The sequence below is a fragment of the Anopheles bellator genome, chromosome X (genome assembly GCF_943735745.2).
Source record: "Anopheles bellator chromosome X, idAnoBellAS_SP24_06.2, whole genome shotgun sequence".
In the NCBI taxonomy this organism is placed as follows: domain Eukaryota; kingdom Metazoa; phylum Arthropoda; class Insecta; order Diptera; family Culicidae; genus Anopheles; species Anopheles bellator.
The window spans coordinates 3634311-3698038 of NC_071287.1; the positions used below are offsets into that span (position 1 = coordinate 3634311).

Here is a 63728-nt window from a genome sequence, read left to right on the forward strand (position 1 = left end):
GAACAGTAGGCCTGTGCGGTAGTTATTTTCTTCACTTCGTTCGCATACACTTTACCAGGTTAGCAAAGTTAAGAAAAAACATACAAACAGGAGATATTTTACTGCTTAAATCGAGTGTTGTGAGTTTTCCTGCAGGCACAGTTGAATTGTAAATCGGTTGCAAATTTCCCTCTTCTTTATTTGTGTTTGCGGTTAACGTAGGCGGACTTACCTTGATACGGTTCAATACGGGTGCTGTTCCCACGTACGACATTCCGCTTGGTTGTTCGCTCTACCGAAAAGGAAACGATGAAGTAAGCGCGGTACATCTTGTGGGACTACCAAATTCATTCGACCGAAGCACCACATCAAGCCAACGTTGAAACTCACCAAATCGATAGATCAATTAACCATCTGCCTACATTCCCCAAGCAACGCTCACGTCCGCGGTCGGTCATCGGTTAGAACAGAGCACCCTTAATTTCGACCGTTTTTTGAATTACCTGCACCTTGCAAACTGGAGCAAACATGGTAAGTTGCACGGAAAGATGAGTCCTTGTCGAGCTTTTGATTTGTCCCACGGTTAGAGCACGGTAGGGGCAGCTGAAATACTTTATGGGGCGATGAGCGAAATTCGGGTCAAACGAATGGAAAATCAATACTGTATAAATGAATCTCAACAAACGCAAATCAGTGACCAACTGTGAACAAAATGCTTCTATCCTGCCGGACTATGTTGTTAACTATAGCGCGACTGTCGCACTTGCGGCTCTCTGAGTGTGGGAAGCCACGCTTTTATGATTTTGCAAAACATTATCTCATAGAAACTCTCTTTCGTGCTGTTATCAGCGACAGACGTGCCATAAAAATCTGGCAGAACAGCGATAAAGCAACTTCGTGTGCTGCTGGCCGCTGCCTGCGTTTTAGGTGGTCTATCGAATTCGACTGTAGTCTTGTCTGCATCGCAATAGGCTCGGACGTATCAAAATACCTTGAGGTTTTCCAACTGATACTGCGGGTACATTTGAGTGATTTTTACATTTTTAGATTTGCCAGTTAGTTTTAGTCCTCAGCCAACTAACGATAACTCCCGTGTTCGAACACGGTTTTTATTTTGTGATTACTTTGAACTGCCTTTTTCTTGATCTATCTTCTTTTCGTTACCCAGGACTCGAAACCCAACGTCGTAACGCGGCGCGGTACCAAGCAGGGCCCAACCGTGCAGACCCGTTCGCGCCAGGCCGCTGCCAATAACGAGAACCAACCAAGAAAGAGCCAACTCGGGCAGTGCAATAGTGTACTAACCCTAGCTGAAGCAAAAAAAAAGGGTAAATTGAAGATGTCACAAAACCTTGGTAGTATCAGCGATGCGATTGGCGATGCACAGCTGCAGGACACCTACCACAATGCAATGAGTGTGAGTGACACGAAGCGAGGCCATACCGGGCTCGTTTACGATGACCGTTTTGCGCTTCATCGCTGCCTTTGGGACCCCAACTACCCGGAATGTCCAGCGCGTTATTTGGAGGTTACAAAGCGTGTAGCACTAGAGCGATTAATTGAACGCTGCATCATCGTGAAATCGCGGAAGGCCACAGAAGCAGAACTGGTCCTTAAGCACACCGCAGAGCACGTCGAAAAGCTTAAAGCTACGAGTGGCTGCCAGGACGAAGAAAAGCTAGAAAAGCTTAGTTCGCAGTTCGATGCAATTTTCATCCACCCGGTAGGTAAACCTTTGGTAGACAACTAAAATGAGCGGTAGGCTTCTATACGGCACTTAATGTTTTCACCCGAAGACGACCTATGAAACCAGCCTTCTGTCGGTCGGTAGTACCATCGCCCTCGTCGAGAGCATCTGCAAAGGGACGATTCAAAACGGTATGGCCATTGTACGGCCACCAGGACATCATGCCATGACGGCCGAGTTCAATGGCTATTGCTTCTTCAATAACGTCGCCATCGCCGCTCAGTATGCCCTGAACAATCTCGGTATGCGCAAGATCCTTATCGTCGACTGGGACGTTCATCACGGACAGGGCACACAACGCATGTTCTACTCTGATCCCAGGTTTGATTAGCTAACGCGTTACCAAGTACCGAAAATTACTGCTGTGATACGTCCTCTCCCTCATCTTGGTTTTTCCGCTTTTTTCAATTCTTTCTCTATCGTTAGGGTGTTATACTTTTCCGTACATCGCTACGAGCATGGTAGCTTTTGGCCCAACTTGAGAGAATCGGACTTTGACTACGTTGGATTTGAAAAGGCTACTGGCTACAATTTCAACGTGCCTTTAAACGAAATTGGCAAGACGAACGCAGATTATTTAGCTATCTGGCACCAGCTGTTGCTTCCGGTAGCTTCAGAGGTTTGTTCTACAGACAGCAAAAGGTTTAGAAAAGGGCGAAAGAAACCATACCATCGTAGTGTTTATTGCCAATGTTCCATTATTAAATGACGTATTCTTCTCTGTATTTGCTTATTGAACTACAACTTTCAGTTTCATCCAGAGTTGATAATCGTTTCTGCGGGCTACGATGCCGCTTTCGGCTGTCCTGAGGTGCGTTTCTGCTTCATGTTTTAATTTATTTTTTCTCGTTCTTTCCGCTCCTTTCCTCCTTCTTCTGCGTCCCTGGTTTATTCACAGTTCAATCCCGACTTTCTTTTCGTATCTGCGGGTTATGATTCTGCCCTGGGCGACGAAAAGGTAGCTGTCATTAGCACGCAAACCAAACGCCATAACATCTTTATCATAACCTTGTGCCTTGCAACAACAATTCCATCACAACCATAAAACCATCTGTATTACATCCAAATACTTAATAATCATTCTATGTTCTATTTTTTCAATTTTCAATCCACTTGTCTGATCCATTTGAGTATTTTTTTTTTCTTCTAAATGTCATGCTACCCATTTAGTTTTAAATTTTGCATTCTTCTGGCAAAACCTACTCTGCTCTCACCGTCTCCAATTACGCTACCTCCACAGGGTTTGATGGAGCTAACGCCCGCCATGTATTCACATCTCCTGAGTCCTTTGATGGCATTGGCTCGTGGTCGAGTGGCAGTGGTGCTAGAGGGTGGGTACTGTCTCGAATCACTAGCAGAAGGCTGCACCCTTACGCTCAAGACGCTGCTGGGTGACCCATGTCCGAAGTTAGTGGAACCACTCCAAGCCCCCTCGGTAGGCGTTCAGCAGTCAATATTGAACTGCATCTACAGCCACCGCAACTATTGGAAGTGTTTGCAACAGAATGAGGTGTACGAGTAAGTAGCGTCAAAAGTGAGGTAAAAGGAGCATGGAATAATTTGATTTTCTATGTTTTATCTAAAAGCCTTGAAGAATACAACAACGTCAATCCACAAGTCAACTTTCACAAGGTACTACAGTGCTACAATGGACCGCCAAAGGAATGCAAGCCAACTGATGGTGATCAACAACCAAAATATGAAACGCGCGACTGCTATCCTGTGCTTTCTGTTGATAAGCAGAAGAGCATCCACGATCGGTTGCAAAAATTGCGACTACTAACCGACCTCAGCTTTTCGCCCGAGCGTCTGTGCTACGTGTACGACGAGGCGATGCTCGCGCACCGTAACTATCACGATCCTAGCCACCCAGAACGCCCGGAACGCCTCATCAAAATTCACAACCGTCTGTCGAAGGAGTATCAACTAACGGAGCGGATGAAACTTATAGCAGGTCGCGCTGCCACAAAAGAGGAACTGTACCTGGTCCATGATAAGCAGCACGTCGAGTTTATAGAAAGCCTTGAGCAACAACAAGCTCAGTTGGAGAAGATAGCTCAGCGCTTCAATTCGATTTACTTCCATCAACAGACATATAAGAGCGCCACTATTGCAGCCGGTTCGGTGTTGCAGGTTGTCGACGAAGTGCTCAGTGGTCGTACCCGCTCTGGGTTAGGCATCGTTCGACCGCCGGGCCATCATGCAGAACCTGACGAACCGCACGGCTTTTGTGTGTTCAACAACGTGGCTATTGCTGCCAGGTTTGCTCTCGAACGGTACTGTCTCCAACGGGTACTGATCGTCGATTGGGACGTCCACCATGGCAATGGCATCCAGCATATATTCGAGAAGGATCCGCGCGTACTCTACATCTCAGTGCATCGCTACGATCACGGTTCGTTTTTCCCCAAGAGCACCGATGGAAACTTTGATGTCGTCGGATCTGGAGAGGGCGAAGGATTTACCGTCAACATTCCGTGGAACCGCAAATTCATGGCGGATCCTGAGTACGTAGCGGCCTTTACCACCGTCATTTTGCCGATTGCCTACGAGTTCCAACCGGATTTGGTGCTGGTGTCGGCCGGCTTCGACGCGGCCATCGGAGACCCGCTAGGTGGATGTCGTGTTACGCCGGAAGCGTACGGTTACTTAACGCATTGGCTGTCAGCACTGGCGGGTGGTCGAATAGTCCTTTGCCTTGAGGGAGGATACAATACCAACACTATAGCGCATGCAATGGCGATGTGTGCTAAGGCACTCCTCGGTGATCCACTACCAATACTCGCACCTGCTGGAACAAAAAGCTCTTCAGCGAGTACGGCCTGTTTTGAGACATTGCGCAACGTGGTGGGAATACAAGCCAAATATTGGCGCTCGTTATGCTTCGGAAAAAAGCTTCCAAGCTTCCAAAAAACTACAAGCATGGCTGATGAGTTAGGTCTGTCCTCATCGGGAGTCACGAAGAAGTCGGACAGTACGGCTGGTGGTTCTTCGTCAAAGGAGAAAGTGGAAAAGCCACCACAGACGCTAAGTGATTTTTTGAAAGCGAACCTTGAGGTACGATACTAGCAGTAGTAGGGGTCGAGTGACCGATGTTGGTGTTTCATGGTCTTTTGGTTCTCTCCGAATAGGCATTACAAAATGAGGAAATGTTCGCCATCGTTCCAAGCCGCAATTGTCCTCATCTAAAACTGCTGAAACCTGAAACAACTCCGTCTGGTGAGTTTTCGTCTTTTGCAAGACATTGCATTTCGTTGTTTTAATCGGTTTATTTGTTTCTTCCACCTTATATTAGCCGTCGATCCCGGTAGCCCTTGCGTCGACTGCGGTACCAATAAGGAAAATTGGATTTGTTTGATATGCTTCGGCGTGTACTGTGGACGGTACACGGGTGAGCATATGCTTCGTCATGGCACACAAACAACTGACCATCCGTTGGCACTCAGCTTTACCGATCTTTCCGTCTGGTGCTACAGTTGCGATATGTACATCGATCATCCAGCACTGCACCACTACAAGTCACTTGTACATGAAGCAAAGTTTAACGAACCACTTGTTTGGACGTACGGAAGCGATTTACTACTGGAAGTAGTTGGTGCGGGTGCTGCTGGGGGCAGCGATAATACTAAGGCAGTCGCCAAGCAAAATCCGTCGAATGATTGATATTGGAACCTCTCCAAAATACTGTTTCGGGTGCTAGTGATGCTGTTGATGAAGCATCTACTGGCTGCATACTTTAAGTAGTCCAACAGATAGGAACTGCGTTTTGAAACCAGTTCAATTTATTTTCCTTCGTAATTTATTATTCAAACTTAGTTGAAATGCAGGAAAGGAGACACACAGAGAAATCAAAATAGAGAGCAGAGATGTAAAGACAGAGAGCGAGGGAGAGAGAAAGAAAGAGAGAGAGAGAGAAAGAGAGGAACAAATATTAGAGTATATAATTAAACAATAGGGAGGTAGAGAATGGATAGTTATTTGGCTTGTTTTGGAAGGCTCTGAGAACTTACTACGTAACAGCGCCTTCGCACCCTGATCAGAAAACTGTATAAACTCAAATATAGTAGCGTAATTAGTATCAGAACATCTATAGATATCCTGGTGAAATATCGCCTTCCGGATTATTTAAAAATAATCTATTCACCAATAGTATGCTAATGCGTTGTTGTTTATAATCACTAATAAATGCTTCTGCCCATACGCAGATGGCATAATCGCTGCGGTAACCTAACCAAAGAGAAATATGTAACGTGTTGCATGGCATAGCCGGAGTGTGCATTCTAATTCTCAACAACTGTAAGTAAAAGATTGCCTAATATTGGCCTAATTTATTCATTTTAATGTTAGAAGAACGGACCGGGTCGTATTTATGGCCTAATCTATGAAACCTTTTTTCAATTATTCTGTTTTTTCACGGTCCTAACGACTGTATCAAATCCGCTATGCTATAAAAAAATTTCCAAATTTCATTCGCTATGCAAAGGTTTTTACAACTCATACTCGACGATGCCTTCCACGATTCTTCGCTTCTATTCGACACGTACATTGCATTGCCTAGTGAAAACGACTAAACATAGTTTTTTAAGCATTTTGCACTACTAGTTGCCGTTCAGTTGAGTAAAGCATGATCGCACATTTGATGATTTACAACAGTATTCCAATAAAAATGCAAAAATAAACTACATAGCATGCGTTAGCGAGAATAACCGATTTTTTTTCGGAACGTAATCTGATACGCAGGAGACCCTGGTGCCCAGTAAAACCTTCACTCCATGTTATATTGTTTTCTTTTTTTGTGAAAGGAAGAATAAGCAACAGATATTCGCCAATTCGTGCAATTTTTGAGTGTAATATTTCCACGAGTTGGTGGGCGAAGGCTCAAGACCGCGTGCGGTGGCAGGGTTCCCGGAAGCAGGCCAAAACCGGTGGGCGGTTTGAGCCAGATAAGAAGAAGGTTGTTCTATATTGTATGACCTTTTACAGCTCCCGATACAGATTTCTTCGAACAATTTGAACACGATTTCATTTTAAATGCATAAGCGTGTACTATGCAAGTTATGCTGTGATAACAGATTTAATACTATCATAATCATAAAGATGAGATATAATTCTACACATGCCCAAGTTGCATGTGTGATTAGATTTGGTGTTAGATTAGTGATGTGTGATTAGATTTGGAAATTTTGTTGTTTTTTTCTACCAGCATTAGATGTACGTATGACATGAATAACAAGAAAAATAAAAGCTACAAAAGATTATTATAATTTAAAAATAAATTTTACAAAAAAAAAAATTTCTTTATGTTTCGTAAAGCCGAAGTACTTTTTCACGTTTTTCATTTTTTATCGTTCCTTTTATGTATGGGCGGAGAAATTTCCCCAACCAATCCTTTTTCATTCAAAATAGAATCACCAAAATAAATAATATAATAATAAAACATGGATACAGGATAAAACAAACCATTGGGTCTAATTATAAATAGATGTTTTGATTTTTCCCTTTTCCGGTTTCTGGCCGTTGTGACTCTAGTGGACAGAGATGGTAATAAACAGATTCTACTGCGGTTGCGTTCCGCTCGTTGGGGGCTTGCAGAAAGCTCCGGCCGCAATTTCTACGCTACATACCACAATTGGGGAGTTATTCTTCCGGGTTGTAGAGAGAACCTCCTCCCCCCACCCCCCTCCCCACCGGGCCCATTAATGTTCGATCCTAGATTTTGTTATATGTTCAATGACCTGGAGTCAGCGTTGGTGCAGCGTTTCGCCCTCTCTCGCAGACACACACACACAGTGGAACCGTTTCGCGTCTGGTGTGGTGTCGCCGTTACATAACGGGCTAGGGAGCGAAGCAGCAGAAGATTGCAGAATGCACTCCTTGTTCAACCGTCACACACGCATGCGAGCCACTTTGGCTGTGAGTCCTTTTGCTATGTTGCAGCAGAAAGTAGTGGCTTCCGAGCGACGCACCAACGCATTCGTCCCAGATTCGCAACCCTAGGACTTTCCCGGGTTACTTCTTCAGCCTCTCCAAAATGTAGTTTACCGCATTCAGCAGCAGCAGCAGTGGCGGGTGGCGGGTGGCGGCTTGCTGTGCGTTTGTAGTAGTAAAAACATCGCTTGTAAACAGAACGCGCCCATACCACGCGGTCGCGTTCGTGGAAGCGAGACATGCCGGCATGCTGGTGCCAGGATAATACGACGCCCGCCCATTCTGAGTCACGGCTTACACAGTCCTGGCAGGGCCCGCACGGGTGGGAGCTGTTCCCGCTTTGCGCATGTGTTTTAAAGCCTCGTGTGCAACTACTATATGCAACTAAGTGCCTACGGATCAGACTCCCCACTCCACTCCCCCGGGGAGTTCCGGTTGGTCTAGCACACGCACAAACCACACTGCTCTCGTCCTTGCGTCCTTGCGCCGTGCCGTGCGTATATACATGTGCCCCATCCGTGAAGCAGTGTGCGTTAGGGAGTAGATTCCGGTTCCGGTGCTTGGGTATGAAGTTTGCCGCCTAATTTCTGACTGCCTGTCTCTGTGTGTGTCTGTGGGGGGAGGGGGCCCGCATCGGAACTATGTATGTATGTGAAGTTGCATTCCGCTAGTATCCACGTCCACGGCGTCGCCTGGGCTTCGGCGGCTGCTTCTCAACACATTTCACCACCATCGGCGCGCGGCGTGTGTGCCGCCACCAACACGAGTCCTTTGGTACGCGCGCGGCGCCCCATGTGCGCACGCTCGGCGTTCGGCACAACTCTCCCTCACAGGCGAGCTTTTTGTGTGGGGGGTTAGAAATCAACAATTCGCGTAAAACACAGTCTGGTACAGTGCGCGAAACGTTTGCATTGCTCCGTTGGTTCGGTGCGACCCGACGAGAGAAGGAGAGCTCTGGAGCTACTGTTTCGAACCAAAACGTTGGTCAAAGTGCGTGCGTCCTAGCTTTTTGCTAGCCGTTTTCCCAGCAGATCCACCGTCCACCGACCGGAGCCGGTCCCCCGGCTGGCTGGAGTCCTGTTGGGCGAAAACAATGCCTAGCCGTGCTGGCCGGAGCCTAGTGTAGTCGCTGGGATGGGCTCGCTATTTGTCTGGGCCTGGTGTGGCCTGGTGTCCCCATCAAGCCATCCCCCCCACGTCTAGGCAGCGAGGCTGAATGCGGGAACGAGGAGCCGGTTGTAAATAAGCGCCGCGCCACTCCCTGGTCAGCGGTTCCCTGTGAAAGTTCGCGCTCCATTACTCTACACGTCGCGCAGACTCCACCAGGCTTGTGGGGTGGTGGTGGCGGCGGCGGCCTAGAGCCGAGGAGAGATGAGAGACCAGGTACCCGCCTCAGTTGCGTAGTGAAGATGCCGTGCTATGCTGGCGTTCTGGTGCGCTCCAGTGTCGGCAGTGTGCGAAGCGCTGCTGGTGGACTCCTTGGAAGCCGGCTCTCGTGTTTCGCCTGAGGTGCCCATCCACTGGGCTGCAGCGGAGCTCCTCGGGGAGCCAGAAGCTCGTCTAGACGCGCACCCGGCATCCCCGGGCGGAACGCTCGCTGACGTCCCGTTCCCGATCTTGAACGTCGAAACGCCCAACGCCCGGATTCCGGGTGCTCCGGTTGCATAGGTTTTTCCGCCACAGCTACAATCAAAGCAGCGAGCGCCACGAGAATTCCCACCAAAGCCCGGCGCGCCCGGCAGGTTGGTCTGGCGGCGGCTGGTGGACTGGTGGGGCGGTCCGGGCCGGGCCGGGGACAAGTTTACTATCAAACAATCATCGCTGGGCTGGGCTGGCCCCAAGGAACCAAATTGAGTGTGGTGAGTATTTGTGATTATTTCGCCGTGACGACTTTTCCCAACTCCTTCTTGGGGCGAGCTTTTGGTCCCCGGTCCCTCTGTGTAGCCGGCGTCCTCTGGACTGCGCTGAGAGAGAGAGAGAGAGCGAGCGGGAGAATAGAGAGCAAGAGAGAGAGAGAGAGAGATCCGAAGAAATCGGGCGCGCCCGACTGTGTGCTGGAAAAGTGCGAAAATGGTGCTCCGTCGTTGGTGTGAGTGGCGAACGATATCGATTTTCCGCTCTGTGGGGGGGTGGGTTCGCTCCTTTTTAGTCCAGGGTGTGTGTTGTCGGGTCGGGCTGTCAAAAAATGGAACCCTCCTGCGCGTGTATGTGAGTGTGCGCGCCTCGACCCCCTCTCTGTTCGCGTTCGCCACCAATACCGGTTTCGTCCGAAGGATTCCCGGTGAACTCCTCACTCCACACCCGGGGGATAACCCGCGAGTGGGGAGCCGAGAGTAAGTTCCTAGCCGTGAATCCGTGAGTGTGTGTGTGTTTTGTCGTACTACTACGTCCCCCGGGTTTGCTCCTTCGTGGGAGCGTTCGCCGGTTCGGACGTGGTGAGCCGGAGGCAGTTCAGGATCAGGAGGTTGTTTGCAGCCTGGCTGGCATTTGTTGTAGATTTCTTGTGTGTTCTTGAGTTTTTCGATGTCCAGGAATGTCCTTTGTTTGCCGGTCACTGCCTGAGTGTAAGCATCTAAGCGTCGATGGCGTCGTCCCAATATCCGGCATCCGGGTTGTGTGGAGTTGGCACAATACACGGAGAGGATGCCTCTCGCCAGGTGCCGCTACTCATCGGAGAGCCCGCAGGACTGCGCTCACTAGCAGAATACACGGTTACGAAACGGAGTTCAGAATACTAGTTTGTTCAATAAGCTCGTAGCCTCAATAACAGAGGGCGCTGCTACAAGCCCAGGTTTTTGTTTTGTTCTATTGGTACACTCTCCATATGAACGTATGTAAAGTTTCATTTCAAACGGTGCGCAGTGATTGACTTTCCATTTTTGGAAGGTTGAAAAGCAAAGCAGATTTATGAACCCATGTTGAAAGGGTATACGGACTTCAATTCGCCTTCAGCTAGGTGGTTAAAAGGAGGGTTTCTGAGTTTAAACGTGGCTCGAGCAGCCTTCAAGACGATCCACGTCTAGGACGTCCACAAACAGGCACTACACCTGAAATCGTTGAAAAAATACAGAATATCGTATTGGAATCTAGATCCAATCGTATCGTATCTGTTTTCAGACCCAAATAAATTGTGCGTGAAAAGCGATTTCGAGGCGCAGAACTTTTTGAACAGCCTAGTAGTACGAAGCACTTTTGGGAGCGAACGCCGCGCAATACCACTGTGCATCCCCAGACACCGGCAACGCCCACTGTCCTGTCTAGCCCCGTCTAGAGTCTGACACGTTCACGGGGTTTCCAATCTGACTCGCACTGATGGCTTCGGAAAGTGTCTGGAGCATAGAGGCTCGTGTATAGAGTTAGGAGACAGGATCACTTACACCGTAAGGTGAACAGAAGCGATACAGTAGCTCTGATGCCTGGATCTTGATGTACATATCCCTACCGATAGGGAATTAAAATGGTAGTCATGCGACGTCATCCACGGGTCCTTGCTAATATCTTGCACTGTTTTGTTGTCTTACACTCCATAGCCTCTGCATAGGTCTGCGGTGCATCCTGTAACCGGATCGTAGGCAGCTCGGGACAACGCATGTCTTCCAGATGACGTGTCGACTGATCGCGAGTTTCCAGATCAGCACCGGACCATCGGCTTTCCAGTGTTCCAGCTCTGTTCCGGAAAGCGACTCGTCCACTTCCCCATGCCAGTAGCGCAAGAAACGAGACTTTTAAGCACTGGCACTCTTATGTACTGGAAGAATCAGAAAGCAATACTGCAGGTGCAGCAGGTGTTACGTACGCTTCAGAGACAGTGAAATTCAGAACATTCTCGGCAATAGCATAGCACAATGGCGCAAGTAGACCATGGCGCACGGTAAACTGTCTACGACGAGTGTTGCCAAGGCTGCAGTCCTCCTCCGCAAGAGCCGATGGTCGTCCCGGCAAACCCTGCAAATCTAAAAACAAAACTCTTAAAACTGAAGAACTAAAAGTCTGAACCACTTAAGAGAAGAATTATAGAAAAACATAATCGAAAAATAGCCATTTTACATGCACGCGGAGCACTCGGAACACGGATGACGGGGTGATACTGAGCCGGTTCTTTGCCTCATGATCTCAGCAGTAGCAGTAGTTGCTAGCAGCGCACGAGGAGGAGGAAACTCAGACGTGCCCCAGAGTAAACTGTGGTCCAAGCTCGTAGATCCGCGTCGCGTCGATGCCGATATAGGTAGCACTAAACGAGGGTAGCACTCGTTCGTGGGACCTTGTCTCCCTACTGCCTCCTGCAACGAAGGTCGCCTACTGATTAGTCCTCGCGATCCGGCAGCGACTACGACTAGCCCCACTAGTATCTGGTCCAAGGATCAACGCACACCACGGAGAAGGAAACGCAGCAAACGCAGGGACAGGGCCCGCTGCGTGCTGCGCTTAGTTAAAAGCAAATATTTTACGAGGCCTTCATCATCGCACAGGAGCCGTCGACAAACGTCGAAAGTTCACACACATCACACTTCGGTCAGCGGTTGCAGTTGGAACCGAAAGTGCAACGGACCTCTGCTCAACCTCTCTCCGAACTGAGACCTCGACCACCGGTTGGTGTAGGCGTCGAAGAGGGCGCTGGGCAACGAAACGAACCGTTAGCTTAGTAGTAAGCAGCGTTAGCTGCTGAATGGTTCTGTTTGTTCGCCCGCCCAGAATTCAAATGCGCTCGACCGTTGGTGCGTTACATGCACGGTTGCCGTCACGTGGCGTTACGTGGTGCAAACAGTGAAGAGACAAACGGGCCTGCCAAGGTGTAGAGAAAGTGTGATCACGCCGGACGTGCGTATTGTGTCGTGAGAGAAAGAGAGCCGGACACGCACGCACGGAGTGAGTGAGTACCGTCGTAGGGCGCCCATCTTCTCGCCGTGTAGTGCAGTGTAGTGCGTGGTGCATCGTACTAAGGAAGTGATCGAAGCGAACGCACAGTATCGATACATCCGTTTCCCGGCAAGTCATTCGGATCATTTGGAAGTGCTAGTGTGCGGTGTTCAGTTCAGTGATTCCATCGGTGAACCCAGTGGGCATCCATCAAACCCTTTTAGGACGATAGAAGATCCCGGGGCTCTCGACCATCAACGGGCTATCAACGATCGCTCCAGCGGTGGAGAACCCTAGATTCATCTGCCTAGCTACTGGCACTGCGTTCAGGAGCCAGGAACCAGGCACCAGACTTCCGCCTGGGTCCAGACGATTGGGCAGCTTTCCAACATAGCCACCAAGAGGTGAGTGAACAATAGGAAAGTCGTTTCAAACATTAAATCAACCATTCACCACCATGTTTGCCGTGCCGTGAGGGGTTTCCCTGCCCATTTAAGGTATGATCGTCCAAAGAAAAGACACGCCCCCCCTCCCCCCACCATAATCGATAATTTCATCGCACATTTGCGCACCAGAGTATGTGTGGTTAAGGAATGTCGCCATGCGCGTGAGTCACAGCATGGAATTGCGGGCGCGTTTGGTCATCCACATTAATAGCGTAAGAGGGTACTTACTTCCTGGCCGGGGTCGACTATTGACACGGTTTGAAAATTTTTGAAAGCTAACCTATTTGCGATTGAAAATTATTATTTGCTCTTCCAAAATCCGAAAGTGGCAAGGATGGTTCCAGAGGCTCCAAAATCATCTGAGGGGGGGATATTAAGAAAAGGTGGGACGGTTGGCCGGTCCGAGAGTCAGAGTTCATACACCCTACAGCATCCGCTTCCGCGGCGGATCGAACCCGGATGGAGCGGGAAGCGCCCGTCGATGGTTGTTAGTCATACGAGGGCTGATCAAAAATTTTCCCAATTTTTCAATTTCCCCGGGCTACTTATATCCAATTGTCGATTTTTAATGGCGTTAGGTTAGGGCACATATCAGTGACTTATGGTGAAACGTTCGGCCATTTTGAGTAATCGGTCAATTTTTGACAGTTGTCTTGCTTGGACAAGATTTGGCTCATCATCGATTTTTCTCTACTCCGAAAATAGAATGGTGCGGAATCTTTATCAATTTTTGTGTGAAAAAAAAATGAAGAGCGCGGACGCGGAATCGAAATGTTGACTGTGGCTTATGGTGAAGTTTTTAAGATCAAAAGCAGCGCTTATTGGTGCTTCAATTTTTTTTCAGACGGCCGATGAAGATGTGAACGTCGAAAAACCATGTTTGGTCGAATGTGAACAGTTTTGCTTACAGTTTTCTTCGATTGCATCGTCGTAGTGAATCATGGTACCAAAGTCACTTTATTCCTGGCAGTTCTGGCCTCTTGTGACTTTTTCCTGTTTTTTTTCTCCTTTTTCCACAACTAAAATTACCGACTCGTGGTCTATTACTTTTGGAGTACACAAAAATCAACGATGAGCCAAATCTTGTCCAAGCAAAACAGTTGTCAAAAATTGATTGATTACTCAAAATGGCCGAATTTTGTACCATAATTCACTGACATGCGTGGCAACCTAACGCCACAAAAAATCGAAAATCGGATATAAGTAGCCCGCGGAAATTCAAAAATTGCGAAAATTTTTCTGATCAGCCCTCCTATGTTTTGTCCTTCCACTGTCCTCTTCGCTCCATCTCTATCTCTGTTTCGTTTTCTCTCCATTTCCTTGAGCTGTACCTTCGAAGATACTTAGAGTGCCGGCCGGGTCGACACTAACTGCTCGACTCCACGTGTGTGGCAACGAATTCGGTCCACTTCCTTGTATTTACACTCTGGAGCCCAACACCAACGAATCTTGTCCTAAACCTTGTCCTGGCGCCCACTAAGACTATCGTTCGAAATTAACACTAACTAAGCTCTTTAAAGTTAACTACTTTTCAGATGTTGTTAATTATTAGTTATAAGTAGGATACAACGACTCAAAACCACGTGGCCTAGCATTTAAATAGACATTTTCATTTCAATCATTTCGATACCTACGAGATGTGGAATATCTCTGCGCTCTTACAGTGAACAAGCACAAGGTGTTTAATAAAGTTCCAATTAAAAAAAATGGGTCACACGTAACTACTATGCTTATCGACAAAAGCGATCAATTTTTTTGTGAGTAAAAACGACAGAACTTTGCGCCGGTCGGTCGGTTAATAAATTTAATAATTGCGTTTAATAATGTTTAACGTTACAGCCAACCTAATCTAAACTTTGGCATGATTAAATTAAGTTTCGTTTGGCATTAGCTCCACCACGGGGCCTGCCTCTTATCACGGGGCCGGCTTGGCTGTAGGATGTGTTGATCGGCCGTTCCGTTTGATGTTGTATTATTGTTTGCGTCGGGCGTGTGGTTTAGCGAATGGCTGTTTTGTTTTCTGGCGGCGGCTTGGCGAATGTTTATATTTGCAATAAGTGCAGTTCCATTCCGTGAAGCCGGTGGCTAATTTTAGACGCCGGTGTTCGATAGCGTTATATTGTTCCCCGGCGCTGCCAGAGAGTGTAGGTAGTTTCTTCAGAGGGCTCTGCTGTCTTCAGTATTCTGCAAAGTGTTGGATGCCTGGGCGCGATAGACGGGCAGAGGTTAGTTAAACCATACCATCTGACCAAACAGAGCCGAGCCGAGCAAAGCGAAGTAGTGTAGTGTACTGCCCTCTAGTAGGTGGGTAAGGCGCCGATGGAAAGGTACCAAGGGGGAAATGGCATAAAAGAAGGAGCGCGAACGCAAATAGAAGTCGGTAGTCGGATCTTCCATTTCCAGTGAGCCTCGCGTGGAAGCATATCCATTGCATATACACTCCCATCCATTGATATGTGGGCTGGTTGGGGACCGCACAGTGTGAGGCCGAGAGAGAGAGGTGTAGGGAGAACCGCCACTGCAACCGGGCGTACTGCAACGACGCGCCCAGGACCGGGACCGGGACCGGGAACGCAATTGCGAAGCAACGTGTTTGGCATTTTTAGATCTATATTTAGCGCGGAACAAAGCGAGAAACTGCACGAAGAAGAACGCCAACGGTGTCTAAGCAGCTTGCTTCGTGCGTGCATCTCGAGGGAATAGTGGCGTTCACACCCAGGCGAATCCAAAAGGGCCTGGCCGCCTCTGCTGGCTGGCTGGCTCGCTGGCGATATGTTGATTTTACGATCCAAATAAAATGAGATCAGCGAGTGGGCCAGGTCCAGACAGACCACCCCGGTGGAGACTGAACGAATGCTGCATTGCGATCCGGAGGGACCTACGCTTGACTCCGACCAAACCTACGGCCAGGACGCGCGCTTCTACCAAGGCGCTCTCCAGGCTCTGGGCTACGAGAAGGCCAGGCCCAGCTGAGAATGGCGGTCTCGTACCGGTGCGACAAGCTGCTGCTGCCCGCTAGTGAATGATCAACCGCTCAGCTCAACCGAAAGCGAAGGGACACGCAGGAAGGATCAGCTGTCCGCTCTGCCCGGACTTTGCCTCCTTTTGAAATGTGCGTGCGCGCGCGCGCCAGCTTTGAAAGGGAGGGACACACAGGGTGCCGGCAGGCAAGGCAGAGGCGGTGCACAGGATCCTTGCACCATGTGGATAAAGGGCGCAACCTGCGAACGGTAAACGGTGCGAGCTTGTGAGGCCGTCGGCGGCCAACAGCTGCTGTTGCTGCTGCTGCTGCCGGCTGGTGGTCAGAGGTGTTTTTGTTCCTCAGCCGGCCCGACACACCAACACAGACACACCAGCACAGCAGACGCGCAGGCGGGCTCTCGTCCTCCCGTCTTCCCGTCTTCTGGCTGGCTCGTTGGAAAGGCGCGCGCGCGCGCTCGCACCGTCGTCAACCTTGCGAAGGAAGAAGGACCTTGCCAAGGAAGAAGGAGAAAGGACGGGCGGGGGCCGCGGGGGGTCTACCATCTGCTCGGGCCGGCCCGGAAGCAAGGACCCAAAGCTCAAACTACTTTCCTACCTTTGCAGAGGAAAACCTGGTTGGCGCCAATTTCGTGAGGATTTTCTTCGGAAAGTAGGCCTGCGTGTGGCTGGAACTGTGCGATCGTCCTCGTCAGGCCTCGTAGCGCCTCGAAATTAAGGCTGCCGGAACACACGGAGCGAGCAGAGGCTGATTCCTGCGTATGAAGCCGCTAATTAAGATAAGCATTCTTCTCCAGCACTGTCGCAGCTTGCAGCGGAGGTTCGTTGCTTCACTCTACCTGCAGTCTCTTTTCCTACACAATCACATACGATCGCAGTCCTCGCCACGCACAGACACACACTTATCACACTGTCTTAGTCCCGAGTTTGAACCCACCTTATCCACCCTCGGGCCTCGGGCCTAGGTTTCTTCCTTGCCGGTGGCGGAACAGAGAGATTCCGATAATCTCTCTCTCTCTCTCTCTCTAGCGAGGAGCGTCTCCTGATTATTGTCCACCAGCGTCTCTCGGTGATTAGCTTTTGCAGTTGCGAACTCAGTGAGATGAGATGAGATGAAGGTGCCGACTAGCCAAACCAGGTGATTTTTCCCGGTGAAGGCCGCGCCGTTCATTGAAGGGTTAAATTCATGTGCCACCGGCTAGAGTTACACTGCTGGCCAATAAAATAGGTAACAGTTCTTAAGCTGCATTATTTGATCACTTTTCAAAAACCTATTGCATTCACCGGTATCACAATGATAGCACAAAAAAGGTAATATCTTTTTTCAAAAATAGTCAGTACTCCGTTTATCCATCCCGCGTTGTTTTGGAGCACTTTATGCACCTCTTTTTGGCAGCGAATCGACCAAATCCTGACGACCTCCGGAATTCTTGAATTTTTTCCACAATTCATCTCTGTTTGAAAAACTGTTGGCCAGCTAACGTTTGCTTCAAGGTATTCCAGGGTCAGGAGACTGACTTGGTCAACGCAAAACTGACACGCTATTACGATCAAGTCACAATTTCATAAGCTTAGACGTATGCCTGGGAATCGTTGTCTTGTTGAAATACCCATCTCAGTGGCATATACCAGACCATGGAAAATATCCCCAAATCATGATACTTTCACCTCCATGTTTTACAGTTTTTTTGGTAAACCTGGAATGGAATTATGTGCCAGGTGCACAGGTCCAGGTCGAACATTCCAGAGTTGGAGAGTCCGAATGAAACAAATTTATTTTTTTTATTTCTTCGCTCCATAAAATATTATTTGCCATCTTTTCGTAACCTTCAGTACCTTCCCAAGAACGATATTGAGTAGGAAACTGTTTCCTCATCTTCATATTTTTTTTTGTGCTCGACAGTGAGCAAAAAAGTGGTATACGATGATGTCTGTCGTTGGCTTGATTTTTCTTGGTTTACCTCGCGTTTCCTTTTTTTTCCACAACAAAGCATTTCTCACAAAATTTACTCATTTTCCCAGTGATGTTGCTGTTTTTGAGATGCACAATTTAGAATATTGATTGCAGCAAGATCAAATAATTCCCATTCCTGACAAGGAATCTATCACCTCTACTTTATTGACCAGCAGTGTATAGTTCGCGCGCTCAGCCAACCGCTCAACTCAACCGTAACAACCGTACGAAAGGGGATGGTGGGTGAGGGACGGGAAGCGGGAACAGCGAGAAAAAAAGGGGGGAACGGTTTGAAGCTGCCTAGTGTGTCCTATTTCAACGGACCGGCGGCTGCGGCGGCCGGCACACCGCGCGCGCGAAAGAGCGCAAAAAGGAGCGCAAAGAATGAACCATCATCATCATCATCATCCGTGTGCCGTTTGCACGACCAACTCAGTGACAAACGGAAACAAAGAAGGAAGCGAGAGAGCGAGTGAGCGAGAGGCAGGATATGGTCTCCACGTGCGCTGCACAACCAGGCACTTCCTTCCTATCCTCATCATCATCCTCCGAGAGCATCCTGTGAGGGAGACGGCACGAAAAGCACGTGTTTCACGCCACTGCCACTGTCGCCATGTGCGTCACACCGGCCTCCCGATCACCGATTCCGCTGGCCCCCCCTCTTGTGTGTTAGTGTGGTTCTTGTGTAGTCTTTTTTTTTTTGAACCATGGAACATCAGGCATTGACAGGCTAGAGGCTCGCACGGCGGCGGCCCGTGAGGAAGATCATACAATGAAAGGATTGTAACGTCACAGAGTGAAAGAGAGCACAAGGTAGAGAGGCTGAGCGCGAGAGAGAGAGAGAGAGGGAGTCGTCCCGTCCCTGTCGAGCACCCGGCGTCCGACCAACGACCGCTGCTGACACCGGCGTGTGTATGAGTCCTTCGCGCACCGGAATGCCTTCGTTTGCGCGAAATACACGTATACGCAGCGGTGTGTGCATGCGGCCGGCTCGGATCATCATCGGACCGTCATCGGCAGCAGGAGCAGCAGCAGCAGCAGTAGCGCTCCTCTGCGGCGCGCACACCAGCTGTGCGGAACGCATTCTCTGCGCCGGTAAAGGGCGCACGCAAGCCGTTGCGAGGGGAACGGTGTCGGGATGGTGGTGGCCAGAACGCGCCGGCTGCTACTGCTGCGCCGCAGGCTTCGGCAGCGCCCATTTCATTTGCACAATTTCGGCTCAGTCGCCTCACAGTAATCGCGCTGAATGCGCCTGTGCTGCGATCGTTGATCGGAACGGAAAACACGCCGGCCGGCCGGTTGCGGTGTGTGCGCGCGCCGTGAGGAACTAAAGGAATCTCTGGAGCCCCGCTCCTCCAGTGTTGTGGTGTGGATCCATTCTGTGGTGTGAAGACTGTGATTTGTGCAGACTCCCCTGTGACCGTGTTTTCCGGTGCTATAGCCGCGTGTAGTATGGCGTACTGGCGGCGTTCGTGCTGCTGCCGCCACTCCTGTCGGCGTCAGATCCATCCGAAAGGTGCAGAGTAACTCGCCGTCCTTCGGCTCGCACTTGAACTTTGCTACAGGCCCAATCCACTCGCCCCACGATCAACTGCCACCGAAAACCCTCCCCCCACCCAGTGGAAGGAGTCCCAGGAGCCAAAGCACCAGTCAAGGTATAGAGAGGTTATACGAACGGAGCCCCCGGTGCACCGGGTGTATGATAGAGTTGCGCGCGAAACGACGACCCGTCTGCCCGATGTGCTGTGTGTGCTCTCCGTCCCCGGCAACAAGACGTTGAACTCCGCGTGTCCGCCGCCGGGAAGCATTTTTGCTGTTTGCTGTCTGTGTTCCGTTCTAGAAACGAGTAGTACAGAGCACGCTTCACACGAGGCGACAAAGAAATTACGAACCCGTCCGTCCGTCCGTGTGCGTGAGAGTGTGCGCAAAATGGACTGCTCTCGTAACCCGGCACAAACACACACACACACACGCAAACACCGGTTGCAAACCACGGAAACGGATAATGGCTTGTGGCAAGTCCTGCTGCTGCTGCTGCTGCTGCTGCTGCAGCATCCCACCTGAGCCGAGACGATGCAGCTGGTCGGGCCACGGACACAGAGTTCCGACACTTCGAAACAAACTCTCCCTCTGTACCGAATTTACTGACCAGCTGATAGGCGCTGGAATAGTAATCCTCACAGGGAGCCGTCCGGAGGGCTCTGCCTACAACAGAAAACGAATATTTTTCGAACTCGTAGATGAATTCCTCCGTGCCAAAAATTAGCCTCGTGAATAATGGCATGAAACGGCACGGTCACATCAAACCGTTGTTGTTCATAACATTTCCATTATTACTCACATCGTATCGCGACCGTTAAGATTCGAAATGTGAAGGGGGGGTACAACATCGCGGAAAAATATCACTTTAAAGTTGGCAATTGTATTAGGCTGGCTAAAAAGAAATCCATTATTTTCGAGGGAAAATCCAAACCTTAATTTAAGATGCGTCAAATGTGGACCTTTTTTTGGAAAATTTATTCTTAAAAAGGTTGGTCGTTATTGGCGTAAAACTAGAGCAATCCTTATTCATCACCCCCTTGTTTGATCCCAATTTTTCATCACTGTGGAAATTTTGTAATGCGCGAAAAAAGTGTCACTTGCTTGGTGCAACGTCTGAAGCCGTACTTTCTGGCGAGCCACTAAAGACGAGCGTAACATTCCGGTTGTCCTCATGGAACACAACACCTTTTCTATTGGCCAATTAGATATCTGAATTGTAGTGTTTGGCTACACGGAAACAACCGGTTAAGATACTTCACCACGCCTGGACCATGCACATTTTCACACAGTATTGTCGTATGTATCCCATTCCTCACCATAAACACCATGCAAAATTTCAGCTTCGTCCTAGCTTGCCCTTTTCAAAGAAAAACTGTAAAGTGGAGTAAACAAGAAATAATGGCAGCATTTTTTGAAGTGTAAAGTTTCAGCTTTAACACTAGATATACCACCGTTTTCAATATACCCATTTTACCAGTCACCAGACCAGTCAAAATGACTGGTCATGTGAAAAATTGCTTATTATGACTTCAAGTGGTTATTCACTCTATAAAAATGATAAAACAAGTTTAGTAATGTTAATTGTAAACGATAAATGGATTTGTATACATTTTTAGATAACAAATCACTTAATTTTTATCACTTTGTTGGATACAATTTCTACATAAGAACGTTTTTCGCTCAACACACTTTCCGCATACACTTCTACACTCTGTGGCTTTTGCATTGAAGTCTGAAATTCGGAAGCAAGCTCTTCTGCTAATCGAAAGAGAAAATCTTTCCGTGAAAGGTTTTTTTCCTGTTGTGTTCCTGTACAATATCCAACTATTGATTCCGGCTAAGTCCAGAATATTGAAAAACACTGGAAGTGGCCATCTTCTGAGACCTGATTTCACTATATATTTCCTGGAAGCTTTATCCATTTTTACATGCTTATGTGTTGTACTTAGTATAAGCACTTTGTTTTTTTTGGTTTGCTCTTAACAGTAAACATCCATTGCATGTGTATAACGACGTTGAGAAACGTGTCATGCTTTATTTTTTCAGTTTGCAACTTTTCGGCAGTTCCCTCTTATTTCCGCATATAGTTCGAACTAACGAAGTGTTTTTAGATGTTAGTTTTACTACCAAAAGAATAGTTGTAAAAAAAATTATCGATTGTTACAGTTCTTCCCTTCATGGTATACGGCTCAAGAAGTTTCACAAACTAACCACAAATTCGCTTAAGGGCGTTGAGGCATTTCGAGCCTCCTCTTTTCCTAAATGCAGAAAACCATACCAAATCACGGTAATATAAATTCCCGGTTTGAAGCAGTTTTGACTATTTTCAATAATTGTTTCCTAAACTGTCGAAACTAAAGCGAATTCGTCTGTTTGCAAACGTGGACTCCTCTGATTTTTAATGTCGAAACGAATGTACTGTAGGATCTCGGTAAAATCACGTCGACTCATAGTACTGGAAAAAAGGGATGGTCTCCATTTGTTGCTCCACAAATATTGAAGCCTCAAAATATTTCCTTCGTAAGCCCCACATGCGTACAATGTTGCAAGAAATCGGCGCGAGGAGAAGGGAAAGGGGCACGGTAAACATTTTTGTTGTTGCACACACCAACGGTCTGGAGTGCCCAACCTACGATTCAGAGATCAATAGATCACATTCTGAGCAACATTTGCCTTTTTGGCCTAAATTTCTTCACGGAAACCATGGAGGTACCAGTCATTTTGACTGGTATGGTATAAATCTAAAAAAAAAATATTTTTTTACTAACATATATAAAAAAAGTTTATTTATAAAATGTATTCTTTACATAAAAGCTATTAAAAGTCATGACATAATTTCGGGGGAAAAAATGTTATGTAGTCGAAATTTGCAATTCAAACCGACCGACCAGTCAAAATGACCGGTGTGGTATATCTAGTGTTGAAACGAGCATAACCTTGAAACTGTACGATCGATACTTCGCGAAATGTCGATCACTAAAGTTGTCTACCGTGAAAATAATGGATTTCTTTTTAGCCAACCTAAAGCCCGATTTGTCTCGAATTTACTGCCTGGACGATAGCTTTTGTGGCTTTGCCTTACAATGATGGGTTCAATGATGATTCATCCAATCACCGAATCCAACGGAACGTGCATTAGAATGTGCTTTGCAATTCCTGTATTGAGTGTATTTATATAATCGGCATTTTAGGTAATGCAATGCGAAATGGTACCGCTATCTTCACTATGAGTTCCCGTAAACGCACAGGACAACTGTTAGGTTTAATTGAGCCGGCTGCTGCGTACGAGAGTGAAGCATTAGGGCGTGTGAGTGAATCAAAGCGCAATAATTGGCGGGCTCTGAGTGCTGCCTTCTCTGAAGACATATCGAGTGAGATTCGGTGTTACCGGATTTGTTAAACAACGATTAACAATATGAACAACACAACTGAAGCCTCACCGAGATACACGCGTTGTTTGTATAGAGTTGGATACTGACAACTATCGCCATGCAGTTGTGTTTGTGGTGGCGAAAGTCTTCGTTTGTTTATGCTGTTATTTGTTATTCAACGAATCTGGTATCGCCGGCGCGGAACCGATCTGTTCTCTACTGTAGGGCAGTAGTTCCTGCCTTTTCAGCATCATTCGATATAACCAAACATAAAATGAGCAAAACAGAAAACATCCCCACTTTTTTTTTTGGTATGCGAAACAATGCCATCGGTCGTCGATATCAACATATTTTTTAACACTTTTTTCCCAGTGATCCCGTCGTCACCCTTAGAACATTTGTCTACACGTCGAATCGATTCGTTGGCTCATATATTAAATATGAAACAAACGTATGTTATAAATATAATGGGGTTTCCATAACTTTTCTGTTTCGTTTCTATTTCTATGACACCAATCTTTTTAATTTTAAATAAAGCGGGCCTGGCGACCAAATTAACTTGCTTCGTGCTCTTCCTTCTCATTTCCGCAGGATAGCAAACAATTAACGGTAAATCAAGGACGGGGTGAAAGCAGCAGAATATAATAACCAGTCACCAGTAGGTGAAACGATCAGCAGCGAGCACAACAGGCAGGAAAGAGTCGCGGGACTCGAGGCGAAGATATGGACGAGTTTTCGCTAACATTCGACGACAACCGGCAGGCGTTGGCGGTAGCGACGGCCGGAACGACACTGGCCCAATTGTCGTCCCATTTCGATGATCTCCACCTCAACCAGAGCGATGCAGCTACTGCTACCCTGTTGAGTGGTCTGGTCGGAGGTAGCAGTCTCCATGGGCACCACCATCATGGGCTGGGGTCGCTCGGGAGCGGCGGTACGACGGGCGCAGCAGCGCCGCTCATCGATCGGCATCATCTTAGTAGCGTGCTGGCCACTAGTGGCGGAGTTTTCGGTAGCGTCAGTGGCGGCAGCGGTGGAGGTGGAAGTGTGAGTAGCGATGGCGGTAGCAGTGTTCAAACCAATGCTCCGAACGCGATGGACACGTTCGTGGCCATGATGGCGAGCAGCTTATCGGGGGTAGCTACGACGGTGGGGAACTCGGCGGGAGTGGCCACTATCACCACGACCAGCGCAGTAAGCAGCGGTAAGCTGGAAGAACGGCCGGTCAAGTACAAGTCGCACACGGAGTGCGTACCGGTACCGTCATCTGAGCATGTGGCCGAGATTGTCGGCCGCCAGGGATGCAAGATAAAGGCGCTGCGCGCGAAAACCAACACGTTCATCAAGACGCCGATCCGCGGTGAGGAGCCGATCTTCGTTATTACTGGCACGAAGGAGGACGTGACGCGGGCGAAGCAGGAAATTCTGTCCGCGGCCGACCACTTCAGCACACTGCGGTCTTCGAAGAAGCAGGCGATAGCGCTGTTGGCCGAGAGCCGCAACATGCTCGGCTACAGTATGCCAGACGAGATTACCATCCAGATACGGGTACCGCAGAAGGTGGTCGGTCTGGTGGTCGGACCGAAGGGGGCCACCATTAAGAACATTCAGCTCAAGACAAACACCTATATCATCACGCCGAAGCGGAACCAGGAATCGGTCTTCGAGATCACGGGCCTGCCAACGAATGTGCACATCGCCCGTCAGCTGATCGAAGAGCACATCGCCACGCGGGCGGGTGCCACGACGACCACCGGTGGCGTGGGCAACGGAAGCGGCGGTGGTGGTGGCGGCGGAAGCGGCAACAGTACCGGTAGTAGCAGCAGTAGCAGCAGCAGCAGTAGCAGCAGCAGCAGTAGCACCACCAGCAGCTCCAGCGGATCATCGCCATCTTCCGGTCTGGGCAGCTCTGGTTCAAGCATTGGCAGCAATGGTGCCGGGGTAGGTGGCACGAGCCTCGGTGGTTGCCTATCGTCGGCGGACGTGAACGGTAATGCGGCTTCACTGATCAACGGATTGCTAGGTGTAAGTGGAGGAACCGATAGTGGAGTTAATGCAGGCAACGTTGGCACTACTGTCGGTGGATTGCTGAACGGAAACCACCATCACCACCATCACCATCACCATCATCACCACCAGCAACAGCAGCCCAATCAGCACCACTCGCACCATCAGCATCATCAACAGCAGCAGAGACAGCAGCAGCAGCAGCAGCAGCAGCAGCAGCAGCAAGCAGCCTTGCTTAACACGGACCTGGCGGTGGGGAGTGCATCCGGGCTGTTCCTCGGCAGTCTGACTAGCGGTGGCGTTGACGGCGAACACGAGTACGATGGCAACCAGTTCATCATCGACAACCTGCTCGAATACTTCAACAGCACGTCCGGCTCGTCTACGTATGACTCGCCGGCGGCCATGGCCACGGCGGTATCATCCACAGACAACATGCCCGATTTCCGCGGTATCTGGGAGAATTTTAGCGAAAGCCAGACATCGGGCGCAACCACCGACACGGACAACTCGTCGCTTGTCTGGACGTTGCCATCGTCGTCACGCAACTCGGTGTCGTACAGTCCCGATGATTTCATCTTTCAGCGATAGATTTTGCTAGAGAAGTGTGTGTACCTCGAGTCGAGGAGCAGTTGTCCCCGTCATGTCGCACCTTTTTCTCAGGCAGGCAGTAGTTCGAATATTGGTCGGGCCTATACCTTGTAGCGTGTGTCCCCACCTCCACCATGAGTCTTGCAGTGGACGACAGACGCACGTCAAGAGAATTAAAGGGGAGTGAGAACAATTTATACAAACATAAAAAACCAAAAAAGATGCGACAAAAAATGGTAATGCACCTGATAAACTGAGATGGTGCACTGAGCACCGGCACGTAAAGTACTGATAATCGGTTAAAAACGAAGGTTATGGAGGAGTGAAGATATTTTATATAGCTTGCAGTCGGTATGAGAGTGTTAGACGTTATTATTGCACATTTGTTAGCTTCATTTTTAATTTGTTTTTGGTTATTATTTGAACAGAGTCTTTGACTTTATTTGTTGTGTTCGCTTACAACCACCACCAGCACCCAAAATTCGAAAGCTTTGTTCAGTTAGGAGAAATGGGAAGTAGTACCTATTGCGCGAGGACCAACATATTCGGTGTAATGCTGGATTATTGTTATGTCAGACCATCTGGGATAGAGCGATGAAGAACATTACAGTAAGCAACAGAAATCAACATTATCTCTGTTGCAGGCCAAGACCACTCGGCGGTTGCAGCTGCCGGATAAGACGAATATTCACTTATCACGACAAAGGGCCAAAGAAGAGTATAGCACGATGCACGATGGCACAACAATATGTTGGTACTTACTTGCTTAGCGTTAGGAGAAGCGAATCGATACACTACCTGTAAATACTCCTGCAGCAAAGCAGAAGGAATTGAAAGGAATATGTTTTTTTGTCATTATTATTATTAATTTGTCATTTTATTCTCATCTTTTTCAACTACGATATTCTATCAACATGTTTGTGCAAATTTATTTTACAATAGACTGTATAGCGTATGCTTAACTAGATGAATACAGCATAAGCTTAAAATTAGATTAGATGATTGCCACTTGTTTAGATAGTTTTACTATTTTTGAAAGATTTTTTTAACAGTTTAAAACGAAGGAGGTGTTAAATTGTCAATATTTTTCATATTGCTCGTCTACCAACCTACTAACACCAACCATGTCCGACGTGGCTTCACTTTGGTGTACGGATGAGAACATGGGTGGCAGGTCGTCAACACTTTTATTTCATACGGTCAACAAATTTGGTTTATACTTTTTGTTGTCGGTCAGTTCGTTTACGTCAAGAAAAGTAAGTAAAGTGCTATAGAAATGTGCGTAGAGGACAGAGAGGTTTCAACCCATCTTTGGTTAAGGCATTTTCCGTTTTCCATGAGGTTGAACTTGTTTATGAGTGGCGTGCCATTGTGCGAATCAGAAGTCGTTTCATAAGTGTTGGACACGATTTCGAAGGTGTTGTTCCGCTGCACGGTGACGAAATTTTGCTGTTCGAACGAAAAGGGTTAAGAAAAGCGACCAACCACGTAAGTGGTTCGCAATGAGCCATCACATCATTAGCTCCGTGGAAAACATGGAAATTAGTCACGCGAAGAATCAACATATGTAGTCACAAATAAACAAAACGAGAGCAATAAAAGAAAGAATGGTCGATGGAGTAAAAGAAATATGAAGAAAAGTAATAATTGCGGTCGATGCATAAAGAAAGGGGAAAGAAAATCGATCAAAAAACGAAGTAGAACTAAACTGAAGCAGTGGCAGCAAACTAAAACGCATAGTAATTAAAATTCATATGCATTTGCGCATAAAACCGCACTTTTTTAAGTAGGATCAGTCGTCTGATGTCACGATCGTCGTACACGTTACCGCGAGAAAGAAAAAACAGACGAACGAATTGAAAACAAATATTTAAATTGAATTGTAAATGCACCTATGCATAGAGTTTGTATGAGTGTGTATATTAACATATACATATACTATATATTTATATTATTATACTTCAATATAACGCAGCGTCGGTTGACGTTTTGATAGATATTCGGCAGTAAAAATGAAGAAAAGAGATAATAAATATCAAATATGTATAAGAAATAATAAAAGCAATCTAACTTAGAATGAAAAACCAAATCCAAGTTCGAAATCGTGGCAATAGAAATCAAAATGGTTAGCAAATCGTTCGTACGGCAACGAATTTGAATTCTATTTATCAATGCTGGGCGTCAAACGGTGAACTACCAATGGGTGGCAAATCAAGTACTTGTAGAAACACACGCAACATTAAAACAGCGGTAATTATTCGAAATACAGGGCTATCGGTAACTATCAAGGTCGTGTATTATCCTAATAAGCCCTGTCGATGTGTATTGCAGTATAATGTTCTAAAAACCAAAAATCGTTTTGTTTGGTTAACCTACTAGCTACTATAGCACAAGCATGAACGGCGGAGGAGGTTGGATGATTTTATCTTACTAATGAAGTAAAACATAAATGGTACACTTAAAATGGAACGATGAAGCTTAGGAAATAGAACAAGAAAGTGTAAAAGAAATAGATAGATAGAGAGGGAGAAAGAAAGAGCAAGAGAGAGAAAGAGAGAGAGAGGGTGAGAGGGTCGGGCGAGAACGGAGGGTGATATTTGATACTTTTTCAAGAAGTTTCTTTTTGAAAGCAAGGAGGCGTTTGATTGACTTTTTTATAGTTTATTTTAATCGATTAATATTTATGCAAGAATGGCTGGTGAAATCGACATGAAACGCAAAGGAACGGTTTGCAAAGATGACCAAAATGATAATTGAACTGAACGTTGGCTTTTTAACAATAAATTATCGTAACAGCGCCGAGACGGCAAACATCCAGCAAACATTTGTTCGCTATTGTAACAACCACATTACATAACGATACAAACACATTAAACATGAATTGAAAAGAGTGAAATTATTATTATGATAGTAAACGAATATATTATATCAAATTGGTTATATTTATTATACTATTTATTTATTGGAAGTTTCAGCATTTGATTATTTAACTATCCCTCAGCGGCATTAAGAGTTTTACCGATCCCGTTACGGGGGATTTTTAAATAACCAATTCTACAAACTTGTAGGATGTACAATAATAATATATGCATATTAGGTCTATCGGAAAGTGTTTTTAAATTAGTATTCGCTAAGCTCATTCGGAGTTGGGTAAACGGCAATTGAACAGTTTGAATTATGCCAACAGAAAGGACATTATCTATGTTGCTAATGCGATAATGCCAGGTGCCAATGTTTTTTTTTATTTCATGAAATTATCTACAAGTCTTAGGCCGTGGCTGAGAATTAATTTTTTATTAACATTATTAACGAATAATGCAATAACATCCGAAATAGGTCCAATACGCACTGTTGTAAATGTTTGCCTCTAGGGGCAATATGTTTTACAAAAAAAACATGTTTTAAATTATGCATCGCACCGCACCACAAAGTCACAAAAATGGCGGAATGAATTATATTCAATCTGCAAACATGACTTGTTCACTCCAAAGGACTTCAATTCGGTAAAGCTAATAAGCTGAGTAGTACTTTCTGACAGACCTAATATAATAAAATATTTTCTTTTATTCTAGGCGAAAGGAAAGAATAAACAAAACACGAACATTTAAGATGAGAAAATAGAGCTGGCGTATTGCTATATTTGAGTAATGAATATTTAGATATACATAAATATTATACGGATATGATGAATGGTGAAATATTAAACTGAGGTAGTGATGTGTTAGACCGATTATACAGAAGTGGATGGACAAGCCCAGAGATTGTCTAGTGGGTAAAATTAGAGCAAAAATACGGATTATACCTTTCAATGAGATTATTAAATCCACATCTTTCAGCATTATCAATAAATGAAATAATAATCGTGTAGAAAATGAGGAGTCTGAAATGGGATAAAGAGTGACAGTCTCTGAGAAATCGGAACACAAAATATTTATTTTTATAGAAATGACCGCAACTTGTCCCAGGCAAAAATTAACAATAATAATAGGGGAAAATTTGAGAAGTTCTTCAGAATATCGTAATTCAGAACAGAATGCAACAAATAGGAGATAAAAATTAGAAGAAATGTTCGCAATAAACCGCGAGAAGGAGATGGGGGGAAAGAAAGTGAAAGGAACCCAGTAGAGATAAAGTTTCACCGAGTTTATTAAAGAGATTTCAAGCGACATAAGATCACCACAAAAAAACGATTTACAGCCATTCATATAAATATTATATGACATATTTTTTCTTGTTACTTGTTCATTCCCTTGCTCTTATGAATTGTTTAGACATGGCTACATGAAGTGCATTACATGTCTATCTATTTGGTTTTATAAATATAAAGCATAACTTACTGAACATACTGTAGGAGAGTGATTTACTGAAAATCAACGTAGACTACAATAAACACATATGAAAAAAATAAAATAAAGAGAAACCTTAAACTAAAAATAAGTCTATTGATAAAAGAGATGAGATTTACTCATACTGCTTAAGAGAAAAAGAGAGTGAGAGACACTGAAGCATTTTAAAATAACGTTTATGTTTTAGTTCAGGTGTTAATTCTACTTTAGTCTCCAATGTTTCTATAGTTTTATGTTTAATTGGATTTTTGTCTAATAAAAACCTAATGTAAAGTCTCAGCCGAATGTTTCCGTTTACGTTGAGTGTGATTTTGTAGGACATGAAAAGATCATTGAGCAAGTGAATAATATCGATAGCAACATACAAAGCGAAAGTGTAAAAAAATAAAAATTATATACAACAAAAGTTCTCATTGCCCATCAAATCGTGATTCGCCATACGTTAATCTAGACCTGGTTTCGCGTAAAATTTGTTTGCATCAATGCTTAGGAACTTTCGATGAATTTAATCAAGAGGGAGAGAACGGCTGATTGTATTATGATCCAAACATGCAAACAATTTGTTATTTCTGTGTATATGTTCTGTCATCTTTCGGCGTGTTTATATGGAGTATATAGCTGCATCGTAATTTAAGCAGGAAAATGTTTATTTCCGCTCTAATAGAAGCAAACAACCCTAGCTCTATGTATAGGTATTGGATATGCACTATCCATCTATTATATAAAACATTGAAATATGATATATTATATTTTTGAATACTGGTGAAAAAAAATATGGAGATAATTGTATGCCCGATCAGAACATTGAAAGTGGAGTTAACATATTTCAACTAAGTTGATGCTCATATACTTCCTCTCAGGTCGCAAAATGGAGAAGCATCAAAGTAATACATGTTTGTTTAGAGTACTAGACTGAACCGTTGGAATATTGAAATATTGAAATTTCTTCACTGATGCTATGTCGCTTTTTATACAGATCCTAGTTTTCAACATTTATGTGTAATAACTGTGTTTGATTTATTTGTTACTGTCACTGATAGCGCAGAAATAACTAATGGAAGTGCTAGGTAACTAAATAACAATCAGACAGCATACCATACTATTAACATATTTACTTCCATCACATTTTTCACTAGTTTGGGGAATCATTGTTGATTTTGTAACTAATAATTCATTAAAGATAAGTTTACTATTGATTTAAAAAAGGAAAGGCTGACTTTATAAGTGAAAGTAAAACTGTTAATCGCAGTATTTTGTAAGTATGACACTTCGGAGCAAATAAACAATAACTATCGATAAATAGAGAAAAAGATCGTATTGTAAAAGAAGAAACTAAAACAGAACAGAAAATTCATCGACACCAACCAAAGTTAGTTGTTTTTTTTCTATCAAAGCAGGCATCACTTGAAGAGACCTAGAAATGGTGTTTTTTTTTTACTTTATGTGTCGCAGGTGTGTTACCAGCCGGGTTGAACGTCGATCACTAAGCCAACCACTAACGAGTACTAATTGAAACACCCACGAAAAAAAATTATTTAAAATTTGAGGGGGATGAGCACTATACGAATAAACCAAAACTATTTCTATTTCCACCTCTCATATTTTACACACCCTCAAAGAATACAGAATGAGCATTATAAACTATAAAACGGATAGGATGGTAGCAGTAATAATTGAAATTTAAAGTATAGCCAAAGGTTTATCTAAAGAGGAGCGGTTAATAACATAAAGGATATTGGAATAGACATATTGGACACATACCGTGGGGTGCAAATGCTTTGCGGAATATGTACGTGAGCGCAAGCGGCGCCAATCTTACTATGAAATTAGCCGTAATAATAAGAGCTCAATTTTATAAGAAATTTATACACCGACACATTAAGAAACGCAATCGCAAATTTAAATAAAAATTAAAACCCGAAGTAATGCGATGAACCGAAAAATCTACTTCTACGTTTGCGAGTACTTCATTTCATTCGCTAACATATGGATATGGATTAGCGAGGAAGAGTAAAGGTTTGAAGTTGTGTATTTATCTGTTATGTACATCCGTTTTTCCGCTAGGACGGAACTATTTTTAATAGCTGCTTCGTTGCTGATCATTTCATGCGGTTTATTACCCATCACTAGGACATCGATGAGCACCACAGCCGGTCCTTTCTACCACTGTCTATACGATTCAGAAAATCTAGTGATCTGGCATACTAAATCCTGGATTGAGAACATATCCAAAATTTCGATTTCCTAGTACTTTTAGCTGCGGCATCAGCGCAAACCAGCATCCCAAAACTGCGGAAGACCACTTAGTATGTGAATCCATTGACGACATAATGAGCGATGCAGCCTTAGTAGCAAGCCTTACGGATCAAAGGGAGAGTTACATCCCGAGTAAGCATTCAAGCAAGCATGCTCAAGGAAACGTAAATGTACAAGCGGGTGCTGCAGAGTAACCGGTCAGGCCCCGACCGTGCTGGAAGTGCAAGAGCGAGCAACACAGAGTAAAGGATTGTGAAAGCTTTAAAACGGACACGGCTCAAAATAGATTGAAGATCGTGCAGAGGATGAAATTGTGCTTAGTTTGTTTTAACAGTCATCGTTGCTCGTGCCGTTTTAAACAGAAGTGCAACGTAAGTGATTGCAACGAAAATCACCACCCTTTATTGCACCAATATCGGGCAGATTCCGTTAAGGAAAGTTGTAACGCGCACGACGACGCTAAGAAGGTAACACTTTTCGGAGTAGCAGCAGTGACTCTTCGATCGGGAAACCTGACCTTCGAAACAACAGCGTTTCTAGACGAAGGTTCGTCTATAACGATGTTAGAGGACGAGATTGCGTACCAATTAAAGATCAGAGGAATTCGAGAACCATTCACTGTGTCGTGGACGGGAAACACGACTCGCAGCGAACTAAACTCCAGGAAAGCTGAACGTCAGGCTCTTTGCAAAAGGCTCATCGGAGGAGTACGAGCTAAAAGGAGTTCGGACGGTGAAAAAACTGGAGATCGGGAGACAGGAAGTGTCCTATGTCAACCTAAAGGCTGAGTACGACCACTTGAGAGACCTACCTGTCGGTGATGAATGTCCTAAACGTGTCGGAATATTAATCGGTTTGGACAACTTACATCTTTTCGCTCCCATTACGTCAAGGATAGGCAAAGCTGATGAGTCCATCGGCGTAAAACCAAAACTAGGATGGAGCATTTACGGGCCACTCGACTTCAAACGCATAGCATAGCGGACATGTAAATTTTCACTTCACAGAAAAATGGGACTTCGTCACAGAGCCACCCTGAATCCGACGAAGACAGGAGAGCACGGGAAATCCTGGAGGCCGCGACAAGAAGAGTGGGTGATCACTTTGAAACAGGATTGATCTGGCGAAAAGAAGTAAAAACTTGCCAGACAGCTATGCCATGGCGCTGAGGAGAATGAAATCACTAGAACGCAAAATGGCGAAAGATTTGGCATTGAAGCAGAAAGTGCACCAGTTGGTTGAAGATTATCACCTGAAAGCATACGCGCACAAGATCACCCCGCAGCGGAACTCGAAAACGCCCCTCCATTAACAGTATGGTATCGGACGTGGCCGCTCCGGTCAATGGAATATTCTTAAATTCTGAGCTGTTGAAAGGACCGGATATGTTAACCTCATTAATTTCCGTGATCTTACCCTTTCGTGAACGGCGTATTGGATTTGACGGTGATATAAAAGAAATGTATCATCAAGTTATGATCAGAGAAGAAGATAGGCAAGCGCAACGTTTCCTCTTTCCTCAACGAGCTAGGACAGAAGAGGTGAATTGTCCTATTCACTTACCTGGTCGTTCGTGCAGTACACTTGGAAATTAAGTGGGAGCGCCTGTCTAATAGCCCTTCGCAGGTTTGTTTGTAGTCGAGGAGTACCCCGAGAGTTCGGATAATGGAAGTGTAGCGGCCTGACTCGACTTTGCGCACGCTACCCTACCCAGATACGGCTGTCTGGGCAGGCGCAAGTATGCGTGCGTGGGTGCCGGCACTCATAGCATTCGACATGATAAAAGAGCGTGATCGCCGACGCTCAGTCTCTTCCTTCTTCACAAAGTCCGAACGATCGAACGGTGTGCCCGACGAGGGCACATCCGGCACTTCGCTATTCGACAAGCGAACCGTACGCAAATCGAATCACTGATCACGTGTCTTCTAATGAACGTGCACTCCTTCCACCTGTACCACACCATACCATACCATAAAGGAATACGTCACTAAGATGAATCACAGGACGAAGTGGTTCCAGGATACCCAAGGCGGGCTGGTGAAAAGAGCAGCAACGAATCTAGCAGTTATAGAATTGAAAAGCAACGTAGGATCAGATAGCAGTTTGACCAATGTTACGAGCCGGGGTGTTGCGAACAGCTAGAACAGACATAGGTCGTACCCGAACAGAAAAAATCATTCAATTTTTCATTTTTCGATCCGCGGATTTCGACTCGTGAGATGCCCCCTCTCAGTATGACCGTTTTACCGGAGTAAGCTGAGCTCTATGATCCTTACGGATGACGCTCAACACTGCAATCGAATTGAGAGAGGATCAGAGCGAGTGGTGGAAGATAGAACGAGTTTTTTCGATTAGGACCACGAAGAGGTAAAGATGGAAAAGAAATACAAGTTTTTGAACGACACGTGTGACCCACGAGGACGGGCCCACGGATACGAAATTGTATTTTTCTTTTGCCGCCAAAAACACTTTGTTTACACACAAAGGATAATGTAAGTTCTTAGTTGCTGGTACAGCAACAAAATCTATAAAAACAGAAAAACATACAGAAATCAACTTACCGTAGATCACGGGTATTAAGACCCACCTTTTTCGCCAAAAAAAATCAGTCTCAAATCCAGGGGGGTCTTAATAGGTGTAGTCAGCGACTCGGCTTGCTGGATTGACCCGTTAATGTATGGCTGATGGCACCAAGTTGCCTCCACTTTTAATCTTCAAACGTAAAACCCTGCCTAAGGACAAAATCCCCACAGGAGTATCGATTAACGTTCATTCAAAAGGATGGATGGACCAGCAAGGCATGGACTTGTGGTTTGATAAGGTATGGTCTAGACGACCTGGCGGCCTGTTGAAGAAGAATTCTCTTTTGGTTTTTGATCAGTTTAGAGGGCATTTGACGGAAAAGGTAAAGCAAAAGGCTAAAGAACTGAGAACCCAGTTAGCAGCCTTTCCAGGTGGTCGCACAAGTCAATTGCAACCTCTTGGTATCAGTATCAAGGTTTATTAAGGTCTGATCTGATACAAACTTAACTCCATCAGGCCTGTTGAAGAGGCCAACAATCTCACAAGTCTGCCAGTGGTTGAAAACTTCATGGGATGCCATCAAAAAAGATGTTATCATCAAATCATTTTAAAAAGCAGGTATCAGTAATGCATTAGATGGCTCTGAGGATGATGCTATTTTTTGCCCAAAGTTATTCCTCAGGCACAGATGATGATGACATGGAAGAATTAGCTAGAAAACTGGTTAATCAATGTTTGGAAACAGAAGATATGTTTGAGACTGAAGAATTTCACAATTTCTATGACAAATGAGTTATAAAAAAAGTCGTTAAGAATAAAAATAAAGTAATTTGGATTTTTCTTAAATTTTTGATCTAAAAATGAGGGGGGTCTTAATACCTTTCAATTTCCATTTTCTCGGGGCAAAAACACGAATGTAAACACTCCGATTTGCGCCTAGGTGCATTTATGCACCGCTTTATTTGGCATTTAGGTGCACACGGTGCAGGTAACGCAACACGAAGAATTTTGTCATTGAATGTTGAATGTTTATAACCGCAATGGATAGGATTAACACTTCCGCTCACAAGAAAGAAACCACAGGCAAAATCTATTCAATCTTGCAGCACGCTCCGTTCCAGGCTAAAGTCGTAGTCGACCATAGTTTCGTATCCGGAAGTGTTGCGCCAAATGAAAGCCAAAACTTCATTCAGTTGGATTCGTGTGTCTTCGGGGTTCGTGTAGGGACAAAGCTCGGCTGCCAGCCGCATTGGAACGTCGTGCAGCACGTGTCCTATTTTGTCCTCATTATGTTGCCGCACGTTGACGGGAGTTTTGGGACGCTCCGGTACTGCCGGGTATAAAGGAGCACTGGAATTACTGCTTGCAGGTAGGGAGGTACCAGTTCCAGCTCCGGATTGTTCCGCACCAGGTCCGCCCTTTGGTGATCTACGCTGCTCAACAAAAATAAAATCCTCATCCTTGAGGACAACCGGAATTGGCCCAGGTATTGGTTCACTGGGCGTTTGTTCGGGGCTTGGTTTTTTGCTCTTAAAAAAAGAAAACATTACTATTGTTCTATGCTTTTATTGTTGATTGAATTGAACTGTTCTTAGAACGAGTGACTAATAATCTGCAGCAATACGTTTACTCTGCTAGTTTTGTAGAAAAATGACGGGTAAAATTTTCAACCAATTAGAGCACAGCATTCTGACAGCAGCATTTACGCGTGCGTTAACCAACCAATCAAAGAACACTACATCCATCCCACGTTAGGATTCATCAAATCAGGTCTTCGCTTTTTGGATTATGTTATATGTCATAAACAGTAGAGGGCAGTAGAGATCCTCATGTTCATGTTGCTAATCTAATTTGATCTAATAGTTCATGTTGTTAATCTAATTTTCTAATATACCATACATATTTTGGGAGAAAAAATAATATTATGCGAAATAACGGAGAACGCTGTTTGTTTCACGCTTTCGGCAGTCAAAACGAGCAGACGGAAGATATGACTGTACAAAAATCATTCGGTCTGTCGTTGATGCTTTCATCTCACGACTGTTTAAAGAATTCGCATGTGTCTTTCACTTTAAGTATTTTTTGGACATCTCCCTTTTTTGGACAGTCTCTCCTATTATTAAACTCGTACTGCAGCGCCAGACGAAGCGTAGCGTAACGATTTCGGCATTTTAGATTAATGCCAAACTGTTGTGCTTCTGTCAAAAACGTCTATAGTCGGCCGACCCCAAATCCGAACGCAAAACCGACCGGAAACACTATTAGCAAACGCGTTGCAACTTTTATAGCAACAAAACCGAAAAAAACAGAAACAAAATATTCAGAAATCAATTTATTTCTCTTCTATTTATGTTTTCTCGGACCAAAAACACGAATGTAAACACGTTTGACATTTCGTTTCTATATTTTTGCTGCCACACGAAGCTCAAACGAAAGGCCTTTTTTGCGGTCCGATTTGCGCTCGAACTCGTTTGCCGGGATCACGGTTTTCAATTAGAGAAGCTCCGAGTGCTAAATGTACTAAAATGTGCTAAAAAGCTTAAATGTGAAAGCTTGTCAAGCTCAGTCATTCTGGTGAATTTTTGTAAACATTGCACACACAGATACACATACACAGATAGCAGTTCAGATGGGCGTACGATTCTTGCTATTATATTTCTGTAATTTTTAAACGATTTCCGCGTTTCTGATGATTTCTACGTTTCCGATAGCGATAGTAACAGTGAAGGAACTTAAAATACAAAGATTCATCGCAAAATATTGCTATGTAAATTGAGACAAATCTTTTAAAATATCACTATCTTTGCACGGCGCAGCATAAACAATACAAACTAATTGATAAAATCAAAGACATCCTAACAGAGCTGCTCTTCCCGCTGCAAAAAGTTGACGGAAGCCGAATTGTCGAATACGACAATTCGTTCGAGTTTCATAATGCGGTGACAAGTCGATCGTTCGACAAAAGAAGTTCATCCAGTTGAAAGCTCTCGTTACGGGAAGTTCATCCTTTCCGTACGGAAAGTCGATCGACTGTCGCGATAACAAAATGAACTCAGATGACCGTTCAAGTTCTCGATTCGAGTTTCGTAATTGAGCCCTTTGGGACAGAGAATTTTGCCTCGATCTCGTTATCTCTGTTTTTCCCGTTCCTTTTGCTTTCTCTCCTCCGTTCGTCTTCCACCTGTATCGCGTTCGCATCGCCTCTCGGCCATAGCGCCCTTCTCTCTCCAGGTAATTCAAACCAACAAACTAGCGCATGAAACCCCCCCCCCTTCGTGGTTTCTTCCGCTCTTTTACCCCTGTACCTACGAGCGGACACTTATGAACCGGCCCGCTCGACCCTTCTCGTCCTCGTCGCAGGCAGAGGGGCGTTTGGATTCATCCGTTTCAGCCTTCCTCGCCCCCGTCGCAGGCAGAGGGGTAGCTCGGGCACTCAATTTTGCTCACTGGGTGCCGTGTCGTGCGTTTTGGCGCAAACAAAATTAAAGGGAACGGTTTTTAAAAATTCTGTTTGCGAATGCATCGATAACACTCTTGGAGTTCCTCAAGGAAGTGCTCTTGGTCCAATTTTGTTTACCATGTATATCAACGACATGAAACAGGTCCTACGGTCTTGCGAAATTAATCTCTTTGCCTACGATACATTCATATTTGTTTCGTATAGGGACTTTAGAGTAGCAGAAAATCTAATGAATAGCGATTTGATTGAGTTGGATGGTTGGCTGAAGTACAAGAAGCTTGCTCTAAACGTAAAGAAAACATGCTTTGTGGTACTTTCGTCAAAAGCAGGCTCGGTTCAAGCAAACATCTTAATAAAAAGGAACCAATTGCCAAGGCCTCATACACGCAGAGCACAAGAGCCAAGAATTTTAAAGATGTTTTCGAGAATTGCCGACAACTCCTTATTTGTAAAGGGTATCCAATGGTTTAATTCAATGCCCAAAGAGATAGTGAATACAAATAACATTTGGGAGTTTAGACGAAGGTGCGCTCTGTACATCAAATTAGTAGTTAGGTAAATGTTGTTAGTATAGACTTGTAAACTACTGCACTCATTGACGGAAGCTGAATGATGATGACCAATTTTTTGTTTCTTTTGTTTTTGTTTGTTTATTTTTTCTTTTGAATTTGATTTTTTGACCATAATTTAAAATAATAGTATAGTGTACATGAATGAGACAACATATTTTTGAGACGCGCGCGCGTAAAAGTGGACAGTTGAAGCAAACACTAAACAATAGAACGACTCTCGCTGCACTCGTGCTATGGTGGGACAGGTGCACTATGGGAAGAAGGCGGTCATAGGTCAATTTCAAAATTTTAGGTTTCAGTCATATCAGCCTAAAATACATAAGTTATCTATGGCAAATCCGAATTTTTAACCTTCCATGTTGTGTAGATTCCGAGAATTCATCTGTCAAAGTCGAAAGAGTGATAAAAATGGCTCTTTAAAACCATCTTTTATCAGCTACTTTAACGCGATCGTTAGCACAGTTCTGCAACGGTAATGTTCCTATATTATACATCATTCGAAAGGTAATGATGGTAATGGTTCTTCTTTCATGTGAAATAGTCAAATATTTACGTTGGGTATGGCTAGCACATTTTGATCGGGAATTAGTATAGAAAACTAAGAAAAAATCCATTTTTCAACTTTGGTAATGCAGCAAAAAATGTTTCGCGGTGTTCTGCCCAAACGAAACATTACAATTAAAGTTTGAACAATTTTAAACATTTCCAATAAGTACATATTTCTGCCACAAATTTTGCAAATTTCTATTTTAAGAAAATAATTCCTGATGCATGAGGAGACGCCTGGAATTAATTTTACTGATGTAGTTAAAGAATTTTTTATCATGGAAGAAAACATTAATGACGATTTATTGCGATTTAACCAAGTAGATAATATCGATTTAAGGTTGGATGAAGACATAGACTAATAAGTATCCTATCAAACGTTTAAAAATAGTTCATGGGTTGGATACTGGATGGTAATAACCACTTGCTTTAAAAATCCCACAAACGGAGTGGGTAAAGCTCCTTGATCATTCCATATCCTATTTCAAACTCACAAGGCATTCGATTTGTGGCAGAAATTCGATATTTGCTTCTTCGATAGTGCTCTAATTTTTTTTTGTGTAATGCAGATTGCATACTTAAGGCGTTTAAAAACCTTAAAATAACGAAAAATGCTTATTTAATGTACTTGAACGCGCGTATTGCACATAGAAAGTTGAATTTGATCAAAACACATACAAATAAAACAAAAACGTTGAAAAAAGTCCATAGATTCTTCCTAAAAATAAATATGTCCGTCTTTCCCATACAAATTCCCCACTGTGAAACGTTTTGACAGAGGCGCAGCAGTTTGGCATTAATCTGTAATGTCCTGTTATTTTGGTTCCAATAGCCGGCTCTATTGATTACGAACATGATTGAACATGATTAGGATGTACTCAGCAAGCGGTTTAATTGCTTATTCATGTGTTGCTATTTCGATATAATGTGTTCGTTAGCCTTGTCGATGCCCTCGACGTCTACAGCAGACGCGTCAAAAGGTTAGTAACTTTAGGTGTCCAGCGTCCTTCATTTAAACAACTCCTTTTTATCGTTTCCGAAATGGTGGCTGTCGATGGACCAAAGATGGACCATGTTCCTTAGAAGAGGTTCGTCATTTCCAGGAAACCGATCGGATCGAGCACTGCGCCCCTATCGAGAGCTCCGAACACCACATAGTTCTCTATCAGCTTCCTTACGATACGAAGGGTACTGAAACACCCGTGCCACAACAGCACCAGCGTATTGCGCTGCTGGAGAAAGTGGATTTCGGGTTTGCATCGGTGTACGAGGACAACACGACGTGCCGGTGGGCGAGAGTATGTCATATGCTCGATGACAAGATCTTGGATTCACGGCAACTTGAGGCAGTTATACGCTCGTACAACCCAGCTATAAAGCACGGTGACATCCAGTTCAAGGCGCTGCATCTCCTACTTGGCAAGCAATGCGAGATAAATGAGCGCAACACTTTCTTCGGGACAACACTGCCTAAAATTGTGAAGCTGGCTAGACGACTACCTGAGCTCTTCCCCGTGCTGTTGCCCCGGCTTATGGCTGGAAGCAACCTTGCCGTCTCCATGAGTCAGGAGCAGGCCGCCTGTCTAGTGGCAAACGCTTTTTTATGTACCCTCCCTGATCCTAATGAGCGGATGCATGGTCGGACCATTCGCTTCAGCAACCCAAACTTCGTTGCCTTGTATGGCAGAGGAGAGTCAGCCGCATTGCAAAAACTCAAGTGCTTGCTTAACTACCTGCGGCGCGTTTGTGATCGCATGCCAAACGGTGTCCTAACGTACGAACGTCGATCGCTAGATAAGCGGGGGAAACTGGTGTGGTGGAACGCATCATCACCCACATTCAGTCGAGAGCGCGGGCCGTTGCGCGTGTCCGTCGGAGGAAGTATCGATGGTCCATCCGCTGACGGGCTGCTACAGATGATTTTCGCCAATCCGCGCGTTGGAGGGGGCGTGATAGGCGCCGGTTGCGTGCAAGAGGAAATTCGGTTTGTGATAAATCCGGAGCTTCTTGTCGCGCGTATTCTGTTCGAAGAGCTGCAGAGAAACGAGGCGTACTTCGTGTACGGTACGGAACAGTACAGCACGTTCAGTAACTACGCGGCATCATTCCGTTATCGGGGCGACTATTACGATACGCGGTCTCGCGATTCTAGTGGTCGGCGCCGCTGCTATATTGTCGGCTTGGATGCATTGCAGGTGCGCAACGACCCGGACCAGCAGTTTTGCGAGGTGGCTATTCGACGCGAGCTACGCAAAGCATATGTGGGCTTTAAGTCCACGCTCGTCGATGCAGGCACACCGGTACCTGGTATCGCAACCGGGAACTGGGGCTGCGGTGCGTTCGGGGGTGACGTTCAGCTGAAGGCTCTAGTTCAGTTAATGATGGCTTGCATTACCAAGCGTCCCTTGCTCTACTTCACATGGGACGATGCCGAGTTACGGGATGACATTGTTGCGATGTATAATGTGCTGACAGCTCGCAGCGTACCTGTGGCGACACTATACGACATCCTCGTGCGGTACCAGACGGAGCGGAACACTAATCAGGACCTCTTTTCTTTCGTACGCCAACAACTAGCTGAAGTTTGAGTACGCATTCTTTTAGTGTTAGAATCAGAATTTTCGAAATCATGTAATCAACTGAAAGGTTGTTTCGAGATCGATTCCAATTTGTACATTGAAATTGTTTTACTTCACTTTATTACTTTTTATTTTATCTTCTTGCATGGTGTCCTACGAGCAGGAATTGTTGATGCACGTGGGAAATGGTAGTCAAAACATTATGCCTAATGCTATGGTTTTGTATTCAATAAAAAAACGAGCGCTGTATATATATGTATTGTTATATTGTATATTGTTTTTCAAATTTCATATTCACATGCGTTTGAATTCATTAGTTAATACTTCTTGCATCTGTTTCGTAAGCCAAACAAGTAATGTACACTAAGTTTCGACACCTACCTTACGTAACTATTGCATCTGTTCGTGCTGGTCGATATCAAACTCCTTAAGTTCAATGACAACTCGGACTCGGTTGCTGTGACGAGCTGGATGAACAGCTATTCTACCGATCAGACGCTGGGTGCTGCATTGGTTGCTGCTCAAAGTGTATTGCAAGCCTGGAACATGCAATGGTAAACCTTGCCTCACCGTTGAAAACTTCCAGTATCGGATCGGTGCCTTGTAAATGTGTTCTCAATGTTCGCTTTCTTACACCCATCTTTGGATTTTCGGCACTGGCTACATTATTTATCGGCGCGAAATGAAACGTTTCACCCATGCTGTACCGCATCGTCAGATTGTGTTGGTTGCGGTCATCCTCCTTTTGAGTTGTTGCGTTTTCCATGTGCTTACTTGAAACCATACTTTTCAAACTTTGTGTGTCCGTAAGTCTCGTGTCCTCTTCAAGCCTTACTGATAATGATGGAGATGCTGCGATCTTGCGTGGCACTGGCAAATAAAATATCGTTTCACGTTGTTCGTTCGATCGATTGTTAGCGATCATTTGACGCTCGGGTACATCACTATCAGTCCCAACGGTAGTTGTACTTTCTAGACAATCGATCGCATCATTAGGCAGACTGTTGACATTAGATTCGTGTACGCTTAAACTGCTTGACTGAAGTGGTAAATCACATGTTGAAAGTTTGGAGGAACTACCTACGTGAGTCTGTGAAACACGGTAGTTGTGGGTTGGGTTGTTTGAAAGAAGATGTACGTTATCGATTACGATGTTTGAATCGTTTGCAGGACTGTTCATGGAGAGGGAAATCCCATCGCTTGTTTCAAGCGTACTCGAATCAAATGGAATTGAGCTGTTGGGTACTGTTCGTGAAGTTTCTATTACTGTTGTGTTGGGTTTTTCTTGCTCGGGAGAAGAGGTGCAAGGTTTTTCCTTGACAAGGTAGCGCGGTGTTCTCGGATTGTTCGTCTTTGGGTCGAGTTTGTACGGCGAGTTCAAGTAGTCAAAATCTTGGTCCGCAAAAATTGTGCCCATTAGTAGATAAGGCGATGCAGCCGGCAGTGATGGCGCTGCCGGTATGACGGGTAATGAAGACTCAGTGTTAGTAATGCTTTCTTTAACTGGTGCATCTGTTTCAGTTGGGCATCGTTTTGTAGGTGTTGGCGACAAACGAGTTTTGCGGGACGTTTCGGGTTGCGCCCGTTCATTGCACAGCTTTTCCGTCTCTAGTATTCCTCTTTGTTTTTTCAGCTTGGTCGATTTAGGAACAATGCAAGCATTCTTTCGTGCCTTCCTTGTTCTTGGACTACCTCGCTTTTGTGCCATTGTTAGTTCAGGGCCATTGTTTTTCCCATTTCGTTTCGGGTGTGTTTTTACAATTTTTGGTTTGGAGATCAACTTTGGTTTTCGGCAATACTTTCTCCGATTGAGCAGTTGTTTTCTATGCTCTTCTTGCTTTTGTGTTTCTTGCTCGGCAAACGTTCGACGTAAATGAATATCAAAGTTGTTACTATTGACAGATCGAATCCGCTGCCATTCGGCCATTGCTTTAGCGTTGTCCTCAGCACTGCGATAACGTAGTACAGGCACCGGCGGTGCCGTCGAAGCGGCATCCCCGTGTGGCTCATCCGGACCTGCTGAACTTGTTTTAAGTTCGTTTGTGCTAATTACGTTCGTCGCTGGCATTGGCGGTTCTAATGGTGCCACTTTGATGCTCATAGACATATCGCCTAAGGAAATTGAAAATGGCGCAATCGAAACGACACTAGCTTTTAAATTCGGATTCAACCGACCATCGGTAGCATTAGCATGGCACCTATCGTATCCCACGTCTTTCGTGTGCCTAAAAGCCTCTATCGAATTTGGTTCTTGCGAAAATTTGTCGAAATCCAATCGCCGTACGTACGATCTCTTCTCCCGGGACACAGTCGGTAATATTTTCGCTGTTTCCGCTATACAATCTCTCGATTCACTGCGAGATGATTTTTCGATGCTCATAGACGTCGGAGCAAAACACAAGTTCGATTTTTCAGGTAAAGCATGCTTGAAATTACGTTTTTGATCATCCATTCTACTTATTGCAAGAGGCGTCTCCTTAGGAAGTTCACTGGCTATCTGTGTACTTACTGTCGTTGGTAGTGTACCACCATTGCTCACTACGCTGGAATGGTTGTCTTTTAAACCTAAAAAGTTCAATTCGTTGCACTCTGTCATCTCCAGATTATTTGTGCCTTCGTCGTTAACGGTGGTCCCAATATCTACCGTCTGCAGCGATGGAAGTGTTGTTAATTCGTGTGTGTGCGACCGGTTGTTGACCGTGTCCGCCAACGCCAAAGCCAACTGGTAACCATCGTCATTCGGATCTGGTAGTATCCAGTACACCTCCTTATCGTCTTCTTGTTGAACGTCAGTCAATAGCATCTGTTGTCCCTGCACCAGCTGCTCTGATGGACGATTGTTTGATTGCGTCGTTTGATTGTTTGCATTTGCGATCTTGCTTGTGTTAGCTTTCATATCTTGTAGAATATTCCCCAAATAAATATCTTCTAAGACGCGTATACTCGTAGCAGGTGGTTGAGGCTCAGTGTCGTTTGGTTGATGCATTCTTGTCAATGTTCTTGCACTGCCTTGTTCTAATAAGTACTCCAACTTCTCCAGCAATGATAAAGCAGGATCGTGTAAAACAGGTGCACCTTGACCGTACTTTTCCACCAGCCTGTACACTGGTAAATAGTAGAATGTCCCCATATCATTATTTAACCGTTGAGTGCATGGCATTACAACACTTCTTCTACTTACATTTGAGCTGGTCTGCAGAGGATTTTTGTATACACTCTTCCAACGTGAGACCGGAATAGTTAATCATCCTCAACTTCTTATCCAAGTTTTCTCGTTCACGTGTTAAATAAGGATGTCTTTGGCAAAACTGTGTAGCAAGATCATCCATTTTCTGGCTGTACATGTAAGCTTTTTGTGAATCAGAAGATGTATAAAGAATGTGTAAATTAGAAAATCTATGGAATGTTTAAATCACGTGAAAAGCACAAAATCTATTAATCATTCAACTGTGAAAGCTATTTTTTCGCCAGGTCTGTGAGTTAAAATTGTCCGATTATTGTTCTAGATGTGGTCCACATGATTCTATGCATTCCCCCGAAATGTACGTCATTGTTTTCGTTTGAGCTAAAGTCTTAGAAATACGTTAGTAATTCTGCAAACAAAGTAAAGTACTTGGGTTTCCAGCATATTAAAATGTCGAATTTCGTTCCGTTTCCGACAAAAGTTCTGTTGCATAGGAATTCACAGTTTGCCTGAAAGATGAGCATTAAACAGTGATTATTTCATGAAAAATATTTTGAAGCTCTTCAATATTTTAGAGATTAATTATGTATTTTATACACTCAAAAAATCGGACGACTTCAACTTACACACCTGGTACGGAGTCAAACGCACAGAGTCTCTAAACTTCTCTGATTTACGATTTAAACTTTATTCAACAAATTACTTACTCAATACTAATCGAGCCATGTCTGTCTGTTGAAGATCCGTTAGCGTAGTCATCTTTTCAATGAACAAAATGAGTGAATACCCTCATATGTTACGTCGTGTACCTTTTGTCCTCGTACCTAGCCGTACCTTTTGTCCTCTGAATTCGGTGCAGTTGTGTAGGAACAATGTTGTCGACGATCATGATTTCGGTGTCTTTAGGCGGGGAGCAAAAAGCCCCGAAATGCCACAATGTAACACTGACTTCGTCGATCGCTGATACTGTGTTACATTGGTGTATTGGTGTATATTGCTACTTTTCTATCAGATCGATATGTTTTTAACACTGTGCTAATGGCCAAGCATTTGCTTCCATGAACCGGGTACAGTATGGACAATAGCGTAGATTTCGACGAAAACAACAACAATTGATTGGCCAAAGCCCTGACATATTTCTCTATCTCTTGAGGGTACCAGGCCTTGATTGAAATTATACGACACGATGGTTCAAGTGACCGAGATTTTCGCTTCTCACGAGATACGAGATAGAGCCAGATCCTATGTGAGTTGTTTGTCTCCGAGCTAAATTCGACCGCACTCACAAACATAAACAGCACAATGCACCGGCCCGCGAAGACGGTATCGCTGACTATCGGATTGAATTACTGCAGATGAGGCTTCAGGGTGAGCGTTAAGAATTTACGGACATCGCCTAAATAATCTAATAAATAAATAACTGAAACGTTTCTTCATGAAGGTAGACTGTAGATTACGGACGCTCCTTGGCCGTTACGCGTGACACCGCCCGTAGGCTCTATATATTCGGTACTTGAAGTGTTTCATTCAATGTTCATGTTCATTCTCACCTTGTTCCTGTTCGTCAAAAGACTTTCAAAGGCTGCTTTCAATTATATAGATAAATCGATTTTGGGTTTGCTGACAAACATATGGGCTGAAAAGTCCCGAGCCTAAGACATAAATGTCCTATTGAATTCATTCGTGCTAGCCCTATTGCATTCATCGCTATTTTAATTAGTAGTGGAAAGGTTATGGTTTCAGCGGTGTAATCCTCTTCTACCATCTTGCTAAGGGAAATACCATCAACGTTAATATTATCTAACGTTATTGGAGCGTTTGAAGCAGGAAATTGCACAGAAACGACCAAAGCAAAGGTAATTTTTTTTCTTTTGTATTATAGAGGCGTATGGCAGTAATAGCCGACATTTGCCTCTAAAGCAAAGGCAAAACAATACATCTTGTTTCATCAAGATAATGCACCGTCTCCCAGGTCAATCAAAGCAATGGGAAAACTACGTGAACTCAACTTCGAATTGTTCCCACCGTAAACCGTATTTGCCAGATTTGACCCCAAGTGGCTACTGGCTGTTTACAGACCTTAAAAAATGCTCTAATTTTGTTCGAATGAATAGGTCATCTCTGAAACTGACTCCTATTTTAGGACAACAGATAAATCGTTCGACAAAAGCGGTATTGAAATTTTAGAGCGGCGCTGGAATGAACACGTGCCTCTTAATGGAGACGGCGGTAATGAACAAAGCCAATTGTGATACAAAAATGCGTTTTCTTTCTTAAGGCCGGTCCAAACGCTACAAACGCGATTGCACAGACAAATCGTTACGTCTAGATCGGCCTTTAAGTTCGGGATATTTCATCTGCCCATGAATCTTCTGCCCATGTGTTTGTGTTTGTGTAGATTTGGCGGTAAAAGTTCATTCAGGGCTTAGCCAAGCGTTCACTTGGTTAAGAGTGCAAGGCGACGCTAACTGGCGGGCTCCACGATGCGCAAATAAATTTTCTGGCATTTCAGATAAATGCAAAACTGTTTCTGGGGGGCTACATGAGACGTAACGTAATGTTTTTGACATAACAGATTAATGCCAAACTGCTGCGCCTCTCTCAAAACGTTTACGGGTCGGCCGAGGCGTAAACCCGAGCGTAAATAATTTTTGCATACGCTTTGCTTACAAACAGAGGACAATGTAAGTTCTTATTTGCTGGTACAGCAACAAAATCTATAAAAACAGAAAAAATATTCAGAAATCAATTGATTTCTCTTCTATTTCTATTTTCTCGGACCAAAAACACGAACGTAAGCACGGTAGACATTTCGTTTTTATGTTTTTGCTGCCACACGAAGCGGAAACGAAGTTACGTCAAATCGTTTGGCGTCGCAGTAAAGCTAGGAAACATGCCGCGAATACCTGATCGGTGGGTATTCCTGTGATACGTGTGTGTTTTCGATTGCTACTGTGATTCTTACGCTTTATTGTTTTAGATGGCTTAAGTATAGCTCTTACAGTGACACGATAGCGGATCGTTTTATCGCCCTGAAAGTTCCACTCTCGGAAAACGTAAGTTATTTGTGCCGTTCATGTATCTTACGGACATTGTGATTGATCAGATTCAAAAACGCCACAAAGAAATCTGTGCCACATTTTGGTGGCCAACACGACTTCGGCTGCGTGAATGGAGGTTCCATTGAAGAACCGATCAATGAGTCACTTGTAAACAGAACAACACGCTTTCGCAGAGTCGTAAATGCACCACAAAACGGATCGCGAAAATCCATTCTCCAGACGGCGCGGCCAGATAGCATCATTGGTGGTGCCTGCATGTTGTTCATTCCTTCATACATTCGTTCTAAGCGCCCTCAAGATGCGTGACACGTCACGCATCTTTCCCTGGCCGGACGGGTACTTTGCCGCGGCTGGTCTAGAAAAGGGAATGGGCGACAAGTCGAATGTTGCACCGTAAATCCGGATTATTCGCGCTCGGGCTCCGGCCCCGTTCGGTATGTGGTGATTCATCATTCTCGTATGCAAAAGGAGCCCGTAGTCAAAATTGATCCATGTCGCAGCAAGACGCAAGTAAGGCATGGTATAAAAGATGCCACAAGAAGCGCCTTCGTAGGATCGGCACGAGATAATGACATGATGCTGGGATCTAACGGACGCTACAATCGGTTTCTTATGTTTGAAACATTATTAGAAAATTTCTGTACGTTATTTCCCGTATTGATTTGATTCTTTTGTTTCTCAAATGCGCCACTCTTGGGCACACGCTATTGGCGTAGGCTTTAATTACCAACCATTTGTTGGATTAAATCCACTTCCAACTGCACACGACGCTGCACACGGATCACATGTCGGATCACACGACGATCAATCGCAGAGTCTACGGTGGAATGCCATGGCAAGCAGCATTTGTTTACTTTGTTGTTGGGCTGCGAACGGCGTTTTGATTCTCGCGCGAGGCGCGACCGTTTCCCTGGCGGCTCCAAGTGCCCACACTGTGAGGTCTCTCTGCAGGTGCGTGTGTGTGCTCCCGTAGCATCTTTCTTGGCATGATCCGTCCCCATCGCATCGGATCACTCGGGAAGCATCAGCAGAAGCAGCCGCCGCCGCCGATGCAGGAGCCGCGCCTTCTTTTCGATATCGGATCGTCGGATCGTCACCGAGTCCGACGCGGACGCTTCGATGCGCCTCTGGGTTGCGTTGGCAAAAACGTTCACGACGCGATTGAAGTCGATGTAGTAATTAAAAAAAGGGAAAAAGAAAAGTAATGGTCCGGCGGCGCGACGGCGTGACGGCCGATCTCTGCCTACGGCCACGATTTCACACCGTGCGCTGCGAGCAAAGGTTCTGCTGCTGGTGCGATTAGAGTTGATGAGTTGGTCGCGATCGGGGCTCGAGCCTGAGAAGAAGCAGTCAAATGAGTGGGCTTCGGGAGTTGATTAGTTCGTTACATCCTCCTGCGACGATGGGTCCAATGCAGATAATTTACATTCGATATCGTATCTTCGGATCGGATTGAATCTCGAAATCGGCAGTTGATCGGGCGGGGCCAATCAACGGCCAGTCAAACCGATTCTCCTTGGCGAGCTTGTTCTCGATTCAACGTGATCAACAGTCGATATCCACATTCCATAACATTTGCTGTTGGGAAGATGAATAAAAAGTAAAATATACTGATCTAAGTTAATTTTGTTCCCTTGCTTACATAACCATGTGACTGGCGACATAAATTGATTGACACATTATCGTTTGCTTGCTTTCTCTTTCTCTCCTGCAGCACTTTACGGGCGTTCCTGAGGCTAAACGCTTCACTCCAACGGATGCGATCGAGACGCTTTCCCTGGGACTGATAATCGATTTGACGAACACCACGCGGTACTACGATCCGAACGAGTTCACCGACAACAGTGTACAGTATCAAAAGCTGTTTGTGAGAGGCCACGCGATTCCTGAGTTTAGCATAGTGAAACGGTAAGGACGGTGGCCCGAAGGCCGAAGCCCCGATGTGGATTTGTAATGCTACTGCTACCCTTTACCCCTCCCCCCATTTTCGGCCTTCGGGCGGTCTCTGCTGCTGGGGTGGACACCTTACCACGCGCACGGACAGTTTTGTCAGTATAGTCAAACAATTCATAAGAGATCGATCAAACAGAGGTAAGGTTTTCATCAGTTCAGTGGTAATGAAGTCCCCCTTTCATCTGACGCGCGTCTCGATAATCGATTTTGCAGGAAAATATGTTGGTGTTCACTGCACACACGGACTGAATCGCACCGGATATCTGGTGTGTGCGTACCTCATCTTGGAGCTCGGCTATCGCGCCAAGGACGCCATCAAACTGTTCAACCACAAACGTGGCCACCAAATGGAGCGCCCCAACTATCTGAACAGTTTGTACGAGATGAAGCAAAGCCAGAAGACTTTACCACAGGCTCGCTATCGACAGAGCCCTCTTGACGATCGACACAACACGCCAATCGTAGTGTCCAATCCTGACCGTCTTTACCAAAATAGACATCACTCTTACTCGCCTCGTTACAACGATCGTTACCAAGCCATGCCGAAACGGTCCGTATTTGATTGAATGTCTTGTTTTAGAAAATAATAAAGTGGAATTATCAAGATTTTTGTAACATTGGACTTCCAGCGCGATGTTTCTTTACTTTTTAAAGCATTTGGAGAGCTTCCTGAACCAATCGAAAGATTGTGGTGTTCGAGTGTTTCCCGGAGACGAAACCTGGATGGCATTCCACAGCGTCGGTGTCGTGAACCGCAACTAATAACGTCCGCGTGCAGCCGCATAATTATTATCAGTGCACATCGTTACCGTCACCATTTGCGTCGGCCCTTCTTTTTGAATCCGCTGCCCTGGAGTTAACCCATCTCCGTCGCCACCGATGCTCGAAATGGACATTCCGCGGGCGATCCGCCCCGGAGATTCAAGTTGAAGGGGGCGCCCTTTCGCCCAGCATCTCAGTTCTCGGCGGACGCTTGGCATACAGACCGTGCAGTATTGTACACTTCCATCGCTTGTGGTGTGATACTTTAATACTAAATAAGCTAACACTGGAAAACAATTTCCTTGCCGCATGGTACCCAATTTTGGGTCACCAGTGTTAGACGTATGACGTTAAGATTAATTTGCCTCAATGGCCCATGTTCAAAGGGTGCCCCACAGCATGGACAGCAGACCATGGAGTGCGCGCGATTCGGGCGCGATAAGGCAGAGAAATGTGGGACAACGGATCGGCAAGGGTGAATTATGGCTGTATCGTGATACATTTCACTGAAAATGTATAGTTAAGTATTTCGTTGCATTTCGTAGCGAAAATCATACTTTTATCTTTTATCCAATCCATCGAGGCTGAAGCAGTGGCCGGAGAAGCTGGAACCGAAAGGTCTAAATCTGCGATTATGCAGGCTAATAATCTAATATGTAGATTATACCAAGGGCAGGCTGGTTTTGGCCAGGTCTGTTTAAAAATATTAACTAATTCCAAGAATTGACTCGAGTTGAAAGCAAATGCTTCCATCATCATTAACTCTACTCCATAGCCGTGGCATTCCTATTTTGATCACCGTGATTTTAAGTAGATATATATCTTTTTTTACTAAATATTCGGCTTTAAAAGATGATGAATAACAAAAAACGTTAGTTATTAGTTAAATGAAATCTGAAAATGACGATTATGTTTTATCTGAGCGATGAATGCATACAAAAGGGGATAGAATTTAACCTACATATATAACGGCTTTTTAACACACCATGGTTGGTTGTGGACACGGTTATGGTTATGTTGGAAAAGGTTTCTGGAATTTCGTTATCTGGTCCAAGCTGTCGGCCTCACTTGATATACAATAACCTTAGAAGAACCCGCTCGACCGACGTAAGCACAACAAAACAATACCATTAACAACGTAATAAAATATGGAGTACCAACGTAAAATCGCCAAACTAACGTAAATAACAAATGAAAGACCAATCATTCGAGTTCTTACCCAATCCATGGTGGTAAGCTGACGTGTGAATGCTGAAGGTGTGTTATGTCGCGGTCATGTGCCATGGACCGCGGGCAATGCAACGCGTACCGTTGCTTGGTTGGGCAAATGTGGTTTGGTCCTTGGGCATAAGATTTGAAATTGTATCTCTTCATATTTTCATCACCACTGATATCGACAGCCTAGTGAAGCTTAACATCGTGGTAGTTTGTGAAGTGTTGAGTAGCAGCTCCGGTAGAAAAGCTGGCAGCGTCGCTCTTCGACGAAGCTGAATTCCCTGTCGCTTGAAGGATATAATAGATCCAAGTAATAGATTATCACATTAAACCAAAATAAATTCAACTTTCCTTTTGAAAAGCTTTCATTTCTATTTCATCGATATAACACGGTACACGTACACGATATAACAAAGATATACACGATATAACAAAGAAGGTAGCGCAGATTGAAAGCCTGCTCAGAAACATAATTCTATCTAGCAATTGCTAGTATTAGCCAAGAAATGCTTACGATTATCTTTAGTGTATCGTCAGTTTGGAATACGAAGATAAAAAAAGAGAAAAGGCAACGAGAGTCATTTTACTTCCACAGCTTGATTACACCGTCACGGCTCGCGGACACAAGGAACGTTTGCTTCGCAGTGCGGCACATCAGCATATCGTTAATGACGTCGTTGTGACCTATACTTGGCATGTCCGGCCCGGTTCGCGGATCGTCAGTTTCGGTTCGACTTGGGCCGCTGTCCGACCGCATGGTCCGTTCACCGCCACTGCTGCTGCTGCCCGCGCCGCTACCAACGACCGTGATCGCTTCAGCCACCAAGCTGGTGGTGTTATTGTTCATACTGCTGCTGGTGGTGTTAGCGGTGTTGTTCGCGGCGTTGACGGTGGTGTTATTGATGGTACTGTTGACAGTGCTACCATTTCCTCCGGTAGCACCCGTGCCGCCGCTACTATCTTCGGAAATCACCTTTGTCCCATCTATAAGGCGCGACCTGTGTCCAAAAAAGTAAAACGGAACATAGAAAAAAAGACGAAAAGCATAAGAGAGCGAAACAATGATTATGTGGTAGGTTTCACGATTTGGGTGCTATATGCCTTTGCTTACTCGTAACGTATGTTCAGCGGTGCATAGTCCTTCGCCGATGGCACAATCAGCGAACACTTCTCAATATTCAACGGGTCCCAGTATCGGATACGCTGATCAGCACCGCCGGTCAGCAGAAACGGCCGATCGTCGACGATCCCCTGCACCATCGCGCAAACACACTGCGTCGATGCGCTGGTGTGCGAAAGTGGCGGGTTCGGGCTCGCCCAAAATGTTTGCTGCCGGTGCCCAGTTTCTATATTCCATACGCTAACCTCGTTGTTGCCCTGGAGCGCCGACACCAGCCAGGATGACTCGGTTGGATGGTGCGAGACTCGCCGGACACGGGCATCGTTCGGGTGCTTGATCTCGGCAATAGGTAGCTGGAAGCGCAGGTCCCAGCAGATGTGCCGCCCACTGCTGGTACCCACGGTGAGCCACGAACTAGTCGGATCAATGCAGAACGTCGTGATGACGCCGCTTCGTAGGTCGCTCTGCAATTGCCAGGCAGGCTCGGGTGTGCGGATGTCCCAGCCGACGAGCGTGCCGTAAAGGGTCGCGTACACGATCACGCTTTGCGCCCCGTGTGTCTCGAGCGGTGCCATCTCGACCACCGGGCCGTCGTAGTCATTCGGCCAGCAGAACGGGCAGCTCAGCTGACGCACGTCCGGCTCGAGATGGCGCGCCTGTTGGAGTGCCATTTTGCTCGAGTTGGTGTCGATTTTCAGTAGCAATAGCGTACCATCCCTGCCGGCTACCGCCAACGATTGACCAGCGTCGCATGCGGCCACCGCATGAAGTGGGGTGCGGGCGTGGTACGATTGGCGCGACTTGTTGACCGACTGTTGGCCGTCCAGCTTGTTGCAGTCCCATAGCCGTACGGTGCCGTCGATGGAGGCACTAGCAAAGAGCGGCCCAGCGTGGGGTTTTAGCGCCGCTAACCGACTGACCGCTCCCTGGTGCTCCTGCAGGTGTGCGACAGGTTTGCCGCCCAACGTCCAGCCAGTAGGAAGGGGCGGCGTGACCGCATTCGATTCACGCCATTCACGATGGTGCTGATAGGTAGCGTACCGGTTACGGAGCTTCGCCACTAGTGCGTCTAGCTCCTGCCGACAGCTGGTCACTCGGTCTTGGGCTGCCGTTCCGGTACCTCCACCGCCGCCGCTACCGCCACCGCCACCATCACCACCATTGCTACCGTTTCCACCACCTCCAACACCGGTACCGCTGCTCGTACGCTCGGGCATACTGTACTCCACTGGCCCTGGTAAGGACGTTGGAATCGTGGGTACGTGCGTGCCGGCGGTACCGGAACCACTGGTACCAAGCGCACCTCCAACACCGGTCCCGGCTCCAGAAGCCTCGCGAGCTGGTGAGATTGGCGAAGGAAACTTAGTAGCGATCGCGGTCAGCATCTGCTGCCCATTGTAACCATTGACGGACTCTCCTTTGCGTACAAGTTGCTTACCACCGTTTCTTGGCGGAACGTTCGGACCATTCCCAATGCTCTGTGTGACATCACTGCCCGCCGGTGAAATCTCGACCATGGCGTCCACGAAGCAGTTCGGCTCGATGCAGCCTGATGGCGGCGTTAGTCGAGTTTCGGGTGTCAGCTTGAAGCCGTGTAGCTTGACCAGGTGTGTCTCCATGGCGAGCAGCTGCGTTTCGACCGTGGTCAGCACATGGTAACCATTGTGACCATTATCGGATTCGCTTTTGCGTACCAGTCGCCTAGCACCGGCTTTGAGTGTGACGGCCGTAGCCTCGGCAGCAACACCTTTCCCAACGTCTTGGGCAACATCACCACCCGCCAGCGATATCTCTTCCATGAGATCCGGGAAGTAGTCGAGCACGATGCAACCTGATGGTGGCACGAGCCGCGTTTCCGCTGCCAGCTTGTAGCGGTGCAGCTTAACCAGATGTGTCTCCATGGCGAGCAGCTGCGCTTCGACCGCCGCCGTCAGGCCGTCGGTTACGAGCCGCCGAAACAGGTTCCTCACCGCAACAGGCACTTCCGCGACGGCATCTGGCGCAACGGGCTGGCCGGTCGGATGGTAGCGGGCGGCTTTTCGGTTTCGCAACACGGTCATCAGCTGACCGATGTCGGGGGCGCGTAGCACGGCATCGTAGATCGGACGCGGGACCGGAGGCACCAGCGCATCGAGCAGCAGATCCGGGGCCTCGATGTCGATGAGTGGAAACTTCAGATGGTTGGCTATCGACGGCTTCACCTTGCACTGCACGTCCACTGAGCTCGAGATGCGGGCGGCGGTCGCGATCAGCTCGACGACTTCGTGGCGTATCCAGAGGTTCGGGTGGCTCAGGTAACACGCGCACTCGCCAATGAATTCGATGGTGCCTTGCTTTTGAATCAGTCCAATTTCGATCAGCAGCGTGGTGGCGTGAATTGCTTTGGCAATCACAAACTCCTCCGGATCAGTCAGCCCTTGCTGCAGCAGCGGTATAAGCATCGGTGAGCAGTGGTGTCCGACGAACGACGCCACACCGACGATGCACCCGAAGAACGCACCCCGCAGATTGCGGTCTTCCTTGTCGTTGAGAAATGTGATCATGTGCGATAGAATGACGTCGTTTGCCTTCTGCCGGCCGAAAAACACACAAAGCTTTGTGATGCCCGACTCCATGAGCGTTTGCTTTACCGTCGACTGAGGATCAGTGAGGAGCGCGAGCACTGCCTGGTGGAGCATCTCGTGCAGTGCGCTCAGCTCGGTTTCGTAGTGCGGCGGTGGTACGTTTTCCAGTTCGCACATCTGCTGCGACTGCTCGAGAAAACCGACCGCCGTCTCGGCCAGGGTGGCGATGTTTTTCGCGTACGTCATACGCACATAAGTTGAGCTGTCGGTGGCGAGTGGCGCAATCGCCGGCAGAATGTACTCAGGGAATACGTTCGCGTCGCTGCGTGGTAGGTGCCGCACGAGCTGCAGACAGGCAGTCAGCGTATTGAGGGCTGACACGCGAACGCGCGGTTCGGCGTCTTGGGCTAGGTTGAGGATGTACGGCAGGATGCGATCGAGGATCGTTTCGGAGGTGGTGTTCTCGGCGAGCGTCTGCAGTATCTGTAGGGCCAGCAATTTTGATTTGCAGTAGCATAGCCCACGGATGCACGCTGTTACGACGCTCGTGATCAGGATGAGCCCGTCATTATCGTGCCCATCTTCGGGCCCTTCGTTGGTGGATCCATCACCGCCCGCACCAGGGTCAGTGCTGTCACTGCTGTTGAATTGGCCGATGGTCGCGCCACCGGTCAGGATTTGCACAATCTGCCTAATGTCAGCATGCAGCCGAGCAATCTTCTCATCCGGTGACACCACCGGTACGGTGGAGAACATTTGCAGGTACGACTGCAGAAAGGCGTAGAAGTACACCGGAAAGAGGTGGCCCCGCTCTTGGTCGAGGTAGAGTTCGGCCGATTTTCGACCGGACGCCTCTCGGCACAGCATTGAGCGGATCAGTTCTCGCAGGCGCCCGTTCTCGATGCCGGCCAGGTGTCGGTGCACCAGATCCTCCTCGCCGCGCCGATACGCGAGCAGCTGGGAAAACTCGAACGGTGCCGTACCCTCGGTCCACAGCTCCAGCAGGGCGCACCCGGCCGAGAAGATATCCATTTCGGGCAGCAACTGCCCACCGCAATATGACTGCCCGTCGCCAACGAGCGGACCGTCCTTCGGGTGGACCGTTTCCGGGCCGCTGCCTGCTAGCACGAACCGCTCCGGGGCGATGTAGCACGTGCGGCGCCGGCTCGTGTCGAAGAAGTAACTGTAGTCGGCCGGATTGTCCTCCGGTAGGTAGGTGGGCTTGAACGAGGCAAAATCCGACAGCAGCACCCAGTTCCACGAAGTGATCAGTATGTTCTCAAGTTTGATGTCCCCATGGCAAATGTGCTGCTTGTGGCACTGGTGTAGCGCGCACAGGATCTGGAACGTGATCCACTTCTTCTCGATCAGCGTGAGGAAGGGTCTCGTCGAGACACGATCGTACAAACTGTGTTTCACGAACTCGCGCAGTATCAGGCACGATTTCTCCATCGTCTACAGTGTTGTGGTGGAAGGAGGGCAACAGAAAGCAGAAAGGTTTTCGTTATCGAAGCGCAAAACTTATGGAACAGATTGTTGGGTTCCCTCCGTACAACCCATTTAACTTCACCTCATGATGCTGTTGCATGTTTTAAGGTTCTGGCCCTACTTACCAACACTTTCTGGAACGGCAGACAGTTGACCGCGTTGGCGAGATGCTTTTTGATGTATTCTATTCGCTCCAGGTGCTGCTCGAGAGGCAACGAGGGATCGTGCCGTACAAACACCTTTACCACGACCGGTCCTTCATCAACTTTTACCTTAGCCACCTTCATGAAACGCGTACTGCCCATACTGGTGGCACGGAAAAGTGGTAAGGCTATCATCAGGACACGATCATTATACCGTTCACTTACTCACCTCTTCTCGAACTGCAGCTCGAGTTCGCAAGTTCCCGTTAGGTAGTGCTCTACCGGGAAGATTTGAGACGGGGCCAACGCCACCAGCTGATTGCCCATCGTGTTGGTAACGGTACCGCAGTACGCTGCGATGATGAATGGTGTGTGTTACAATACGCTTTAAACGTTCGCGGATTGGTGGTTGATAGGGAAATGACGACTGAAAAATGCCATCTACCACCGCCGAACCTTGCATACATAATGGTACATCGTCCAAAGAATGCCAAAGCCCTCCCCGCCACACCAAAGAATGAGTCGTTCTGGGTTCCCGTTTACCGGATTTGGCGATACAGGAGAAGGACATTCGGAAAAGCGCCAACACGTAGGTACATCATCTAATTACCTGCACGTTAGGGTGTGTACACAGTGGTCGCAGACCTTTGTCAGAGTTGAAAGTGTTGAATCGCTGTGACGCACACCAAAACACGTCCTTCGGTGCGGCTCGGTTTCATTACAAATCCTTGAACAAACGAAACACACGATGACCCTTGCCACAAGCGCGATCGCGCGTCATCCCGAAACTCGTAATATGTCTGACGAATCTTTTATGTGGCTACACTGCGCACTGATAATGTGGAACGCCTGCAGATTGTCGATTTGAAAGTGCCTATAGCGTTCACTAAGCACAGCGGAACGAACAACATGATAATGTAGGCCGATAATGCGACGAGGCCGAAGAACGTTTTCTGCACCGGGGATAGCTGGTTGCGTGATGGTCCGGGGAAGAATCTTCGTTGTTATGGATCTAGAGTTCCGAAATTCAATCGGTTTTTCAAGAACATTTTAATGCGATGTCTGTGTTTTCCGTCGTGCACTGTTAGAATGCACTCATTGTTGAGCGAAAGCGTTCGATGCCCTGCAATGTCAGCGATAGAGTGACAGGTGGAAGAAGCCACCACTGGGAGGCCACATGAACCGTAAATTGTAGCGTAAAAACGTCAAACTGTTTACGCTTCGTGTGGTCGGTTTAAAATGTAAAACGAAAATGTCAAACGTGTTTGCATTCTTGTTTTCGGTACGAGAAACTAGAAATTGAAGAGGTTAGTTGATTTCTGAATATTTTTTCTGTTTTTATAAATTTTGTTGCTGTACCAGCAAATAAGAACTTACATTGTCCTCTGTTTGTAAGCAAAGCGTATGCAAAAATTATTTACGCTCGGGTTTACGCCTCGGCCGACCCGTAAACGTTTTGACAGAGGCGCAGCAGTTTGGCATTAATCTGTAATGTCAAAAACATTACGTTACGCCTCATGTAGCCCCCCAGTAATGATTTGCGTTTGGTTTCGCTCTTTGTTTTCGATCTTCGTTTGCACTCTAGCTTCGGCCTATACTAGAGTGCCACACGGAGCGTAAATCGGAGCCCAAAAAAGTCAAATCGTTTACGTTTCGTGTGGTCGGGTTAAAATGTAAAACCGAAATGTCAAACGTTTTCACATTCGTGTTTTTGGTCCGAGAAAATAGAAATCGATAAGGGGGTTAGTTGATATCTGAATATATAGTTTTTTCTTGAATTTTGTTGCTATAACACCAGCAAATAAAAACTTACATTATCCTCTGTTTGTAAACACAGCGTTTAATAACGGGTTTTACCTGTCCGCTGAGGCATAAACGTTTTGACGTAAGCGCAAACAGTTTGGCATTTATCTGAAATGTCAGATCGAGTGCTTACGCTCCGTGTGGCACCCCAGATAGTAAATGTTCGTCGAGCATTGCATACAATCGTGTATGCAAGTTGCAACTGTACAAGGTGAATGCGATGCTGGTTGCTTGCTGAAGCTAGCAAGCTAAGCTGATGGCGTTGGTATTGGTCATTGTTTTCAAATTAACGCCTAATCAAACAGTCAGTTATAACTGACTGACTGACTGAGATATAGGGTGGTCTATGCACAAAATATCGATTGAGGTGGCCGCTGTATGGCATGTAGCGTAGCGAAATAAAAGAGGCAATTACCTTCGTGAACGATTATTTTGAAGAGATCACTTTTCGGAGCACTATTCGGAGTCCGCCTGCAGGATTAGAGTGACTCGATAGACGAAATAAAAAACCCGTTCAAAGTACCCGTACGTTGGATTATGCTCTCGTTTAGTAAACAACTCAATCACACCCCTTGTATCGACACCCGATCGGTCCAGGATCATGATGCGCCAGCCGTTGCCTGGAGGGCTTGCAGACTGGCCAGACCCTGGCGCTGGACGACCGATGCACACACCTTGTACTGCCAGACTTGCTGGTGGAGCTCCAAGGCAGCGGCGCACGCTTCCAGCTGCTGCTCCGCTTCCGCGAGGACGGCTGCGACGGCAGCGCTGTTCTCCGCCGGGACACTGGTGGCTCGCTGTTGCAGTACGTGCAACACAACGGCCTTGTGTTGCGCTGCCACATCCGCTGCGGATAGGTCTTCCACCGGCGGCAACCCAGTCTCCTGGCCGGTCACCTGTTTGCCGATGGCGAAAGCGAATCAGTAATCAGTTACTGCCATCCGGGGTGTCATCCGGGGGCGATAGTTTACCAGAGCGTTGCTCCAAACGGCCACCGAAACCAGCACAACGAACAGCTTCGCAGACATTCTGGGAGGTTGGGAACTGGGGCGTTAACCACTTGATGAACTGCCGGATGTTGCCGGAGAGCGAGTAATGCGAGCTGGGTACGACAGGTCTGCAGGATCTTGTCGCTCGGAGTCGCTTATATATGGCTGCTGGAACTTCCAAGCCACTGTTTGTCGATGAACTATCGCGCGAATGCAGCCAGAATCGTAAACTTTGCTAACTGCAGTACAAGACTTCACACGACTCACCTCCGAGGGCTGTTATCTTCCCTGCGGTATCACTATACTATCGTTTGCACGCTTGTTTACCCCACAGCACGATCGCCGTTGTTTTCAACCTTAACCTGAGCCAGCGCCAACTTGCGGACGTTTCACTTCCTGTTTGCGCACCCATGACTGTCGACGGGTAGAGTAGTGTTGTGGAACTACCTGCGCCCGCTTATCTCCGGATTAGTGCCCTCTGGGAGCTTCCGCATGACTTCCGGCACAGATCGGGGGCTTAGTTTCAGTGATCGGTGCAAAAGTTCCTCTAGTCCACCTCAGGTATCTCAATTAATGTAAACGACACTAACGCTGCCAGGCACTTGCGTGATTGCGTGAACCCCAGCCCCATTAGACCTGGATCTGAGAGGACTTTCCTCGTCCAGCTCCTACCTAGTGGTGGCTGGTCTCAGGGCGAACGAAAAACAAACCAACAGAAAGGAAGAACATCAGCAAGAATGATACAAAAAAGGACGAACCGAACCGGTGGAAGGATACACCGAATAAATCATCGATGGAATTTGACGATGGCACGAGATAAATAATTCCGCGGGATTATGACGATGTTGATGATGATGATGAGGATGATGTTGACGACGATGAGTTCACTGTCCCCATATCACCCCGTCCGCCCCGTCCCGCCTCAACACTTCACCGGTGGCGGGATTTACCTGGCGACGTGGCGCGGCCTAATGGTAATGACGAGGCCATCGTGGGGCATCCATCAGCGTAAAAGCGGTGTGCGTCTTGAAATTGGAGAGCGCAGCCATTAGCGTGCTACGTAGTTGCTACGGGCACTGTTGCCACATTATGTTGTGCATCGAACGCGTCACGCCCTGCTTCCGCCCTCTCGCCCCACTGGCCAGCGCTTCCGCTCCGACGTTTCTTTTTTTTTTCAATTGGCCCATCACGTTGCTGAGTGCACACAGCTCTGGATTGTGCTCTGGACGCATGGCTTCACGGTGACTGCCGGTGGCCTACGGAGCACCGGCAACAATGGCCGGACTCCGATTGGTTTCACTGGCCGGGTATCCGGGCGGGGCTCCTGAGTGCCAGCGCGTCGTTCCGCCAACTTAACAACTTACAGTACATTAACGGGGAACAATATACAAATCCAACGGGATTGAACGGAAAGAACAAAAAAAAAAAAAGGAAAGGAAAGGATAACAGAGTATAGCGAGGGGAAGAGAGGGAAACCGAACGAAAAACACACCGAATTTATTGGGTAATAACTTTGTGCGTGAAAGCGTGAGTGCAAGTGTCGATTGTCCGGAAAAGTTGCGAGCCCTCCAGAAAGCGCCGGACACATAAAACACGAGACAATAAAACGGCCGCGCACAGACACAGACGCACACGTGTGTGCGTGAGCGAAATACTGCGGTGTTCAATAAGTTCGTAGCCTCGATAACTCGAGGCGCTGCTACGAGCCTAGCTTTTAATAACTCTTTATATGGACGTATGTGAAGTTTCATTTCAATCGACGTGTCACAGTATTTTTTTGCAAGAGAAAAAATGAAGTATCGTGCAGTGATTTCATTTTTATTTTTGGTGGGTTTAAAAGCAAAGGAAATTTATAAACGAATGTTGAAAATGTATAAGGACTCTTCGCCTTCAATTAGTACATCAAAAGAGTGGTTTCTGAGTTTGAACGTGGTCATATCAGCCTCCAAGACGATCCATGTAGAAAACTTCAAAAAACAGACATAACAGCGGAAAATGTAGCTAAGAAACAGGATATTGTATTGAAAAATCATCGAATCACTTACAAAGATTTAGTATAAAGCCTACCCATTTCATTGAGCAGTATCCATCTTTTGACTGAAGTAAAAAAGTTTAGTTTTCAGAAAGCTCTGTGCAAAGTGGGTGCCGCGTCACAAGAGCAATTTGAAAATTGGAACAATCCATGAATTAAAGATCAAATTGTTGAAGTATCCACCGTATTCAATAGATTTGGCCCCTAGCGACTTCCATCTGTTGTCAGACCGAAAACAAATCATGCGTGAGAAGCGTTTTTCATCAAATGATGACGTCACAACGGCTGTGGAAGCGTATTTTGAAGCTCTACCAGATTCTCACTTAAGGGAGGGAATCCACAAATTGAAGTCTCGTTGAAACCTGGAAAGTGTACTGGTGTACTGGAAGAGCACTGCTGAATAGAAAAGTTTATTGCAAACCGTAAAAATGTATTTTTCTCATCGAGGCTACGAACTTATTGAACAACCTAGTAGTATAATAAAAAAAGAGAACAAAGCAACGACGGAGAAAGGAGGCAAAAGCTGTAAAAAAAGCCCAAACTAACGGGTGTCAGCACTCCGCGGGCCGGCTGTCAGACAATCGGCTATTTGGCGTCGAATGGGTAGAAAATTGACTCCACGATTTATGACTATTGTAGCAGGGAGTGGTATTGTTCTTTTTCTCGCTGTGAGTGCCGTTTTTTTTTCGCCGGATCTGGATCGCCCAGGCAGCAACGAACTTCCCGGATATGTTGAAGTTTCACCCCGCTCCCTTCGGGGGTCTATATTTTTGTACACGTGTCACTCACTTATGTTGAAAATTTCGGCCATTTTGAGCAATCAGTCAATTTTCTGCAGCTGTTTTGCTCTGCCTGTGTCTTGGCTCATCGTCGATTTTTCTCTGTTCCATAAATTGGTTGTCAAAAGATGGTGAAGCATTTAAGACCAAAAGCAGCGCTTATCGGTGGTTTAAAATGTTTTCAGAGGGTCGAGAAGATGTGAACTCACGGAGAGTCAAGTTTGGTTGAATGTGAACAGTTTTGCTTACAGTTTTCGACGATCGTAGGCTGGTACTGCATTGTGAGCTGTTGTCAAAAATAGAACGGTCAATAAGGAATAAGGAAGGAAGGAAAACCACAAAATCCCGTTACTTATTTGACAGTACTATTTCATAGGTAAAAAAACCATAGATAGAAAGAAAACAGCTTTAAACCTTCCAAAAATAGAAAAAAAAAACAAACACTGCACGATACTTGATTTTTTCCGTTGTAAAAAATACTGAGACATGTCGATACTAAAAGCTCATTTTAACTATTTATTTAACCCACTGTAAATGGATTATGTATATTATTTGTGGCCAAAACTAACAAGAATTTGTAACTATGTAACGGTTCTTCATTTATTTGTAACGGTTCTTCATTTCGGTTTCTATCTCTTCCGATAGCTTCAAAACGCTCATTTTTCTGGAGCTCACAAATGGTCGCTCTAAAAGGATTCCGCTGATCCTTTCGATGTTCCAACAGTAAGGTCAGTAAGGCCCCGGACTGTCAATCGACGATTATGGAGCACTAATTATTTGATTTCTTTGAAGCTCTGTAGCCCATCAGTTGATGCTGATGGTCGTTCGTGCCGTGTTGTTCCTTTCGCAATCTTCATTGAATATTTGTATTATTTTTTGAACAAATTAAAAATCAAAATTCCCGTCGCTGCCCCGTGTTGCATGGCCTTTTACCTACCAAAATGTTCATGT

At 46.1% G+C, this 63728-nt stretch overlaps 8 protein-coding genes across 9 annotated transcripts in view; 4 read left to right on the forward strand and 4 right to left on the reverse strand.

The window, feature by feature from the left end:
* LOC131214049 (uncharacterized) overlaps positions 1–701 on the reverse strand; it is a 4474-nt gene extending 3773 nt beyond the window's left edge. The window contains exons 1-2 of the mRNA XM_058208393.1: positions 370–701; positions 212–271 (exon numbers count right to left, since the gene is read on the reverse strand). The gene's annotated coding sequence lies outside the window, so the exon portion shown is untranslated. The remainder of the gene's footprint in view (positions 1–211; positions 272–369) is intronic.
* On the forward strand, positions 5–6957 carry LOC131214048 (histone deacetylase 6). Its single transcript, XM_058208392.1, has 10 exons — positions 5–58; positions 202–510; positions 1148–1702; positions 1776–2047; positions 2153–2345; positions 2478–2537; positions 2967–3244; positions 3313–4783; positions 4858–4945; positions 5022–6957. The coding sequence occupies exons 2-10, from the start codon at positions 508–510 to the stop codon at positions 5387–5389; spliced, it is 3288 nt and encodes a 1095-aa protein (XP_058064375.1). The 5' UTR covers positions 5–58; positions 202–507; the 3' UTR covers positions 5390–6957.
* Positions 6958–23526: 16569 nt separating this feature from the next.
* Positions 23527–25401, forward strand: LOC131213305 (RNA-binding E3 ubiquitin-protein ligase MEX3C-like). Its single transcript, XM_058207320.1, has 3 exons — positions 23527–24828; positions 24943–24992; positions 25095–25401. The coding sequence occupies exons 1-3, from the start codon at positions 23527–23529 to the stop codon at positions 25399–25401; spliced, it is 1659 nt and encodes a 552-aa protein (XP_058063303.1).
* Positions 25402–39916: 14515 nt separating this feature from the next.
* On the forward strand, positions 39917–41925 carry LOC131214003 (poly(ADP-ribose) glycohydrolase). Its single transcript, XM_058208297.1, has 2 exons — positions 39917–40084; positions 40170–41925. The coding sequence occupies exons 1-2, from the start codon at positions 40009–40011 to the stop codon at positions 41690–41692; spliced, it is 1599 nt and encodes a 532-aa protein (XP_058064280.1). The 5' UTR covers positions 39917–40008; the 3' UTR covers positions 41693–41925.
* LOC131214002 (uncharacterized) lies at positions 41849–46259 on the reverse strand. 2 transcript variants are annotated; one of them, XM_058208296.1, is made up of 4 exons: positions 45702–46259; positions 45575–45626; positions 44865–45032; positions 41849–44788 (listed from the first exon to the last, which is right to left on the reverse strand). In XM_058208296.1, the coding sequence occupies exons 2-4, from the start codon at positions 45624–45626 to the stop codon at positions 42168–42170; spliced, it is 2841 nt and encodes a 946-aa protein (XP_058064279.1). In that variant the 5' UTR covers positions 45702–46259; the 3' UTR covers positions 41849–42167. The 2 variants fall into 2 exon arrangements, with proteins under 2 accessions (XP_058064279.1, XP_058064278.1); XM_058208295.1 differs by having other exon boundaries at positions 45575–46259.
* Positions 46260–47649: 1390 nt separating this feature from the next.
* Positions 47650–50472, forward strand: LOC131213701 (RNA/RNP complex-1-interacting phosphatase homolog). Its single transcript, XM_058207807.1, has 5 exons — positions 47650–47780; positions 47848–47923; positions 49644–49837; positions 49974–50020; positions 50096–50472. Exons 1-5 carry the CDS (start codon positions 47761–47763, stop codon positions 50446–50448), a joined length of 690 nt encoding a protein of 229 aa, XP_058063790.1. The 5' UTR covers positions 47650–47760; the 3' UTR covers positions 50449–50472.
* Positions 50473–52242: 1770 nt separating this feature from the next.
* LOC131213438 (phosphoinositide 3-kinase regulatory subunit 4) lies at positions 52243–57836 on the reverse strand. The gene is made up of 5 exons (XM_058207476.1): positions 57785–57836; positions 57404–57527; positions 57157–57337; positions 52971–56998; positions 52243–52857 (listed from the first exon to the last, which is right to left on the reverse strand). Exons 2-5 carry the CDS (start codon positions 57499–57501, stop codon positions 52443–52445), a joined length of 4722 nt encoding a protein of 1573 aa, XP_058063459.1. The 5' UTR covers positions 57502–57527; positions 57785–57836; the 3' UTR covers positions 52243–52442.
* A 1667-nt stretch (positions 57837–59503) lies between these two features.
* LOC131213688 (uncharacterized) lies at positions 59504–60108 on the reverse strand. The gene is made up of 2 exons (XM_058207789.1): positions 59949–60108; positions 59504–59873 (listed from the first exon to the last, which is right to left on the reverse strand). Exons 1-2 carry the CDS (start codon positions 60003–60005, stop codon positions 59577–59579), a joined length of 354 nt encoding a protein of 117 aa, XP_058063772.1. The 5' UTR covers positions 60006–60108; the 3' UTR covers positions 59504–59576.
* Positions 60109–63728: the final 3620 nt, after the last annotated feature.

Excerpts from the sequence above, each read along its gene's own strand:
- LOC131213688 (XM_058207789.1), bottom strand. The coding sequence starts at position 60,005 with ATGTCTGCGAAGCTGTTCGTTGTGCTGGTTTCGGTGGCCGTTTGGAGC. Across the intron at positions 59,874-59,948 it reads CCGTTTGGAGCAACGCTCTG|GTGACCGGCCAGGAGACTGG; the intron begins GTAAACTATCGC and ends ATCGGCAAACAG.
- LOC131213701 (XM_058207807.1), top strand. The coding sequence starts at position 47,761 with ATGCCGCGAATACCTGATCG. Across the intron at positions 47,924-49,643 it reads AAGTTCCACTCTCGGAAAAC|CACTTTACGGGCGTTCCTGA; the intron begins GTAAGTTATTTG and ends TCTCTCCTGCAG. Across the intron at positions 50,021-50,095 it reads AAGAGATCGATCAAACAGAG|GAAAATATGTTGGTGTTCAC; the intron begins GTAAGGTTTTCA and ends TCGATTTTGCAG.
- LOC131214003 (XM_058208297.1), top strand. The coding sequence starts at position 40,009 with ATGTGTTGCTATTTCGATATAATGTGTTCGTTAGCCTTGTCGATGCCC. Across the intron at positions 40,085-40,169 it reads TACAGCAGACGCGTCAAAAG|ATGGACCATGTTCCTTAGAA; the intron begins GTTAGTAACTTT and ends GATGGACCAAAG.
- LOC131213438 (XM_058207476.1), bottom strand. The coding sequence starts at position 57,501 with ATGGGCAATCAGCTGGTGGCGTTGGCCCCGTCTCAAATCTTCCCGGTA. Across the intron at positions 56,999-57,156 it reads TGCCGTTCCAGAAAGTGTTG|ACGATGGAGAAATCGTGCCT; the intron begins GTAAGTAGGGCC and ends ACAACACTGTAG. Across the intron at positions 52,858-52,970 it reads CCGCTGAACATACGTTACGA|GTCGCGCCTTATAGATGGGA; the intron begins GTAAGCAAAGGC and ends TTTTGGACACAG.
- LOC131213305 (XM_058207320.1), top strand. The coding sequence starts at position 23,527 with ATGGACGAGTTTTCGCTAACATTCGACGACAACCGGCAGGCGTTGGCG. Across the intron at positions 24,829-24,942 it reads TGATCAACGGATTGCTAGGT|CAACAGCAGCCCAATCAGCA; the intron begins GTAAGTGGAGGA and ends CATCACCACCAG. Across the intron at positions 24,993-25,094 it reads CATCAGCATCATCAACAGCA|TCTGACTAGCGGTGGCGTTG; the intron begins GCAGAGACAGCA and ends GTTCCTCGGCAG.
- LOC131214002 (XM_058208296.1), bottom strand. The coding sequence starts at position 45,626 with ATGACTACGCTAACGGATCTTCAACAGACAGACATGGCTCGATTAGTA. Across the intron at positions 45,033-45,574 it reads CATGGCTCGATTAGTATTGA|CTTACATGTACAGCCAGAAA; the intron begins GTAAGTAATTTG and ends ATTCACAAAAAG. Across the intron at positions 44,789-44,864 it reads CTCTGCAGACCAGCTCAAAT|TGTACAGGCTGGTGGAAAAG; the intron begins GTAAGTAGAAGA and ends ACTATTTACCAG.
- LOC131214048 (XM_058208392.1), top strand. Across the intron at positions 2,538-2,966 it reads CCGCTTTCGGCTGTCCTGAG|GGTTTGATGGAGCTAACGCC; the intron begins GTGCGTTTCTGC and ends CTACCTCCACAG. Across the intron at positions 4,784-4,857 it reads TTTTGAAAGCGAACCTTGAG|GCATTACAAAATGAGGAAAT; the intron begins GTACGATACTAG and ends CTCTCCGAATAG.